Raw genomic sequence first — 72,089 nt, forward strand, 5'->3', positions numbered from 1 at the left:
TGATTGTCATGTGTTTATTGCAGGAGATTATTGAAGTGGAATTTCCGGGGTTATTGAAGTTAAAATGTGTCCTCTTCAAATGTGAATGGTTTGATCCTGTTGTGAACCGAGGGATTCGGTATAACAAATTTGGTGTCGTGGATGTCAATTTTGGGAGAAGATACAACAAATTTGGGCCTTTCATTTTAGCTTCACAAGCCGAGCAAGTTAGCTTCCTTCCTTATCCTCGGCTTCGAACTTCCGGGATAAACTGGTTAGCTGCTATCAAAATTACACCTCGTGGATGCATTGTCGCTGGAGAAGAACCGTCCTTTCGAGAAGAAGACGCTATCAATGAAGTTGAGGTACCAGAACAACCAACTGATGAAATCCTTTTGATCGACCCGCAAAACTTTCAATATGAAGATATTCCCGAAGATGCGACAGATGAAGCACGTGAAGACGAGTTCGAGAAAAGCGACGATGATGATTGTAATGATAGTGATGAGAACGAAAACGATTTAGAGTGATGTAATATTGATGAGAACGAAAACGATTTAGAGTGATGTAATATATGTAACAAATGTTGTATTTCTCTATTGTAACGTATGTTTAAATAAATATTTTTTTTTTACCATCTTAATGTATGTGTAACAAATGTTGTTTTATATAATATGTATTTCTTTAGTTTTTAAAAATTTATTTGGAGTTTTAGGGTTTTAGAGTTTAAGTTGGAGAAAGAGCAAGAAGTAGTAGAGAAGAAGATATGATGTTAGATGATATGTGACTTTGGGGTTTAGGGATTTCATTCTCGGTGTTTAGGGTTAAGCGTTGTAAAATCGTTGTAAAAATAACACGGGCATGGTAACTTCGTCGTAAATGGTTAAATCGATTCGACGTAATTTCGTCGTAAATGGAAAATGATGGGTCTGGTAACTTCGTCGTAAACGGAAAAGCCTGGTAAATCAATTCGACGTAATTTCGTCGTAAATAGAGAAACGCAGGCCTGGTAACTTCGTCGTAAATGGAAAAATGCGGGCCTGGTAACTTCGTCGTAATATTACGTCGCGTTTACGACGAAACGTTTTCTATATATTGAGACGCCGAGAACGAAGCTGCCTCGTTCATTCCTCCCAAACTCCTTTGCTCTCCCTCTAAGGTACACTCCCTTTCCTCTTCTATTTTTTTTTAAAGTTAGTTTAGGTGATTAATTAGTTAGGTAATTAGTTTAGGTGATTAGTTAGGTAATTAGTTTAGGTGATTAGTTAGGTGACGGAATACTATAGTTTAGGTGATTAGTTAGGTAACGGAATAATTTTTTAATTATGTCGTAATTGATTAAATTTATTTTAATTTGTTTTAGATGGCTCCAAGGAGGAAACCAGCAGCACCTACTTATGCCCAGTTGTTTGGCGATGGTTCTGGTACATCTTCTTCCGGTCCATCGTCTTCCGATGCAGTTCCAGACTCTCAGACTTCTCACAGAGTTTCTCCGAGTCCTCCTTTTCCACCGCAGATGCCTCCACCTCCTCCTCCAGCGGCTGCACCTCAGCCTATCCCAGAAGGTGCAGTTCGTCAGAATTTGCGTGTGCCTTCATATGCTCCATTCGTGAGATATACGGTGGAGGATTTGCTTGTCCAGCCTGGACGGGAGGGTTTGGATGTTCTAGACCCCGATACACCCCGAGGAACTTATTGGTAAGTTATTAATTTTTATTACATTTAAATTTAAATTATTTTTATTTTCTAACGGTTAAATTTTTTTTTTCAGCTTTGGGGCTAACAATCGTGTTAGCTGGAGCGTTTCGGCGACGATTAAGGGTTACTACGACGGAGCATATCCGAACTGGAGCAAGACACCAAATCACGTTAAGATCACTTGGTTTAAATGTTTTGCGGTAAGATTTTTAAATTTAATTAATTTTTCATTTTTAAATATATATATATATATATATATATATATATATATATATATATTAATATTTATTATTAATTATATTTTTTTCAAAATTTTTGTGTTTCAGTAAAAGTGGCATTGGTCTTTGGGAATCACCGAGAGGGTGAAGGCGGAATTCGTTGCAAAGGGAAAGATCCGCCTCTGCAACACAGTCTCCGATTGGAAGGACAAGTGAGAGATCTACGGGTATGAGGGAAAGCCCACTGAGCTCACAAAGGATGTGTGGGATGGCCTCATCGCCTATTGGGAGCACCCCTCATCGATCAAAAAGGCCAATTCGTGCTCGGCTTCTCGAAGGACGAAGGATAAAGATGATCATTTGCCCATGCTTCACAGAAGCGGACAAAAACCTCATGCAGGAATTCGTCTAGAAGCTAAGTTTTGTTTTAAATATATATTTTAAAATATTCAATTAATATAATTTTTAATATTTAATTTGATTTTTTTTTTGTAGTTCGAGAAGACGGGAGTCTTACCATCTCTGTCTGAGCTATTCAAGATGACTCACGCCACATCCGACGGAGTTTTTGTGGATCCTGCATCTGAGAAACTCTTCCAAGCAGTGGCTGCGCGGATTGAAGAACGGGAGACGCAACTAACCCAGGAGTCTCCCGATGGATTACCCGTCACATTGTCCACCGAAGACGCCGACAGAATCTTAGAAGAGGTACAACTTAAAAATTTTGTTTACATTATTTTTAATATTTTAACATAATTAACTATATTAATATATGTTTTAATTTTATAGGTGGCTCCTAAAAAGAAGGGACGGATAGTCGGTATAGGCTCTGTTAACGAAGTTGCAAGGACAACTTCGTCATACACTTTGAGACGGGATGAAGAGACTTCTCAGATGAAAGCTCGAATGGATAGCCAGCAGGTTCGTTTAGACTCTCTTGAGGATTTGCTAGACGTGATGGCCGTGGGAAACCCGGTTATGCAGAGAATGTTGAGTGAGAGACGAGCCACTCTTGGGTTGCCAGTACGAGATCTCCAAGAGTCCGATCCAACCCGTCAACAGCCGAGTAACCCCACTGACTACTTCGAGGATATGTAGTTTTTTTTATATTTCTGTTTGTATTATGAATTTAAATATTATTGTATGAGTTTTAAATGCTTTTTTTAAAATATGTTTTTCATTTTCATATTTCGTTTTAAAATTTAAATTATTTTAAATTCCGAATATTAAATAAATTCAAATTTATTATATATATTAATAATAAGAATCGATGTAAACTTCACGTAAATGTTTACGAGTGATTAACGTCGAAAGATTTACGAGGGTTTTACATCGAAATGTTTACGTGTTCTTTACAACGAAAGTATTTACGTCTGCTTTACATCAAAACAGTTACGTGGAGTTTACCACAAAAACTTACGTCTCGTTTACGACGAAACCTTGCCCTGTGCTTTACGAGGAATTTATGTCGTCGTAAACGTAACAAGTTGTTTACGACGGACGTTTTACAACGAAACGTATTTCGAGGTTAATTTGTCGTAAAACCCCGTTTACGACGAATTTACAACGAATATTGCCCTCGTAAAAAATATGTTTTCTTGTAGTGATATATGCAAACTTCAATATCTTCTTATAGCATATATTACATACTTGGTCAATTGTCTAAGTATGTATACTATTAAGTAATTAATTAATGTACTTAAATGAAAATATCGCTATTTATAGAAGAAAATCTCTTTATTAATTTTTGTTATTTTAATTGACATGTACATATATGTTACAAAATAGATTGCGCAAATATTATCTTAAATGTATAAATGATTTTTAGGTAATGCACATTCACAAAATATCCGCAACTTCCTAAGATACACTAAAATATTCTCTAACAATAAATATTAGGTTTTACGAGTATTCTATTAAGTTTCTCTTATAATAACCAGTACCATTGACTTAAACTCACAATCATTTCGATGCAGGAAAAAAATCACCATGAATGCTCTTATTCCGTTCACTGCTTTTGGTGATATGAAGCCTTTCAAAACCAGTTAGAAGGTTCATGTTAAAGTGTTACATACTTGGAAACAGTACAACTCCATCTGTGGAGAAACACTTGAAATCATCTTATCAGATGAGTGTGCATGTTTTGAGTCTTTTGGTTAGTTTTAATAGTATAGACTTGAGTATAAATTTTATTTTGACATTTTATTCGTAGCATAACTAACTATCATCAATTTGTATATCAACATGTAATAGGGATGCACAATTCATGCGTCGTGCAAGAAGGCGTACTTAGAAAGTAAGGGGATACTTCTACCAGTTAGAGCTTGGAGGAATATTCAAAATTTCGCACTAAGCCATGCAACAAGAATGTAGAGATCAACTGATCATTCCTATAAAATGGTCTTCGTTCATATATAATAATCACTGGATCCAACCATGTGAACTAGGACAGGTTTTTGAATTTGATCGATTTTCACTTGGTTATGAGTGGATCACTGCAACCATGTTTCCTGATTGGTATTATTTACAACTATTTCATTTCTTTCGAATTAAATCATTTGTTAAAATCTTATCTAACTAGATTGTGTTTAATATCACCTTGCAAGTGTGGTTGGGCAGGTTGTTGAATTGAGAGAGCTTGAAACAATTTAGTTTGCACGCAAACCAAAGAGGAAACTTGAGTTTCATCTACGAGACATCAAGTCTGATCCTCCAAATATTTTAATTGATAGAATTATAAGTTTTGTAGGATTTCAAATCCTTCTTTTGAAAGGCTAATTATCTTACTCATTTGTTTTTGCTTTTAAAATAGTGATTCAAAGATTTCATGTTGTGTATGGGGTAAGTTTGCTGAAATAGTCTATGAGACTTGCACACAAAACGAAGAGAGAATGACTATTTGTCTAATCCGATTTGCTAAGATCGGACGATTAAGAGATTTTATCTACTTTATTGTCTTAAACTATTTTTAGCTAATCTTTTTGTGATTCGACACTTCATCAAGCAAAATGTTATATATTTCACAGGAGAAATACAAGTGTGCAATGCGTTTGAGGCATCAGACATTATAATAAATCCTCGAATAGCAGAAGCCGACGGGTTTAAAGAATTGTAAGATATCGTTTTATTTTAAAGAATTGTAAATTTGATATTCTTTTTATTTGTCATTTGCAATTGTGTATGCTTAAATAAAATGTGAAGGTTCAATGAAGATAAGAAGTCCCTTACCATTTGCGAGTCAAGAGAAGGAAAACTTGAATTGAAAACTATTAATGAAGTGCAAGATAAAGCGTAAAAAAATGGCTTCTAGCGGCAATGAAGCATTAGTGAACTATCAGGATGTTTTAAGGTAATTGACTTCGTTGATTGTCTGTTTTTAGAGATTTCTTCATTTTACATGTTCTAGCGGATATAGTTTATAAATTTACTCACAGCTGCCTTTATATGTAGGCTAAAAAATGCTTGGTATTGTGTACTATCTACGCCATTAATTTAGAGTGGGGATGGTATTACTTTGGTTGTAGCATATACAACAAAAAAGTTTTTAAAGTGGCAACTAATGTGAAAACTCTTAATGGACAAGAGATTACTACACATATTTGGTGATGTGAGGTTTGCAAGGAAAATGTACTAATGGTTTCGTTTTTACGTTTTTGATAATTTGATGGTGAAAGATGATACATGAGAAGCGATATTTAGCTTGGTGGCTAAGGGATTTATTAGTGAAACTGCTACAAAACTTTTAAATTGATCATTTGACGAGGTACATATGATAACCTATCTTTTATTTTCCTAATGAATTTGACTGAATTGCTAGTTTCTGTATTATTAATCATTATTTCCAGTTTGCCATCAGCTTGAAGATCCTAATGACTTGCCTGAAGCTATTAATCAAGTTGTTGGACAGACTTTTACTTTTGGCGTCTATTTTCAAACGGAGCACATCGTTTATGGAACTGATATTTACAAGGTTGGTAGGGTATATAAAGAGAGAATGAAATGCTTAAACGATGGAGTCACTCAAACAGAATCTCTCTGAGGTTGACATTTACAAGTGGTGAAGAGGTAATGTCTACGCCATCCATATTTACAAATGGAATGCGCTTAAATAATGCTTAGTGTATGTTTATAATGTCTTAGAGTGCTTTACATCTCACTGATGGTCAAGATAACAATGAGGTATTGTCTACGCCATTCACTAAGCGCGAGGAAGATGCACCTGACATATCTTCATCGACCATGAAAGTGTGCTCAAAACAAGTTATGTTTGGAGAAGATGAACTAGTTGGAGTCTAAGTCAAGTGAAATGTCTTTTTTCTTATTTTGGTTTTGGTTTTGAACTTTTGGTTATTATATGTTTTTGGGATTAATGTTTCCTTCATTGAATCCGCTTTGAGAAATAAGTTATTGAATTTAATTGCTTGCTATATGATAATTCTTCATTGAATCCAGATTATATGTTTAAATAATTGAATTATTTATCTATAACCGTCCTATAAAATGGAACATATATAATCAGTATCGCACTAACAACCAAACCAAAGACATTTCCATTCCGCAAGATATAATAATATCAGTTATAAAAATATTTTAAAACATATTTACATGGAAATATATTGCACAAACTCTTTAATTTTATAGTTAATGTCTATTGTATACTTAATATATCAACTTAATCAAATAATTTTCAAGTGTGTTTAATTGAAATTTTAATTCGATGGAAGTGTTCTGACTATTAAAGCATTTCAAGGGGACTTAAAAAAATTGATTTTCTAAATTTAATAATATTTATCTAAATTATTAGAACTAAAATATTAAAAAAATATTTACATGAAAATATAAATATAAACTGTTTAATTTAAATATTTTATTATATGCCAGTAGACCCTATGGCCAACATATATCGTGATGGATTGATCGCCTTTTCTGATGGGTTTCAGCTGTTGGCGTAGTTGTTTCACATACGAGGTGGTCTCCCATAAGTGTTGGCAAGGATCTACCAAATTTCACTCGTTGATGCTCTTGCAACAAGGGGTGGAATGTTGAGCGAGTATGCCAAGGAGAGGTATTGTACATCATTCGATTGTGTCGTTTTCAGGAAACAAATAGAGGATTAGGTGCTGCCGAGCCATCGAAAATGTTTTTTGCTACTGAAGTTTGTGATTCATCGAGAAAGACGTGAAGTTCGTGAGCTTTGAGAAGTGCAAGAACTCAAAGCTCACGAACTTGGAGTTTTTGGGTAAACTAGTTGTCGACGAAAGTTTCATGAACCCATAAATACTGACTAAGATCGGATCTGTATTTGGATCTACCCCACCCCCCCCCCCACTGAACACTGAGTGATTTCTGACCTATACGAAATTTTTTAAGGAAGATATTTTTTTTGAATCTGCTATGATACCATATATGTGTTCAAGTTTATTACTTCCATTGATAATGTAGTGTGTTTATATACACAGTGTTGTTACAATCTAAGCAATTGTTGAGGTCATCTTAAGCGATATCAACGGGTATAATCACCTGAAAACGTATAATTTACGAGGATGGGCCAGAAATGTTGAGAGAGCAATTCTGCATATACTGTGCCAATTTAAACAACTATACGTTTGAACAAACTTGTATACTTCTTCTCGAAAAGGGAAAAAGTAATTTCTGTTCAAACAAGAATTACTCGGAAAATGTTTTTTCAAAAGGGTTTTACAAGAAACACTAAAAATTGTACAGTTTTTACGAAACAAACTTCCATAAAAATAATTCAGAAACTTTTTAAGAAACATCTTTCTAAAAAAAAAACAAAACTGTGTTTACAAAAGAAACTTTTGTAAAACTATTTCAGAAAGTTTTTATGAAATATCTTTCGTAAAATAAAACATAACAAAACAGGTTTTACGAAACAATATTTCATAAAACTAACTTTGAAAAGTTCTAACAGAACATCTTTCGTAAAACAAAACAAAACAGCTTTTACAAAATAATTTTCCGTACAACTAACTTCAAAAAAATCACAAAACTTTGTTGGGATCAAAAACGGTTATCTCGAAATCAACGTCTAAAATCACATTATCTCGCGGAAACCTTTTCGACACATTCTTGGTAAAAGCTCTCGAACGAAAGTTTCAAAGAAAGACGAACCCCGGTCCAGTCCAGTTCGGTGAACGACCGAGCTGGACTCAGCACGGATCAGCTCGGCCGTTCGCCGAGCTGGATCCGAGCTGGACCAGTCCAGTTCGGCGAACGGCCGAGCTGGAATAACCGGAACCCGTATTTGCCTCGTCCTCGTAACTCCTCTTCCGAGATTGCTTCGAACTCATTCTTGTTTCGTTTCGATCGAAGGCATCGTTGGAACTTTACGATTTAGAAACCGCGGGAACTCGTCTTTTCTCGAAGGACATTCGGATTGGTCGTATAAAACGGCAACGGTTAACTAAACACCTCGAATTGCCTACGTTATACGAGGAATTGGAATGTTCTTTAAATTCGACGTTGTTTCGAAAGCACTCTTTGTATAAAATCGTAAAAACGCCTAAGTCGGAAAACGGCCCAAAAGGGGTCAGAACGCGGCTAAGAGCCCATTTACGATTTTATAGAAATCAAGCCCAATCGTTATGACGGTTTATCTTTTGTTATGCAGGAAAAGATAAATGTCAAGTTTGATAAGATAAATGTCAAGTTTCCGAAGATAAATGTCAGGTTTCCGAGATCGAAGGGAAATGGAATATTTCTACGAAGCATTAAACTCGACCGGGGGCATAAAGGGAAAAAGGTAAACCGCCTTAGAAGAAGTATATAAGGAGACCGAGGCTGAAGGGGGAGGGGGACACAAGAATAATTACTCAGAGCAAAAAACTTAGAGCATTTAGGCAACTTTCCGTTTTTGTTATCGACCTGCGACTCACCTAGGTTTTCAAGTCTTAGGTTGCTAGAACTAGGAATCTCGCCGACAGCTCTCGTGGCCCAAGGCTCTTACCTTGTTGTTACGCTCAAACGTGGATTCGTAAAAAAATCTTTCTTGCTCTCTTTTCGATTCCATATACTTATTTCTCATCTATACTTTCATGATATGATTGCTTGGCGTGTGGTTTAGCAGATATCTGAGACCTCTAGGAAATTTAGGGTTTCCTATCTTTCCTAATTTAAACAGAAATCGACAGTGCGAATTTTGGTTCCCACAGTTTGGCGCTAAAAGGAGGGGGGAGGACGGAATATCTTAATCAAAAAACCACCATACGACTTAGGCACGGTATGTCTGATCGAACAGGCAACGACGTTATCTCCTTCAAGGAGAGAGCAACGGCCGATCCGGTCAAACCTCCCAATGATCTCCGTGTCGTTGAGCTGTCAATCCAGAATATCGATATCGCAAGGATATTGGTCGACACCGGAAGCTCGGCCGATATCATCTTCAAAAGCACCCTCGAAAGAATGGGAATCTGCCCATCCGAAATCGCGGAAGATCCAAACCCAGTAGTAGGACTTTCGGGGGAGGCAACCATGACACTCGGCACAATCAACCTCTCGGTTAAAGCCGGCAGCATGACGAAAATCGTGGAGTTCTTGGTCATCGATCGACCTGCATCGTATAACGCGATCGTAGGAACTCCATGGCTGAATTCAATGCAAGCAGTCCCGTCGACATACCACATGTGTCTCAAATTCCCAACCCCTCGTGGAATTGAGACCATCTGGGGATATCGGAGAATCTCGTGAGTATGCTTCGCCGCAGAATTAAAGCGAAAGAACCCCTTAGCGGAGGTAACGCCTAAAAAGAAAAAGAAATCATCCGTCGTGGACAACGCCCTAGAACAAGACGAAACTGAGGTCTTTTGGCAATCACGAGTAGCCGAAGGCTTGGAGGGAAAACGCGAACCAACCTGCGAGCCCGTTGTATTGGTATGCTTAGACGAAGCATTCCCAGATCGCTGTGTCAAAATCAGCCGAACCTGAGCGAATCTCTGAAAATTGAGCTTATAGCCTGTCTGAAAAAGAACTTGAACACGTTCGCATGGGCCGCAGAGGATATATCGGGGATTGATATCAACATCATGTGCCACGAACTCAACGTCGACCCAACTTTCAAACCTATCAAGCAAAAGAGACGAAAGCTGGGACCCGAGCGCGTTTGCGCAGTCAACGACGAAGTCGAAAAACTTCTCAAAGTCGGATCCATAACGGAAGTTAGGTATCCTGACTGGCTCGCTAACCCAGTCGTTGTAAAAAAGAAAACTGGAAAGTGGCGAGTATGCGTCAATTTCACATACCTCAATAAGGCGTGTCCAAAGGACAGCTTCCCATTGCCGCACATCGATCGCTTGGTCGAAGCGACGGCAGGGAACAAACTCCTATCCTTCATGGACCCGTTTTCCAGGGTATAATCAGATCATGATTAACCCCAACGACAAGGAAAAAACTGCATTCATAACCGACCGCAGAACCTACTGCTATAGGGTGTTGCCGTTCGGCCTTAAGAATGCCGGCGCGACTTATCAACGACACGGCAACCGTATGTTCTCCAAAAAACTTGGAAAGACAATGGAGGTGTACATTGATGACATGCTCGTCAAATCCCTCAAAGAACGGGATCATATCACTCACCTCCAAGAGTGCTTCGAAAGGCTAAACCTGCACAACATGAAACTTAACCCCGCTAAGTGTTGGTTCGCGGTATCATCTGGAGAATTCCTAGGGTACCTCGTCACCTTCCGTGGGGTTGAGGCCAACCCTAAACAGATCACCGCGCTGTCGAAATGGTAACCCCGAGAACAAAGCAGGAGGTACAAAGAGTGCGAAAAAGCTTTCCAACAGCTCAAATACTACTTGGCCACTCCCCCGGTGGTCCCAAAACCAGTAGAAAAACCACTGTTCATGTACATCGCGGTATCAGTCACGGCTGTAAGCGGCGTCCTCATCCGAGAAGAACGTAGCAAACAAAAACGGATCTTTTACGTAAGCAAAACTTTACTCGACGCGGAAACACGTTATCCGATGATGGAAAAACTCGCGCTCGGAGTCGTAATGTCCGCACAAAAGCTAAGGCCGTATTTCCAGTCCCATACGATCGTAGTACTCACTTCGTTCCCACTACGGACAATCCTTCATAGCCCCAGCCAATCTGGAAGGTTAGCAAAATGGGCAATCGAGCTTAGCGGGTACGACATCGAGTACCGAGCAAAATCTTACGCGAAATCGCAGCTGCTCGCCGACTTCCTAGTAGAACTCCCTACGGGGTGCACGACTAACCAGGAGTCCGATTCGACGTGGACCCTCCACGTCGACGGATCCTCTTCTAAGCAAGGGTCTAGATATTTCTGAAATGTCCTTCGGCTCCTGGTAGACATCTTCTTTCAATAAGTCTTGAGATAAAGTGATCTTATCAAGCTTATCATGTAGTGACTTCTCAGTAACCAGCTTGCTTTGTCGTTCTGTGTAGTCACTGCCGATGTTTCTGAAATGTCCTTACCTTCTGATCAATTTACACCATACCCTTCCTCACGCTCATTGTTTTTTTCTTTCTTGTTTTTCAAACTCTTTTTTAACAATAATTCAATAAATAAATGTAAATTTTGGAAAACTAAAGAATTGGGTGTTTAGGGAATAATAAGATGCTATAGGAGTGCTTCGAGTAAAATTATGATCGTTGACCACTTTCGTTAAATTTGAATCTTCACACATGGTGATGGTTTACGCATTATAGAGTTTTATAATATTTTTAACTATTTAAATATTGTTGTCGTTGTGAGAGATACTTTAATTCAAGAATCAGGTACAATAATGATGGTTTGCTAGCCATAACCATATTAAAACGAATTTCATTAATGACTTCGTATACTGTATAAAACTTGGTCCATATCACTATATTGTAATTACATTCGTAAACCAAGTGTCAATATTTACAGTTTCCAATGAAATAAAAACCCATTTGTTGGTTCTTTATAAGAAGTTCATGGAGCATTTGTCTCGGGGAATGGTAAAGAAAAGACTGACGAACACAAAAGAAAAGAGAGAGAATCTATTCGATTCTCTTTGGGAAATGCTTCCATGCATCACTTATCTTTTTTAGTAGAGATAGAGCTAAACTAATGTCACTGGTATAAATGTCAGACCACTCTTTGGCGTGTGGTGCGGTGTATGTGTGTTCCCTCAGTTAACTTCGCAAGGGGTATCTCATATACGCATCGTCGTGCTTCGTTCATGGAGCTAGTCTTGCCTTTTCATTGGAAACTGTAAATATTGACACTTGTCAAAATAGTTTTATTGAGAGACAAAAAAAAAGATTTGATTCTTTGACAGAAATATAAATATCTCAAACGACATTTTTGCATGACAAAACAATAAATCATATATAGAGCTAATTAAGAATAAGAAACAAAAATATAGGAAAAATCTCCAAAATAGCATTTTTCTCCAATTAATCGCACAATTTTTACTAGATAAACATGAATTTTTGTACGTAAATATTTCCATAGAACTCGTTAGATTTTTAATGTTTTTCATGCATTGTGCAAAAAAAGAGTGAACTCTTAAGCTATATATAAGGGCTAATGGAGATATCAAATTAACAAAATGGTTATTTGTTAAAAATATCATTTAATCTAGAGTCGGAGTCAGACTCACGTCGCCAACAGGAGAAAAACTGGAACAATTGTTCCAACTGATTTTCCGCGCTTCGAACAACGAAGCTGAGTACGAAGCCCTAATCGCGGGTTTGCGATTGGCTCACGGCCTAAAAATACGTAATATTCACGCCTACTGCGATTCCCAGCTAGTTGCGAGTCAATACATCGGGGAATACAAATCAAGGGACGAGAGAATGGATGCCTACTTAAAATTCGTTCAAAACTTGGCTCAAGGTTTCGACCAGTTTGCTCTAACCCGGATTCCTCGTGCCGAAAACGCACAGGCTGACGCCCTAGTCGCCATGGCGTCTAGTTCGGATCCAGGCCTGAGCAGGGTGATTCCCGTCGAATTCATAGAACACCCTAGAATCGGGCCACCCGTCATAATAAACTTAATCGAGTCACCCGACGGCGATCCAAACGAAGTCAATGTCCAGACAACGAAGGTTCTAGAACAATCCGAGTATGGATTCGACAAACCTTGGACAGAAACAGTCCTCGCATACATCGCCGACGGGAAACTCCCCGCGGAAAAATGGGCGGCTCGAAAGATTAAAGCCCAATCGTTATGGCGGTTTATCTTTTGTTATGCAGAAGAAGATAAATGTCAAGTTTGAGAAGATAAATGTCAAGTTTCCGAAGATAAATATCAGGTTTCCGGGATCGAAGGGTAATGGAATATTTCCGCGAAGCGATAAACTCGACCGGGGGCAGAAAGGAAAAAAGGTAAACCGCCTTAGAAGAAGTATATAAGGAGACCGAGGCTGAAGGGGGAGGGGGACACAAGAATTATTACTCAGAGCAAAAAACTTAGAGCATTTAGGCAATTTTCCATTTTTTTATCGAGCTGCGACTCACCTAGGTTTTCAAGTTTTAGGTTGCTAGAACAAGGAATCTCGCCGACAGCTCTCATGGCCGAAGGCTCTTACCTTGTTGTTACGCTCAAACGCGGATTTGGAATAAAAACCTTTCTTGCTCTCTTTTCGATTGCATATATTTATTTCCCATCTATACTTTCGTGTTCTGATTGATTGGCGTGTGGTTTAGCAGATATCTGGGATTTCTGGGAAATTTAGGGTTTCTTATCTTTCCTAATTTAAACGGAAATCGACAGTGCGAATTTCGGTTCCCACAAACTTATATTTTTACGAAGGAACTTTCACAAAATCCATAAAAACTCAACAACTTAGGAAACAACTCTTCGGGAAATTGAACAAAAACATACAAAACTATCAACGGAAAACGGCAAAGACAGACAATATATAAGTATCCTTTCTTATCGACACAGTATATTCTAACTAACAAAGAGTATAAATGATCAATCGATTCTCTCACATCATATTTTGACGCAGATTGGTTGGTTTGGCTTATCAGAAAACCACTCATGTAAACTACAGTAGACATATGGCCAAACCAACCAAGGGTATCAAGATCCAGCTGTGAAGCAGAGTACAAGGATGGATGTCACTAACACAGTTTTGTTGGATACGCAACTTAATGCTAGAGCTCATCTCATATCACAATAGCTTCTCTGGCGTATTGACACAACATCAGTTTTGTTTTACATTGCTACAAATGATTAAAGCATCAAAGGACCAAACATGCCGTGTTTGACTTTCGAGCGAAGATTGCTATTTTTTAAGTCAAGACCTGCCCCGCATGACCCGCCAACCCACGGATCGTATCTATTTTTATCTCTATTATTTTTACTCAAAATTCTGACTCGCATAACCCGCGAAAGATAAATTGTACACCCGCACCCGCCCCGCTGAGATTTGCGGGTAACCTGCAGGACCCGCGGATAATATTAAATTTAATAAATAATTATTTTTATTATATATTAATTACTTTTTTATAATAAAAATAATATAAATTATACATTTATAATTTAAATTATATAATTTTCATTATTTTATATAATTTTTTACAGTTTTTTACTTATTTTTAAAAAAAATATTTAAAAAATATTTTTTTTATTTTGCGGGTCGGCGGGTATCCGCGACTTAAATTCAGGTGATCCGCACCCGCCCAGCTTACGACTCAATCCGCACCCGCACCTGCATGTCGAAATTTGTGAATCGGTCGAATCGCACCCACCCCGCTTAAAATCGATTCAACCCACATCTGCATGTCGAAATTTGTGAATCGGTCGCCCTGCACCCGCGGCGGGTCAAACAGGGCGGGGCGGGCCCGCGGATAATGACCCAAAATTCCCATCTCTAACTTCTACGAACCTTGTGGAAACACCCTAGCCTACTATCTTGTGGAAGCACCCTAGCCTATTACCTTGTGAAAGCACCCTAGCATACTGGTTAAGGTTTAAAGACTTTTACTTCCAAACTATAGAAGAAAGGCTTACAAAGAATCTACAACATAGTGCAAGTAAATCTGGTCAGGAATGGATCTTCATAAGATGGCTCAGATGATGCAGTTAGGTGTAGATCTTCATAAGACACGTCGTATTGTCGGTTATCGAATCGTCTAGGTAATCTTTCCCATAAATGTAATCTCATAATAAATCAGCCTTAACAAAAAAAAAAAAAACCATATCTCTCCTGACATCTTAACAAAACTAGGGATTTATAAACACATCTACCTTTCTTCTTCTTCTCCGCAATTCCCATGGCCTTCCGTAATGATTCTCTGATCCCTGCCCGTGATCCATCCACGAGGGAGAATAAACCATCATCGCCGACCATACAACGGGGAACCGTGCCTACAAACACGGAAATCACGATCGAACAATCTAACCATCCGCAATTTTTGAAATCGATCGACGATTTAACTGCGTTTGCAGCTGCGATGGACGCCTTCAAACGCCACTACGACGACTTGCAAAACCACATGGATTACATCAAGAACGCCATTGGCTCCAGTCTCAAATTCAAAGGCATCATCGCCGAGTCTCCCTCCTCCCGATCGCAGTCTCCACGGAACGATGCTTCCGGAGAAACAGCCACCGCGGTTGCCGCCACACAATCGCCGCCAAAGGAGACTTCTGAGACAGTACCGGAGATTTCGGATAAGGTGGAGCGATTGTGCGAGTTGATGTGCAGCAAAGGCCTGCGTAGATACATGTACTCGAATATCTCTGACCGAGCTAAGCTGATTGAAGAGCTTCCTGCAGCTCTGAAGCTAGCCAAGGAGCCAGCTAAGTTCGTGTTGGAATGCATTGGCAAGTTTTTCTTACAAGGGCGCAAAGCTTATGCGAGTGATTCCCATATGATCCCTGCGAGGCAGGTTTCGCTTCTTATTCTCGAGTGTTATCTTCTAATGCTTGATCCTAGCGAAGAGAAGAAGCCCATTGATGGTTCTATCAAGGATGAAGCCGAGGCGGCTGCTGTTGCGTGGAAGAAAAGGATGATGAACGAAGGTAGGTTAGCTGCGGCAGAGGCAATGGACGCAAGGGGTTTGCTTCTGCTAATTGCTTGTTTTGGGATTCCTTCGAGCTTTAAGAGTATGGATTTGTTTGATCTGGTACGGAAGAGTGGTACTGCTGAGATTGCTGCTGCTCTAAAACGGTCACCTTTCCTTGTCCCTATGATGTCAGGTATCATCTTCTTTCTTGAGTCGATGAGTTTCCATTACAAAGGTGGTTTCTTTTGTTGCAGAATGGGTCAGGATTAAGTTCCCATCTTTATTTTTTGTTCCTTATAAGATCTTAAGAGTAGAATCATCTGCAGTTAACAATGAAAGAAAATGGCATTTTAGAGTGCAATTGCCTTGGAAGTAGATCATATGACTGTTCTGTTGCATGCTAATTAAGCATTGAGTAATGTTCGATGAAAGGGTTTAGTAACTGGTCCTAACACATTATTCTATCGGTCGTAGGTATAGTTGATTTAAGTATCAAGCGTGGAAAGCATATTGAAGCACTTGGGATGATTTATACCTTTGGGATAGAGGATAGGTTTTCGGCTTCTTCGCTTCTAACTTCATTCCTAAGGATGAGCAAGGAGTCATTTGAGAGGGCAAAACAGAAAGCTCAAGCACCGATAGCATTTGTATGGCCCTTCTTAGCTACCTTCATTGACTCTCTTTTTTTTTTTCTTTTCTGATTCTTACCATTGTTTGCCTTTTGTTCTCTTAACAGAAAGAGGCCAACCAAAAGTTTTTAGCTGCCTTGTTATCAGTGATGAAGTGTTTGGAGGCTCACAACTTAGACCCAGAGAAAGAAGTACAAGGATGGCAGATCAAAGAGCAAATGATTAAGTTGGAGAAAGACATTCTTCAACTCGACAAACAGATGCAAGGGGAAGCAAGATCCATCAGTTTAATGGAGGAAACAGCATTGACGAAGAGATTGTATAACCAACAGATGAAACGTCCAAGGTTGTCAGACATGGAAATGCCACCAGCAGCTTCCTCATCTTATTCTTCTACCTACCCTGCCCGAAGCTTCCCTAGTCACAGAGACGATGAAATATCAGCTCTTGTCAGTAGTTACCTCGAGCCTTCACCAGGTTTTCCTCATCGGTCAAGTCTCAGGAGTTCCCCTGAATATTTAGCTCCACCTAGTGGTTTAGGAAGAAGTGTACCTGCATATGAGCATCTGCCTCCAACTTCTTACCTTCCCCTTCCAAGACGGCACTCTCCGGTTCACGGACAGAGACTTCCTGGAGAGTACTCTCCTCCTATTCATGGGCAAGAACAAATATCATATGGTCGTCTACAAAGGGTTTACAGACATTCACCATCTGTAGAAAGATACTTGGCTTTGCCCAATCACAGGTCTCCTCGTAACTCATAAAAACACCACATCGGAGGAATGTAAATATTGTAACAAAGGTTTTTGTTTTTCCAACAACAAGTCTCAAACAATTATTTAAAGATTTAAGGGTCAATAAGCAAAAGTTTATACTGCGGTCCTGTTCGTTTAGACACTTGGGGTATGAATGGTGACCAGGGAACGACGAGGAATAATGCATTCTCTAACGTTCCTAAAAAAAATTACCATTCACAAGGAATAATAATTTCCTCTCATTCCCTTTCATTCCCTTTTTTGTAGAGAATTAAAGAACAAAATTATTTCTTGTCAAATTTGATAAGGAATAACCATTCCTTTTCATTTCTGGTATTTTATTCCCGTACATTTCTTTTTTATTCGTTCTTCTTGTTTCCCAGATGGTCACCAGTCGGACCCTAGAAGTGCAACTCATCTGGATGGATCATCCAGATGACTTTAAAAAATTTAGACTTAATTTTAAAGTTCATTCAGCTGATCCAATTTGGACCATTTTGATGGAGATGGTTCATTCAATTTGGTATAATATCTATTATGTCCTGATGTAATTCACAAATTACAAACATAAACATAATATCATTTTGTCACACACAAAAACTGACAAAACCACAAAAACGCATTTTTCCGCGAAAACCTAAAATCAAAATTTTCACGCCAAAACCCTAAAAATGCATTTCCGCATAAAATTGCAAAAAACGTGTTTTCCCGCCAAAATTGCAAAAAACGTGTTTTCTTGCCAAAATTGCAAAAACATGTTTTCCCGTAAAAACGTGTTTTCATGCCAAAATCACAAAAACGCGTTTTCACGCCAAAACCCTAAAACGCATTTTTCCGCCAAAACACAAAAACACATTTTCTCACCAAAACCACAAAACGTGTTTTCCCGCCGGAACTTGTTTTCCCGCCGGAACGTGTTTTCCCGCCAAAACCGAAAAATGCATTTTCTCATCAAAATGCATTTCCCGCCAAAACTGCAAAATGCATATTCTCGTGAAAACTGCAAAACGTGTTTTCCCGCCAAAACGCATTTTCCCACGAAAACCGCAAAAACGTGTTTTCCCGCCAAAAAACGCATTTTCCCGCGAAAACCGCAAAAACATATTTTCCCGCCAAAACGCATTTTCCGCGAAATCCGAAAAAACGTGTTTTCATGCCAAAACTACAAAAACGCGTTTTCACGCCAAAAACGCAAAAACGCGTTTTCCCGCCAAAACCGAAAAAACGTGTTTTCCCGCCAAAACAGAAAATCTCATTTTCCCGTCAAAACCACAAAACGTGTTTTCCCGCCAAAAATAAAAATTGTATTTTTCCGCCAAAACCGAAAAATGCGTTTCCCGCCAAAACCAAAAAACGCGTTTTCTCGCCAAAATAAAAAAAAATCTCGTTTTCCCGCCAAAACCGCAAAAAATGCATTTTCTCGTCAAAACCAAAAAATCTCATTTTCCCATCAAAATCGCAAAAATCTCGTTTTCCCGTCCAAATCGAAAAATCTCATTTTCCGTCATAACCGAAAAATTTCCTTTTCCGCCGAAACCAATCTTTCTAGTTGAAATTAACAGAGATAAATCAATAGCTTATATTTATACCTCCCATGTATCAATGGTGAGAAGTGGCTGCACATAAAAAGATGGACAAAAAAGTGTGACATCAGATCCACAGCAAACAACAAAGATTCATCTATGTTTTAGACACTTACAGAATAATCGCATACGAGCGGATTTACTGCATTGGGAGTTTTTACTATTACAAGCGTCTTGTCTTCCTCCTTTGGAAGTGGATTTATGGCATTTGCAACATCCAGTCTATTCGCCTTGTCTGCATCAGTTGAAATATGTTTTGGGATTAGCAAATTATCTATTTTCGTGGAGAAGCAAAAGCCAAGTAAAAAAAAACACTCACATGCAAGCCAAGTCCAACCGGAACCAAAGTTGGAGGCTGCAGCTGCCTTGAACCTTTCTAAAAGGTCATTGAAAGAACCAAAATCTCTCTCTATCAGTCTGAGGAGATATCCACTTGGCTTTCCTCCACCTCCAGGTTGAATAGACTCCGAGAAGAACTCGTGGTTCCATGCCTGCAAATCCCATCATATAACCCAATTCACATCCAACCTTGAGAAAGGAACTAGAGAAGCAATATTTGGCATTTACCTATTGTTTGACCCAAAAACGGTGTATTTGCTGGTGATGTTTGTTGGAATCATACAATAAAAAATCTAAGGATAATTATTAGATTCTTGAGGTTTATGAGAAATATTCGTAGAATCAATATGAGAAAAAGAACATCTAAAGACTTTATTGATCAAAGATTGCATTACAAGAATGATTTCTAGTGTAAAGTGAATCAAAGAATGTATAAAATCCTTATAGGATGTGTTCTAGACCTAGATGGAAAAAAGAGTCCATTCTAATAAGGAAGTATCTCCTTATCTATAGAAGAAAAATATCTAGGGTTTCCTAACAAAGTGGGCCTAATTCATTGTCTTAATGGGCCTTGAGGGAGGATGTAAATCCACCCCCAACAGTAAGCCCCCCCAAGTTAGTAGAGAGAAATGAAACCGATCTCTGTGAATTTTACGAATAGAGTTTATGAGACAATGAACTAGGCACATACCCATGACGTAGACGATTGTCATGAACGGGCCGTCATGGTTAGGTTGCCATAGATGAATTGTCATAGACAGACCGTCTCGGGCGAGCTGTCATCGACATACTTCTGATTCCGATCAGACTTCTTACTCCGGGATGGTTGCGCGAACGATCTGTGAGGACAGTGTTCTGAACCACCGGAGCAAGTAGCCATGGATGAAGCGTCAATCGACAAGCTGCCAAAGACAAGTCGCCATAGACATCATCATGAACGTACCGCCATGAGCGAACCATCACAATCAAATCGCCACAGGTAGACGTGTCTTCGCGGTATCACGTCATGCTCGAGTCTTGCAAGCAATCCGAGTGACTACGAGAGAGCGATCCGTGACGAGTAACCGCAAGAGAGCGATCAGTGCCGAGTAACTGCAAGAGAGTGAGTCGAGTGACCGCGAGAGATCGATCCGAGCGACTGCGAGAGAACGATCTGCGTCAAGTAGCTGCGAGAGAGCTATCCATGACGAGTAACCGCAATATAGCGATATGTGCCGAGTAACTGCAAGAGAGCGAGTCGAGCGACCGCGAGAACCGCGAGAGATCGATCCGAGCGACTGCGAGAGAACGATCTGCGCCGAGTAACTGCGAGAGAGCTATCCATGACGAGTAACCGCAAGAGAGCGATCCGTGCCGAGTAACTGCAAGAGAGCGAGTCGAATGACCGCAAGAGATCGATCCGAGCGACTGCGAGAGAACGATCTGCGCCGAGTAACTGCAAGAGAGCTATCCATGACGAGTAACAGCAAGAGAGCGAGTCGAGTGACCGCGAGAGATCGATCCGAGCGACTGCGAGAGAATGATCTGCGCTGAATAACTGCGAGAGAGCTATCCGAGTGAATGCGAGAAAGCGATCAACGCCGAGAAACGAGTAACCGCGAGAGAGAGATCTGGATTCTCCCAAGTTTGATATGCTTTGAAGATATTTCTCCTTGTTCCCCCTCCTTCTAGCGCCAACTTTTTGACCCAAAAACGGTGTATTTCCTGGTGATGTTTGTTGGAATCATACAATAAAGAATCTAAGGATAAGTATTAGATTCTTGAGGTTTAGGAGAAATCTTCATAGAATCAATATGAGAAAAAAAAACATCCAAAAGCTTTATTGATCAAAGATTGCATTACAAAAATGATTTCTAGTGTAAAGTGAATCAAAGAATGTATAAAATCCTTATAGGATGTGTTCTAGATCTAGGTCGAAAAAAAAATCCATTCTAATAAGGAGATACCTCATTATTTATAGAAAAAATATACCTAGGGTTTCCTAACAAAGTGGGTATAATTCATTGTCTTAATGGGTCTTGAGGGAGGATGTAAATCCACCCCCAACACCTGTGCGACGTTGTTGAAGGCAGGAAGCATATTGCCTCTATTGTATGAAAGAAGCACAACCTCTTCCAGCGACAATCCATCAAGATCCGTGCCTACGATTTGCTTGTTCAGGTTCTCTACATAAGTTTTGTGATGCTTGCCCCAGTGATAATCCAAAGTTTCCTGGCTCATATGCGGTTCCAGAGCATCCTACCAACCATTGAGTCAAAACACGCCAAATTTCAAATCTTAAAAGTTGGGTCTTTTTGACTCTACTCCTTTCCAATTGTACAAGAGGATATGGAGGAGGCTTAAGCTCAAACCCAGCTGTTATAAAAGCCACTTTTCTCGAGAACCGTTTCTGCGCGAATCAAAAGAATGTGTTATTGAGTTGTTTAGATATCAAAGCTTTGGAAACAAAAACAAGTTCAAGTTTTCGTTGAAGCATTTCATCAAACACTAATATGCACACTTACTCTCCGTATAGGGTTTATCAGTTGATTGGGAGAAAAAGGAAGTTTTACCTTTTCGTTTCGTTTCCATTGCATTCGCCCTGTAACTTCACCAACAATAAACCCTTGTCAAAACTTAAGCGCTTCGTAGTCAGCTAGACAGAGACAGAAAAGAGTGATAGAGAAATATAGACCTTGACAAGGAAGCAGAGAGCACGACGATAGAGACCAGAAAGGGGCTGTAACTGCAGCCGTCATCATCTTTCCTTTCCTGCGTTACTGTTAGTGTCTGCAACGAATATACAGAGACACGACACTCTCTCTCTCTATTGCTAAATAAGAGAGTCTTCTTATCTCAAGCACTATTATGCTACATATTACACAATGCCCATAATAAGTTCGTTCTTTTCAATTTTCCCTAACAAAATTTACACTAATCACTAGGCACAAATACTTGTTTGCCTTACATCTTTTTTTTTTAAATACAGATTATTATTTATCATCCCAAATGGGCATAAGTAATGAATATAAACTGAGATTCGGATAAAATCCGTACGACCTAAAACTATCCCCGTTACACTTTCGAATGATACACAGTCGGATTACTTCGTTAAACTCCAGACCCGACTCTAGGAAGGATACACAGACAAAGCCGCTTATCATAACCCCGGACCCGACATCAGTGATCACCGGCTGGTTCCAGTTAATCGGGGCGGGAGAACAAGTCTCCACTTCCTCCTCCCTGATTGACACATTACGACCATGAAGTCCAGAGAGACTACAACACAACATCACGATCTAAGCTTTTTTTTTTTTTTTTTGAAACACCATCACGATCTAAGCTTATCACAACCTAAACACAAGAAAAAAAAACATACAACTACACAACCAAACATGAAATTAAATAACGCGGGACTGGAAGAGGCTGCAACACACACCAACTAGAACAAAACATGCAACGAAAACGGTTAGAAACACACCCACTAGAGCAGCCAAATGACTAAGACCCTTGCGCTGGGATGATGTGCTTCAAAGCAAAATGCCTTCAAGACCAGTCCATCGCTAGAAGGACCAAGAACCCGCCGGAGCCATAGACGACTTGCCGCCTCCGCCGAGCTACAACTTGCACGCGCCACCACCAAGAAGATGAGACCGACACGCGACGACCTAACCTCCTTGTACGCGTCGGTGAGATACACCGAAAACCTCCTGGATTACGAAGAGGTGAGCTTTCGCCGCAAGACACCAAGCGAGCAGAAAACCTACGCGCCACCACCCCACTTTTCCTGAACGGATCGAAAAAGTTTATACCAGTGAAGCACAAATCTGGGAAGAAGAGGCCCATTGACGAAGCCACGCGCCACCGTTCCTTGAGACACGCCGAAGATCTAAGGGAGAAAAGGAAACTCCGATGAACCATAATCCCTAAAAACCGACCCCCTGAGCTGAACCACCCTTGTGCGCCTCACCGGACCTCCAAGCAGCTGGCGAACTCCACAAGCAGCGAGGCCTCACCGATGATGAGAAGCCGGCAAAAGATCAGAACTCCAAGTATATCGACCGAAGGGAGAGAGCAACATCAGGAGGCAAAAATGAAAACGAGGACGAGTAAGGAGGAGCACGCATCCGACGTCGCCTCCGATGTCGGAGCAAACGGATAACGAGAGACATGAGGTTTTTTTAAAGAGAGGTTTTCAAGTTGAAAAGTTGTGTTTGCTTTATATCTCTTACTAGTATCCGGGTATACTTTTTGGTTGCTTTTAAATTATTTAAAAAATAAAATTGTAATGTTTTAAATCAAAATTGAATTTATTTTAAACAAAATTTGCTGAAGCTAGGTAACACCTAGAAATATCGTATTTGCTATATTCAGTTTTATTTGTATTTGTTTTGTAAATAGTTCTTCTTTAAAATAAATTTATTGGAATTAATATTAAAAAACATAAAACTAACATATATACAAAATAGTCAATATAATAGACTTATTTTTCAAGCAAAAAATTTGTAAGAATATGCTATGTTACATTAAAAAAAGAATTTGCTAAATAGTCAAACTATAACAAACAAATTTGTAAATACCTAAATTGCATCATCATAGTTATTGATATTTTTTTTCCTCAGTTAGACTCGCATCATTAGCCGTGAGATTTGATTTCAAAGCTACAAAAACAAAATAGAAATTATTAAAGTGTAACTAAAGTCTAAAGATAGAAGATACCACTTGTTTACGGTTCTGCTTGTGTTTTATGTTTGTTGGGCTCTTTCGTTTGACTTTTTCTTCTTTCCTTTTCATATCTGTTTATATTGGATGAAATAAATGTAAGTAGTTTCACAAAGATAAGACATATAAAAGAGTTGAGATGATTATGGTTACCTTCGTTGCTGATAGAGCTTTAACTTTCAATTTTCATTCTTTTATAACTTTTTCTTTTTGGTAAACGGCAGTCTCCTACACTTTATTTCAAAATAAATCAACAACTACAGACAAACCCGCCGAGTTCTAGACATCTCATTACAATCCTCCAACAAAACAGGAGCAACATGCCCTGGAGCCGACTCAAAATAGTGTAAACCAAAAGGTAAAGAAAATGCATAGTTAGCTAATCCATCTGCTAGACGATTAGCCTCCCTATACACGTGAGAAATTTTGACTAACCAGTCTCTTGAAACAAAGCCATAGCACAAACGTACTAGGAAGGACAAGGGATGTGCATCATGAATCCCTGTCTGAAGAAAGCCCACCACACTTTCAGAATCTACTTCAACCTCCAGCTGCCGAATACCACGATCCCATGCTATGCACAGGCCATAGTACACACCCCACAATTTTGCTAATAGAGCAGAGCAAATGCCAATGTTAACCGCAAAGCCCCTTTCCCATGTCCCGTACTTGCCCCGCACAACCCCTCCCGCAGTAGCCAGACCAGGATTACCTCGAGCTGCTCCATCCGTATTTAGTTTATACCAGCCACTCTCAGGACACTTCCATGCTATCTGCTTCTCTACCCGACCCCCAGCAACTGATCTCTTACTTAGGATCTTGTTCGCGTCCATCACTTCTCGGGCTTTATCTCTAACATACTTCACTCTATCTCGACATTTCCCTATATCACCGAAAACATACCCACATCTCCATTTCCAACACCACCACACCGTAACTGCAAAGATTGTTGGCCACTGGCTCCCATTTCCTGACCTATCACTCGCAAGATTGTCATAGAGCCACTCTAGAAGAGGTAGACTGAAGAAGCGATGCTGTCTACTCGGCATAACACTTTTCGTCCATAATCCTGCTGCTGCCGGGCAATCTCGAAGCACATGGAGGATAGTTTCATCTCCATTTTTACACAGACTGCACACTCCATTATCGCTCAAGTGTCTACGCTTCCTCTCCATATTTGTCATGATAACCTGATGAGACCCCAACCATAGGAAGACACGGACTCGTTCAGGAGTCACTAGGCGCCACACTCGATTATACAGAGCTTCCATATTCGGTCTTGGTACTCTATCTCTAGTCAAAAAGGCATATGCAGACTTAACCGAGAACAGTCCATCCTTACTCTCCCCCCACGACATTCTATCACGGGCCCCAGTAACATCATCAATAACCATTGCAGCCAATCTTAACCGGTCCTGTATTGATGTATATGGTTCGATAACTTGAGTTAACCAGCCAGTTCCATTCTGCCATAAATCCCGAGCCCTTGCCTCTAGTATCAGCTCCGGTATGTGCACCATACTCAAGTTCTGCAGAGGTTCGTCTAACAACCATTTGTCTTTCCAAAACCGGACCCTGCGACCATTCCCTAAGATCCAACGCGTCCCCGGAACAATCACATCTCTGATACCCACCGCTATGCTTCTCCAAGTCGGTGACCAAGTCCCCTGAACTATCAGCCATGTTGGATCATATAACTCACCGACTCTAAATTTTTTCCTCAGGATCTTGACCCACAAAGCATCCTCCGTATTCAACAATCTCCATCCAAGTTTTGCTAATAAAGCAATATTCATCTCCTTTGCCAACCTAATGCCAAGTCCCCCTTCTCTTTTAGGCTTACAAATTACGTCCCAAGACACCAAGTGTTGCTTTCTGTTGCCTTCACTACTTCCCCATATAAAGCCTCTAGCGATCTTATCCAGTTGGTTTAAAGTTGATATCGGCAGTGATATAGTGCTCATCGTATGAACCTGAATAGATGTGAGAACAGATTTGGTGAGCGTTATCCTTCCTGCCAAACTCAAAAATCTACTCTTCCATCCAGCGAGCTTAGATGAAACCTTCTCAATCACTTCCCCAAACGTCTCCTTATTAATTCTTTTCTGGAGAACTGGCATACCAAGGTACTTACCCAATTCCTTCGTTCCTTTGATACCACTCTCATTACTTATCGAATTAGCTAGATCCCGGTGAATATTCTCAGAGAAAAAGATTATAGATTTTTCCAGATTAACTTTCTGCCCCGAAGCCCCACAAAACCTCTCTAGGACCTTGCGTATTACTCGAATCTGCGCTATCGAAGCCTCTGCAAATAGGATCAGATCATCTGCGAAACAAACATGAGATAAAGATGGTCCACCCCTAGATAATCTGATCGGATTCCACTCCGTATTAGCTACTGTGAACTCAATCTGATGGCACAGTCTCTCCATGCATAACACAAATAGGTATGGGGATAGGGGATCACCTTGTCGGAGTCCACACTGAGGCGTAAATGATTCTGTCCTTTCTCCATTCCACAACAGGCTCATTCCAGGATTCGTAACACATTCCATGATCCATTTAATCCAAATCTGAGGTAGGTGTGCTGCATTGAGTGTATCTTCCAAGAAATCCCACCTAATTCTGTCATAAGCCTTCTCAAGATCCAATTTAAGAAGCATCCAGCCTCTTCGCCCTTTCTTCCTCCTCATTGAGTGAACTGCTTCCTGGACGATAACAATATTATCCTGACTCAGACGACCAGGAATAAAGCTTGCTTGCGCAGGTCCTATAAGTTTAGGCATCAGATGCTTCAGTCTCAGCACCATCATCTTTGTTATGATCTTGAAAAGAACATTGCATAAGCTTATAGGTCGGAATTGAATAATTTTTTCTGGCTTGAGAACCTTCGGTATAAGAACCAGCATGGCATCATTCATGCCCTCTGCGAGAACTCCCGTTTCAAAAAACTTCAGCCCAAATCTAGTCACAGACTCACCCACCACGTCCCAGGATTATTGGTAAAAGATAGGTTGGTAGCCATCCGGCCCTGGGGCCTTGTATTTACCCATCGATCTCACAGACCTCTCCACATCTACTCCCGAGAACTATTTATTCAAACTCACCAAATCCTCCCGTGTAAAATCAGTGAAGCCTTGCTGAGGGAGCTTCTCTGTAACAAGGTTGAGATCCTCAGTTGAATACAGTCTCTTATAATATTTTGTAGCTAGCTTTTCCAGTTCCTCAGACTGATCCACCCAGCGGCCATCCTCATCCTTTAGCATCTCTATCTTATTTCTCTTCCGCCGTACTATTGTAGTTGTGTGATAATACTTTGTGTTCCTGTCGCCCAGGACTATCCATTTTTCACGCGATTTTTGATACCACAAAACCTCCTCTTGCTCGAGGACCACATAAAACTCTTTCTGCAGTACCGCCTCCTTCAAAAGTAAATCATCACATGGGTTTCTCTCCAACTGCTCCTGAATCTCTTTAATATCTCCTAAAAGCTTTTCTTTTCGTTGAATAACATCTCCAAATATCTCCTTATTCCATTTTTTAAGTTTGGATTTTAGAGATGCCAATGCCTCCGGAGTACTCAGTTCACCATTCCAAGATGTCGAGAGTAGCTCTTTAAAGCCTTCATGTTTGAGCCACGCGGCTTCAAACCTAAACGGTCGCCTCTTCGAGTTCCCCCTCTGCTCAGGTTCTAGTTGCAGGTAGAGTGGTGCGTGGTCTGATGCCAGGAACGGGAGATGTGAAACCGCTGCCTCCTGCCACCTTACTCGCGCATGGGCGTTACATAAGACCCTATCCAAATGCTTCGCCACAAAGTTCTGCATCTCCTTCCCTCTTTTCCATGTGAATTTATTCCCCTTAAATCCCATGTCCACCAATGCAAGCTCATTAATCCATTCCCCAAATGCCAGAGAATCTGGTGAAAGCCTACCATTACCTCCAGTTCTTTCATCCAATCTCAAGATAGTGTTAAAGTCTCCACCAACCAACACCGGTTCATCAATATTCTCCAATACTCTTTTAAGCTGCCCCCAAAGCCCACTACGACGACTTACTGTAGGAGCAGCGTAAACAGCGAGGAGATGAATGCTCTGTGTCCCAATCACCACCCTGGCGTGAACAAACTGATCCGACGATTCCAATACCGTAAGAGCTCCCGCCTGATCTCTCCACAATAGCCAAATTCCACCACTTTGACCAGTGGCATCAACCCAAAAAGACTTATCAAATCCCAAATTCTGACATATCTTTCTCGCTTTTTCTCCACCCGCATGAGTTTCGAATAGCGTCAGGACGTCAGTATTAAGCTTCTTCAAAATGTACCGAATCGAGCGTCTGAAATTGGGTTTATTTGCCCCCCGGCAATTCTAGAATAAGCAATTCATCATCATCAATATGTCAAGGTATATACGAATTACCGGGGCCCCCTGTTATGCAAGAGACAAGATCCCTCCATCTCCTTGCAGGTTCGTCTGTGTACCAGCCATTTTTTGTTCCACCACGCTGATCGTACTCTCCATGGGGTTATCTACCTCTTCATCACGTAGTAGCAGAGTTTTAGATCTAGTCTGACCATTCTCCACGCTATTTTTGAACACACCACCAGCTCTCCCTGTTGTAGAATTTTCCACTCTCAGTCTCTTTCCAGATTCTGATAGGCTAATTTCTCCCTTTGTCGGCCCAAACACCAGCCCTCGAACAGGCCTATTATTCACTTTCTTGGGCTTTCCTCTACTACCCTCAATCAATTTTCTGTTAGCGGCCCACTTCTCCTTATGCGCTCCTTGTGAACTAGTTGAAGTACTAGCTTTCCCGCTAAAGATCAAACCTTCTTTCACTTGCGAGAAACCTTTACCTTTCCTGTTCTGAATATTCATGTCCTGATTCTCCTTATTCTCCTTATTCTCTTCACCAGTAACCATATCCTCCTTTGTTCCATCCACATTCATAGTCATCTCAAGGCTGCTATACTTGTTCGATAGTGCAATATTTGCGGTCTCCTTGATAATAGAGGTCTCATGAAGACTCTGCTGAGTTACCTCACCTGGTTCTCGTATCGCAATACCCACCTGCCTCGACACTTGCGTTCCTCTTCTCACTCCCTTTACTTGAGTAAACCCATCCTCCTGCGGAGAGATTTGTTTAGGTACCGATGTAGGGAGTACTAACGTCACCGTCTGTAATGCCATATTAGCCACTCTCTCCGCAATAGTTTTTGGACACCCATGGACTAGATGTCCGTATATTCCACATTTAGAACAGATTTCAGATAGCCCTTCATACGCTACAAAGTATCTCTCACCATTAATTAGCACTGTCCCTTTCAATGGCTTTGCTAAGTTGACTTCGACACAAATTCTTGCAAACCTTGCTCTCTCAAAGTTCAACGTGGTTATGTCTACCCGAACTGGCTTCCCCAAACCCTTAGAAATCCCCATCAGGATCGACCGGTGATAGAAGTTCACTGGGATATTTGTTAGTCTAACCCAGACCGGCGTTGTAGCAATGTCATCTCTTAAGGGATCAAATTCTGGTGACCAAGCCCTCACCATGAGATAACTACTGAAGACTCTCCATGGGCCTCCTGTCAGCGCCACCATATATTCATCCTCCTTTTCGAAACGGACCATGAAAAACTGACGGGGCAAGTCCATGACGTACATTGCTCCCTTCGGATTCCATAACTCCCGTAACTTCCTACTCAAGGCAGATATCGCAACACTCCTTCCCAGAACCCTAACGATCATGCACTATTTCCACATCCCATTCATCGCTTCCAGCACCTCTGTCTCAATCGTGATAGACGGTTCACCATCTTCTCCATTAGGGAACTCCACTCAAAGTCTCTCCGTAATAAAGTCATCATCGATCAGTTTCTCCGGAACCGGCATCCCTCCCTCGCTCATCCCCTCTACCTTGGATGCATACGAGGGCACGCAGTCTGGTGGATCCCCTGGTGGTCTTGCTCTCTCTCCCACATCCATCATGGTCGCATCTCGATCTCCTGACTCTGAAGCCCTAGTTTCGCCAATCGCCGAAACCCTAACGCCGCTCATCTCTTTATTCTTTTATAACTTTGAAACATAAGCACATTGATGTGCCGTTTTACCTGAAATGAATAATTAAGAAATTATTAGAATAAGAGGAAAATGAATCTAAAATGAGAGAAAACATTTAGAAACATTTAGAATTAGGAGTAATCATAACTTTTATGTAATTATTTTGATCAGTGGAAGAACTGATCAACAACTGGAGAAGAAACAATGAAGAAGAAAGTAAAATTAAATAAGATAGAAAGGTAAAAGAGAAAAATAGTTATAGAACGTGATCTTTATTTTGTAAGTGTGTGAAATAATTTAGGGATTTAGTTTTTTTTTTTTTTAATTTTTACGTGAAGTTCCAAAATCATTTTTAATCAATCTTATTTGTTTTGTAAATTTTTGTTTTGTCACGTGTCTAATTATGATTTGCTAGACGACTTGCGCTTTAGTATATAAGGGATTTGTTCCTTACTTGTCTCGACTTTTCAGATACTCATTTTTGTTAAGTCCAATATCAAGTAGCTGAGTTTTTCTAATTGCAATACAAGACAAGTAATAATAGTAAAAAAAAAAATTACTGACTCGGCTTTTAAAATTACTTGTTACTTATTTTGTGACTGAAAAAAAAATGATAATTAAACCATATAAATGGAAAAACAAAATCAGAAATAATATTATTTTGTTAAAAGAAGTAAACAACACATTCACATCGAGATGATTACGTCTTTTGTTCCTTTTTATTCTTTATAATATGTACAAGTATTTTGTTTAGAGTAACTCTCGTTTTTCCAAGCCTAATAGATAAAATAAATTTCATCTTTTTCTAGTAGACTATTATCTAGTAGAGTAAAATAAAAACTCAAAAATATTTCCACGTAATTCAGGAGCTCTTTTGTAAATAAGGGAAATTTTTGCACTATTTTGTAATTCTTGGAAGTTGATAAAAGCTCGTTGGTAATTTATCAGGAGGGGCGTCGTTCGATGCTCAGATGGCGTCGCTCAACATTCTTTAGTTCTCTTCTATTCTCGCAGGCTCCTTAGGCGCGTTAGACGGACCACTGTTTAGTAAAACGAGCATAGCTTTCGATCTAGGATCCTGATAGACCTAAAACTGGTGGACTTGGAAAGCTAACTCAAAGCTCTATCTTGTTTCAAAATATGATCTCAATAGAACCGTGGAAAGTCCTCCATATGTTGCTATACTTTTGACGCCTCTGCACAGTTCTGCCCCTCAAATAGCTATAGAATCTCCAAAGTTGTCAAAAACGTACCTAGACCCTCTATAACACACAAAAATACCAAAACGACTCAAAACACATAGTAAAAACACTAAAAAGACATATACTATGACATAAAAATGGTAAAATCCATGGTATATTAATTACTTTCGAAGGAAGGCAGGGAGGTGCAAATAAAATATGTGGCCCAAGCAGTTCTGACTTTCATTATGTCGTGTTTCTTGCTATCAAAAGGCATTGTGGATAAACTAAAAGTACAATCTCATATTTCTGGTAGAGCTCAAGACAAAATAATTGAGGCTTCCATTGAATATTTTTGGGATAAATTTTGTGTCCCACAGGATCAGGGAGGGCTTGGATTTCTAAATTTTCAGAGTTTTAATGTGGTGTAACTAGCGAAACAACTATCGAGATTAATACAGTTTCCAAACTCACTACTTCTCGAGTACTTAGAGGACGCTACTACAACCAGTCATGCCTTTGGAAATACTATCGGGGAATGCCTCATCACAAGTGTATGATACGAACCTTGGATCCCATACACAGAGGCACGGCCACTAAGGGCCTCCGACCGAGTGACATACATACACCCAAAACTCTCCGTTCATTCCTTTATTAGGCGTAATATCAGGGATTGGAACACTTCTCTCTTACATGATTAATTATATACTGAGGACATTCCTCTTATCCTCGGACTGAGACCTAGTAATATGTGGTTCATGGATGGTTACAAATGGAATCATAGAAAATCTGGATTTTGCTCAGTTAAAATCCAGGTATGATTTGCTATGAAAGAGTGCTCAAACTCAGTTTGTTCAACCGAGTATCACTGGTCTACATAGCCATGTGTGGAGTGTTCGGGCTTTGGGAAAGATGAAACACTTCATGTGGCAACCTCTCAGAGGATGTATTATGACGACAAAAAGACTTGCTTTTAACCATTTGGGTACCGATATGAGCTTTCCTAGATGTAGTGATCCATAGGAAGCTATAAATCATCTTGTTTTTGAATGTCCCTCTGCGTTGAAGGTTTGGGCTTTATCAGACTATTGGTACCTTTTTCAGAATTTCCTGTCTCGGAGGAAAAAGTGGCTTATTCAGAACCATAAATTGACATCTTCCCTTGGATCTTGTAGTACATTTGGAAGAGAAGAAATGAGAAAATATTTAATGAAAATAATGTTTCACCAATACATATCCTCCAACTAGGCTTGTTTGAAGCGGAATGGTGGAGAAAAGCTAACCTCAGAAAGAAAAAAAACAGAAAGGAAAATGTCAATTCACCATACTTCATCATCTGCTGTGAATTTTTTCGTTTCAGAGTCCCACCCAAAACCAGAACTACAACGAATAAAATCTGCAAACCCTTGGTACCTACCCTTCAAGATTTTCATCATATTTTTATACTGACCGTAGGTTTTTTTAGATCCAACTTGTTGTTGTAGCGTTGTTAGTATTCTGGATTCGACCATCAGTTTGTTGAATTTGCCGCTGGCATCACGAAACCTTGATTGATTGCATCCACTAGTAACCTCAATAACAACTTGTGCTCAGGTCCAGAACATGAGTGGTATTGACCTTTACCTTTTACGTCTTTTGAATCTCCCATAAAAGGAACAATATTCAAAGACAAACATCATCCAAATTCATGAAAACTAAACAAAATACTGAAACCAATCTGAAACTACACATTCCCCAGTAAGCAAAAGTGATGAAAAAGAATACTCACTTTGACAAATAAAAGAGATGATTGATGCTCGAATCCTATCAGTTTTGTAAGCTCTTCTCCATAGGATTAAAAGAAATCTTCGTAAACCAAGTGGCTGAAGTAACATGATCGGAGTTCTAAAGATAGTTCGTCATCTTGGAGTTTTTTATTCTTTAAAGTTGAGTTTTTATTATTTTTTTTAGCTATGGTTTTGTTTCTTCTTTGCAGAATTGTTATGATTTTTGTTCTTTATATCAGAATGTTTTTGTTTTCGGTTTTTCCTACAATGGTCTAATTTTATTTATTTATATACGACACTATCTTCTTGTTTTCTCCTACAATGGCATAATTATATTTTACATAGGAAAGTACGAGTTTTCATACAATTCTGAAAGTGTTAAACGCACTTGCTCCAAGTTACATGGCCAAGCCTGAAACAACAGTGCCTCCAAAGATAAGAGATAGCACACGATTGTATCCTTATTTTAAGGTACATGTAGTTCTTCTCTTATGTATTTTTTAAATACAGCAAAAATATTTACATGCTTCTATATTTTATTAGGATTGTGTAGGAGCTATTGATGGAACACATATTCTTGCGATGATAAGTGGAAAGGATTCATCTAGCTACCGCAATCGAAAAGGAAAACTATCACAAAATGTTTTAGCTGCATGCAATTTTGATTTAGAATTTATATATGTTCTTAGTGGATAAAAATTTTGAGAGAATTTTTGGCATCTTTAAGTCAAGATTCCTCATCTTCAAATCTGCTCCACCATTTCCGTATAAAACACAAGCAGAGTTAGTTCTTGCATGTGTTGTTTTACATAATTATCTTCGTAAAGAATGTCGTTCAGACGTGTTTCCTGAAGAAGTTGTTGTCGCTGATGATAATGAAAGTGATGTTCAAGAAATAGGTGAAGATGAGAACATGGATGATGATGTTCAAAATGGCACTCAAGAACAACAAAGAGTGAATGCTAATAATTCGAGAGCAAATATAGCAGCAACCATGTGGACAGATGCTATGCATATGGGATCTTGATGCAGCAACAGTTTACGTTGTTTTTAGAAGTTATCTTTGCCACTATGTTTTTAAATTTATCTTTCATGTTGTGGTTTATGAATTTGGTTTTTTGATAAACAATTTTGATCTATTATATTTGCTTTTAGTAAGCTCTGGAGCTTTCTTGAATATTGTCAAGAGACTGCTGTTCAAACTTGTTGCAGAGATTGAATTGGAAGAAGTAGAAGACGAATTGATTATGTAATATGCCATTGGATCTTCTTGCTTTTGGGACCTCGATGAGTCAACCTCAGGAAGTTGGATATGGAAGAGTATCTACAAACTTCAATCAATAGTTCGGCTTTTTATCTACTGTGATATTGGTTCTCGTATTACTTGCAGATTTTGAAGGATAACTGGACCTCTCTTGGACCTTTATTGGATATCACTGCTCCAAGGGTCTCTGGTATTCCAGAAAATGCAATTGTACAAAACGCTTTGGTAAATGGAAACTGGTGCATCTCAAGACTCCGGCCCAGGCACCTTACCATTGTATTCCTCAAGGACAGTCTCCCTCCTGCGGATACAATAACCCAAGATTGGCGACAAGCCACCATCATCAACCTTCTCAATTAAGGATGCATGGAATCACCTCAACAATCAAGGCACCCCAGTACCATGGTACAAGGCTATTTGGTTCTCTGGTTCAATACCTAAACATGCGTTTCACGCATGGGACACTCGCTACGCGTAACAGACTTCATACAAGGGACCGTCTCATCACTTGGGGTATGGCAGTACCTTCGACATGCCTCCTCTGCAATGCTGCTGGTGAAACTCGACAGAACCTCTACTTTGACTGCCCTTATAGTCATCAGGTCTGATCCTTCTTCACTTCTCGTGCTAATATCTCTCCTCCTATGTTGTTTGATGACGCGGTGGTCTGGTTGACTAATCCCTCACCAAACAAGAATATGTCCTTCATACTGAGATTACTCTTTCATGCTTCGTTATACATTCTATGGAGAGAGAGAAATACTCTGTTTCCTCTCTCTCGTTCTCACAAACGAAGGAAGAAGACAAAATATTGAAATTTCATGTTTTTACTATGTTGGAAAAAATAGTGATTACTTCATGTTTTAAAATAATTGGACTTTCAAAAGTACTCTGAAATTTAAGATCAAATGATCTCAAGTACTCTGAAATTTAAAAAAAATCCTATCCAAATCTTTTTTCCTTTTTTTAAATCCCACCCATATAAATGGGATTTAATCCAAATCTCTTCAAACTCCAATATTTTTTCAAATCCACCCAAACTTTTAAAATCCACATTTCAATACACCCCCTTAGTTTCAAATCCATTTCATAAAGTTTTCCTTTCAAAATTGTTTATCATTGAATAACAGTAGATTTGATTTACTTTTGGTAAATTGTTAATTGAATAACAGTAAACTACAAGTGATTTTAAGCTACTTTAGATAAATGTCATATTCAATAACTCAGGATTTGAAAAAAAAAATAGAAATCATTAGTTGAATAACAGGAGATTTTAAAGAAAAACCAAAACACGTTAAAATCCTCAATTCAATACACGCCCCTAAATGTACAAGAATGTTTGTTTGGTTGTTTTAAAGAAGATGTGCCAATGGACGTGATAGATAGTCAGCTCTAACTTGGGTATGACTTTCCAAATGGAGAGAAGGGAAATGAACAGAAGCTTCAGCAACCTTATGGATCCTATTGATGAGTTCAACACCGTACCCAAAATCCCTCACCTTGCACATGCACCTTATTTTCAGACCGCCTGCTTCATCCTCCACTATACTCCATCCCAAAATCTGAAAACGTTTAGATAATAATAATAAATATATTTGAGATAGCACATCATTAGAGTGGTCACAGTGAATCAAATCATGGTTTTACACGTTTATAGGATATTTAATAGTATCTACACAATGATTGTAATTTGAGAAAGATCAAGTAGAACCTAGATGAACACAAGGCTTATCATTTATTAAGAGCATACAACTTCACTTGAATATTAGTAACAAGCTATGACATACATGCATGTTAAATTGATAATAGCCGAAAATATAAACCCTAGTTCATCAGAAAGAAATAGCTAAAAGGATATATATACGAGAAAAGTAACCTTATGGAGGAGCTTTCTGGCATCATCGGCAGATAACAGAGTCTGTGAAGGCGAAACAGGAGAGCATTGGAGCTGCGAGAGGGAGAGAGAGAACAGAGGCATTAGGAATGAGAATCTTGTGCTCAGTGCTTTGGTTCCCCAACACTTTATCTCCAAACAGGCTCGCTATCTCCTCCGGGTAAGGGTCACGGGCTCCAAACTCCCCGAGAAAATTGAAAGAATGTGAGGATAAAGAGATGTAGATGAAAAACATTGAAGAACAGAGAGAGAGAGAAAGAAAGTAGATCTGAGAGAAACTCTATTACTTTTAAATTCAAATTGTGGATCTAGATCCAAGTCTATACACAATACAATAAAATATTTATTGTTTAAAATACTCAACGGTCTTCTTCTCTCTTCTTCTTCTTCTTTGCTTCTCAAGTCTGGTCTTCTGCTTCTAAACTCAAGTCTGGTGCTTCTTATAAAGCCTTATAAAACCTTTATAAAACCTTATAAAACCTTATAAAACCTTTATAAGACCTTATAAAACCTTATAAGTATTTTCAAGTCTGGCAGCTTAATTCTCAACTCTAGCTGCTTAATTCTGCTTCATGTCAACACTCCCCCTCAAGCTTGACCATGTGAAACAAGTCAAGCTTGGAAGCCATGAAGTATTCCCTCATTAAAACCTCAACTAGGTAAAACCCTTTGGGAGAAAACCCAAATCAAGGAAAAATAGTAGAACACTTCATGAAGGAGAGATCATTGACATGATAGGTCTGTGAGTCCCAATTTTGGATGAATGAACTCACATACCTTAGTGCTTGTTGCCTTGGTGAAGATATCAGCTAGCTGATCTTCACTCCTTGTGTAGCACGACAATATGATCTTCTGCTCCACGACTTGTCTCACTTTGTGGCAATCTACCTCTATATGTTTGGTCCTTTCATGGAAGACTGAGTTGCTAGCAATGTGTATAGCAGCCTGGTTATCACAATGCATCGTGATTGGCGTTGTAACTTCAATTCCCAAGTCCTTAAGAAGTCCCTTGATCCAGATCAACTCGCTTGTGAGCTTCCTCATAGCTCTATATTCTGCCTCAGCACTTGAACAAGACACCACCTTCTGCTTCTTGCTCTTCCATGTTACCAAATTGCCTCCAATGAAAGTACAATATCCAGTAGTTGATCTCCTATCAACTCGATCTCCTGCCCAATCCGCATCACAGTACCCATACCCAACAATCTCAGTGCTTCTATTGCATCCCATCCATACTCCTTGGCCTGGTGCCTCTCTTAGGTACCTGAGAATCCTCTCAACCATGTTCCAGTGGTGTACCTTGGGAGCTTGCATGTGTTGGCTTACTTGGTTTACTGCAAAGCATACATCTGGTCGGGTAATGGTAAGATAAATGAGTTTTCCCACCATCCTCCTATAGTGCTTTACATCTTCACATGACTTGTCTTCAATCTCCCCCTCACGCATCACTTTGTATCCTTCCTCTACAGGTGTTTTGGCAGCTCTTCCACCAAGATCTCCAGCCTCATTTAGTAAGTCAAGGGTGTATTTCCTTTGAGATAGAAACAACCCTTCCTTAGACCTACACATCTCGATCCCTAGGAAGTATTTGAGCTCTCCCAAGTCCTTGATATCAAATGAAGCCTTAAGGAACGCTTTGGTCGAGATGATCCCTTCGTTGTCACTGCCTATGATGATAATGTCATCAACATAGATGAGAATGACAATGATTCCTTGCTGGCTAGTGAGGGTGAATAGGGTATGATCAGCTTCAGACTTGACAAAACCTCTTCCATTGAGTGTGGTGCTTAGTTTGTGGTACCACGCTCTTGGTGATTGTTTCAAACCATAGATGGCTTTCTTCAGCCTCAATACATTTCCTGGTTTGGTAAGGTGTTCCATACCAGGTGGTGGTCTCATGTAGACCTCATCTTCTAACTCTCCTTGTAGAAAAGCATTCTTGACATCCATTTGCCACAGATCCCATTCTAAGTTCACAGCCAATGAGAGTACAATCCGTATCGTGTGAAGCTTAGCTACTGGTGCAAAGGTGTCAAGGTAATCTTCACCATAGACTTGAGTGTAGCCTCTTGCAACAAGTCTGGTTTTTTTTCTTTCTGGTTGCCCATTAGCCAAGTACTTGATAGTGAATAGTAACATGCTTGTGACAGCCTTCTTGCCTTTGGGGAGCTCACTCTCAAACCAAGTTCCATTTCGGATCATGGCACTGACCTCATCATCTACTGAGTCTCTCCATTCCTTTATCTCCATTGTCTCCTCATAGGTCCTCGGAATATACTCTTGATCTATATTGGTGATGAAGGCTTGATGATCTCTTGGATAGTAAGCAAGGGAGCAAGTTGCTTGAGTGGGATGGGCTACTGCTTGACTGTTGAAATACTTCCAATTTGATGGACGCTTTCTCACCCTTGTGCTTCTCCTAAGCGGCTGGACCTCTCCAACAATCTCAGCTTCAACTTCATTTTGTTGATCTGATTCCTCTTGTTGTTGACTTTCATCCTGATCATGAACCTCTTGCTCTTGATCAGTAGTCTGCGGATCCTCTTGACCCATGTGTGGTTCCTCTTGACCAGTAGACGAATCCTCTTGATTCCCCTTCAGGATTAGGATGAGAAGCCTCTTCAGCCGCATCCATACCATTGGCTTGATCTAAACTATTTGCTGAACCAGTAGTTCTTTCATTTGGTGTCATGATGATACCTAGGCTCTCCATGATAATCCGTAGGTTGTTTGCCCTATCTGAGGCCCCTTGAGATAGATCCTTGAGATTGTCCCAACTCTTCTCCTCATAATAGCCTCTAGATTCCACAAACTTGACCTCTCTGAATACTAAGACTCTTCTTGTCTCTGGAGAGTAGCATTTGTAACCTTTTTGAGTGGTAGAATACCCAATGAACACTGCCTTTGTGCTTCTGGCCTCAAGTTTGTTCATATGATCACCTGTTTGCAATACATAGCACAAGCACCCAAATGCCCGTAAATGGTCAATAGATGGTTTTCTTTTGTTCAATACCTCATAAGGTGTGGCATCATCAAGGACTCTTGTTGGAGTTCGGTTGATGAGATAGCATGCTGTCATGACTGCATCACTCCAGAACCTCTTAGGCATGTTGGTGTAGAACATCATGGACCTGGCCACTTCCATCAGATGTCGGTTTTTCCTCTCAGCTACACCATTTTGTTGTGGAGTGTAAGGGCAGCTGGTTTGATGGCTTATTCCATGCTTGGCCAAGTGGGATTTGAAAGCTGTGCTTGTATATTCCCCTCCATTATCTGACCTGAATGCTTTGATCTTAACATTGAACTGATTAGTTATGTAGCTGTGGAAGTTTATAAATGCATCTAGTACTCTATCTTTAGATGGTATCATAGTCAGTCATGTGTATTTAGATTTCTGGTCTATGAAGGTGACAAAATATCTATGATTTTCCCTAGAAGTGCATGGTGCAGTCCAGACATCAGAGTGTATAAGATCAAAGCATTTCTCATAGATAGTAGATGACTTGGAAAACAAAGTCTTGCAATGTTTGCCAAGAATACATGCTTCGCATCCATCATTTTTGAAATAAACATTAGGCAATAACAGGTTCAGTGCTCTAGAATGGGGATGGCCTAACCTAGCATGCCACAATACATCATTTTCTAAGACAGGGATTGAACTAAAAGCATAAGGTAAACATGATCTAGTCGTGGTGTCTTCAAGCAGGTACAAGTCCCCTTTTGTAACACCCTTTCCGATCATCTTAAGAGTCTCAATATCCTGAAATACGACATCATTAGGACTAAAAATAACCTTGCAGTTAAGATTAGTGGCAACCTTCTTGACAGATAATAGATTAGATGCAAAAGATGGCATATAAAATGCTTTAGTATCTTTCTCAAATAGTTTCAAGTTTCCTACACCTTTTATTGGTATGTTGTCGCCATTTGCAATCATAACATTGCCTTAGGCAGGCTTAACATTACTGATTAACCTAGCATCACTAATCATGTGGTGAGAAGCTCCAGAATCAATAACTACTGGCTTAAAGCTATCAGATGCATTCAAGGTTGTAACAAGAGCATTGGACAGTTTATAAGAGGCATTCAAAAATAAACCAAATGTGTTACCAGAGTTCTCCTTGAGGGCTTTGATGAGAGCATCAAGGTCAGACCTCTTGATTGTCTCATCTTGGGTAGTCCTCATGATAGAACAGCCACTGAATCCCAAGGTCTTCCCTTCTCCAACCGCAACCGAGTTCATGGGACGAGGAGTAGATGGCTCGCCCATTTCACCAGAGAAATTCCCCCTTGCATTAGAGTAAGGTATCCTGAACTTCCGAGGCTTGAGGTGTGGGTGAAGGATCCAACATTTGTCTTTGCCGTGACCTTTTTTCTTGCAATGGTCACACACCCACACTTTCTTGTCTTCTGGCTTGTAATACCCCTTGTTAGCTACGCCCTCATGTTTGTGCTCATTTCCTTCAGCCTTGTTAGCTATGATAAGGTCTCCTTTGCCACCAAAGAGTCCCACTGAGCCTTGCTCCTTTTGAATCTGAGCACAAAGCTCCTCAAGTGATGGAAGCTTCTCACTTCTTAGAATGTGTTTGATTAGATCACTATAACCCGGGTTGAGAGTGAACAACAAAGCAAAGACCTTGTCTTGCTCCTTTCTCTCATTAAGTACATCCGGATCAAGACTGGCCGGTCTTAGCATCTCTAACTCGGCCCACAACGATCTGAACTTCCCAAAATGCTTGGAAAATTCAGTGTCCTCTTGACTGAGAGTGTTGATAGCCCTCTTGACTTCAAACACCCTACTGATGTTAGATATATTTCCATATACCTTCTGGAGAGTATCCCACAGCTCCTTGGAAGTTTCACAGTAGGAGTAAGCTTCCAAGATAGAGGTTTCAAGACTATTTTGAATGATGGAAAGGACCATGAGATCCTTCTGACTTCTCTTTCCACCTCGTTCAGCCGCAACAACAACTTCTTTACCATCCTCTCCTAGGATGGTCTTCTAGGTGTCTTTGCCGTCAACAACATACTCCCAAAGACCTCTGCCTCTAAGAGCGGTTTTGACAAGTCTAGACCACAGTAAGTAGTTGGTTCCCTTGAGGGTAACCGGAATAGACACGGAATTAAAGACATCAGTGTATGAGTTTTCCATTTTTTTTTTTTCTGGGAATGAAGAACAACTCAAGAACAGGATGAACTTTACCAAAAATAGAAAGGGAAAATCAGAGATTTGTGGAAGTAAAGAGAATAGAGTAGAGAAGAATGAATCTCAGGAGCTTACTTGCTCTGATACCATGAAAGAATGTGAGGATAAAGAGATGTAGATGAAGAACATTGAAGAACACACAGAGAGAGAGAGAGAGAAAAAAAAAAGTAGATCTGAGAGAAACTCTATTCCCTTTAAATTCAAATTGTGGATCTAGATCCAAGTCTTATAAAGGCAAGTTGCCTCTATACACAATACAATAAAATATTTATTGTTTAAAATACTCAACGGTCTTCTTCTCTCTTCTTTTTCTTCTTTGCTTCTCAAGTCTGGTCTTCTGCTTCTAAACTCTAAGTCTGATGCTTCTTATAAAGCCTTATAAAACATTTATAAAACCTTTATAAGACCTTATAAAACCTTATAACAAAAATCATGCGCCAAATTATTCCGGGTTACCGTTAACCCATCCTTCTTCTGTTAACCCATCCTTCTTCCGTTTTTTTTTTTTTTTTTTTTTTGAAATTGAAATTTTTATTCAAACCGAAACGGGAATTCAGATCAGAATACAAGCTCGAATTGTACAAAAGTTCCTGAATCATTCTATTACAATCACAGCTTCGCCCACCCACTAAACCCAGCACGTTCCGCTGATCAGCTTTTCGAAATTTCCAAGAGTCAGTTACCGTTCTCTACCTTCGACGATAGCCTTGAAAATGTGAGGTTCTCCTCGTTGCCTCGGATGCCGGGATTTCCCAAGTCGTCTCCGGAGTAGCTGGCTTCCAACGAACTCATCGAAACTTATATTCGTCACTGGTGCTGAAGTACTAGGCGGATAATAGAAGTGTAGGTTACGAGACCCTTACTATAAGAGGCGCGAACCAAACTGTACACACTACTACTCCGCCACGGACAGTGCAAAACGCGGGTTGATTCCACCGCCACTACCGAACCAGAATGTCTCCAAGAACCTGCAAAGAGAGTCAAAGCACACTACCGCAAGGACCAAGCGAGCCGAACGGGACCGGGATGTGAACATGACCAGACGTTTGGCAAGAAGACAGTCAATGACCCCCGAGAACCGCCTTCACATCTGTGACCGCCGAGAACCGGAAGCCCATAACTTTACTGTCGAATTCCTAAGCCCGTGCCAACCGGACCATAGACCAAATCTAACAAGAAACACAGCCCGTATTGAAAGCCGTCGCCTAAACTAACGAGTGAAACTGGATAGTAGCCGTGAAGAGGAAGTCCGAGATGAAGCAGCCAAACAAGAGATCTCCGAAAGCTATAGACGACCGCCGGAACCCGCCATAAACAAGCGGATAAAACATCTAGCCAGACCCACTCGACGAACCTGTTAAAGCTCAGCACCATCCAACCTGCGTGCTTAAGCTCAAGACTCGCCTCCAATGTCAAGTGACACAACCGGAGTTCACCTAACCACTGAGGAAGAGGGGCAGGACCACTTCGACGCCGAAGAAGACCGAACAGCCAAGTCCCCAAAGAAAATTGAAACACACCCAGGAATTAGTAGAGACCGAAGATCCACCACCAGACTGGGAGTAGAGCCAATCCGGAGCTTCTCAAACAAACGACGAGGAAAGGACGAACGAGATCTAGATCTGAAAAATCGATCTCCTCCCAACCCAAAAAGCCGGCTACTCCTCGGACCAAACCTTCCTACCACCTCACTGAAAAACCAGAAGAAGCCCAGACCTCGCCAGAGAGACGTTCCTCGCCCGCGAAACCCTCGTCGGAAAAGTTAGACAGTCCAGGATCTCGAGTATATCGGTGGAGAAAAGAGAGGACGCAGAGTAGCAAAGGGGAAGACAAGAGAGGGAGAGAGAAGGCTCCTCCGGCGCCAGCACGCGCCGCCGGTCGCCGGAGAGATTGACGCACGCGCTTGTTTGAGAGAGGGAGGAGAGAGGTTGGAGGAAAAGAGGTTTTCACAATTTTACTCTCCACCCTTCTTACGTTGGGTTGGTGAGAAACTCAAGAATGGAACAGCGGTGGAAGGAGGAAGATGGTGGAGGAACCTGACGGAGATATAACACGGAGGTGATGACGTGGTAGCCATCGGAGGAGACTGTTTGCTCTGTTTAACAGAGATGAGATTTTTTTGATTTTGGAGAGCGAGACGATATTCAGAACACACTTCGTTGGGATTAAAAAAGTTGAGGTGCCACGTAATCATAATTGGGACCCATATCGCACGTCACGCTTCGTTTCTTTTTTCCCGAAAGAAGCCCATCGTGAGATCCAACCGACCACAGTTTCGGGGTTGTACTTTGCGTTTACTTGAAGATATGTTAGTTACACAATTACCCTTTTTTGGAAACCTGTTATTACGAAAAAGGTCTTGTTCCCATTTCTTTCCCGATTTCAAGCCCTAAACTTGTGTGTTTCTCGCTTTACGACAGTCACCGAGTGAGAAAGAGAGAGAGAGAGATGACGCTAAACGATGAGCAAGAGCACGAGGTGTACGGTGGAGATATCCCAGAGGAGGAGGAAGGAGAGATGGAAACAGACGAGTACGAGGAATACGTCGGAGAAGAAGGCGCCGCAGCCGGAGGAGATGAGAAGCTTAAACCAGGCTCTGCCTCTAGGGTATTGTGCTTTCTTTCGATCCAGCTTTACTTGTATCCAATTGACCCTTCCTACTGTATTGTTTTAAGTCTCTTGTTATGGTTTCGATATAGGATTTAGAGGACATGAAGAAACGAATCAAGGAGATCGAGGAAGAAGCTGGAGCTTTGCGTGAAATGCAAGCCAAAGCTGAGAAAGATATGGGTGCTGGCCAAGGTTTGTGTTTATCTTTAGTTGTGCGGGATGCTTAGAATCTTCGATGATGATAAATTAAGTTTAGAGCATGTCTTGTTGATAATGATATTACTTAGTTTCTGTATTGAAATCTTTTATCTAATTAATGATTTAAAAAAAAAAAAAATTTAAATCATTAGTAATCTAATGCTTTGGTAGTGGGATCTAATTAAATGATTCTAGTCCTCTAGGCAAGAAGACCCTTTAGCTATTTGGTGAATGTTTTATCCCCTTTTTGTTGTTGCACCATATGAATGAAGATCCATCAAGTGCTATTAGTTCGGCTGAGAAGGAAGAAGTGGATTCCCGCTCAATACATGTTGGCAATGTGAGGCTTCCATTATTAATTTCTTACATTTTTCTTTTCATTTATGTTTTGTATCTTTTCGGAAGAATGTTTATATTGTTTTTGGCATCAATGCAATTTGGAGGCTGGTTGTTGTTTGTAAATTGCTAAACGACTTACTTTCTTAAGACTGCAGAACCTTAACTCTCCATCATTGCGTTTATCAGTATCTGCTAAAGGTTTAGTCCTCAAATGATTCTTTAAATATGTTAGGTGGACTATGCTTGCACTCCAGAGGAAGTCCAGCAGCATTTTCAGTCCTGTGGAACAGTCAACAGGGTTACGATTCTGACAGATAAGTTTGGCCAACCCAAAGGTTTTGCCTATGTCGAATTTGTGGAAGCAGATGCCGTTCAGAATTCACTTATATTGAACGAGTCAGAACTGCATGGTCGTAAGATTAAGGTGCGGTGAAGTGTTGTAGTTACATTTTCTCATAGCTAAAGGTTTGTCATTCTCATACTTGGTTTAAAATGCATTTTTTTCAGGTATCTGCAAAGAGAACTAACGTCCCTGGAATGAGACAATTCCGAGGAAGGCGGCCTTTTAGACCCATGAGGGGGTTCATGGCTGCCCCTATGTATTATGCTCCATATGCTTATGGGTACGTTTTAGAAACTTCTCCACCTCCTCTCTTTTAAACAAAAACTAGCAACTGTTGGGGTTCCATATTTTTGATTCAGTGTCTATATTCATCAATGATATGTTGATCTATGGTTTGTGTAGGAGAGTTCCTAGGTTCAGACGGCCAATGCGCTACAGACCATACTGATCAAGAAAGATTGGTGTTAAAAGTAGCAGCTGCCTTTTGTTTCAGGAAGGCAATTATCATCTACCGGTGGTTCATTCGAGACAGTTGTTCGATTAAACAGAATTGGGTTCAAGAATTTTATGGCAAAGGCTACCTTTATGTTTAGATTTTATGTACTATATTTGATGAGAGGAGCTAATTTTGAGTTCCTTTCTTTTTTATCTTTGGGCAAAACTCATAAAGCTTTCCATTGAGAATGACATCCACGTTACTGATAACTCAGTTATGATTATCCTTACTTTTTGTTTAGTTCGTGGCTCAGTCTCTTTTATTGTCATTAATCATAATCAACTTCAGAGTTCAAGGAACAGCAGAAATTAAAAAACACAACAGCAACCAATAGGTGCAAACAGAAACAAACTCCAAACAAGATCAAAGGAACTATAAGAAGTGTGAAAAATAAGATAGCCTTTATGTGACCAATGTTATTCTCTTTTTGAGGGACTTCCGGCCTATATAGATTTTCCTTTTAAGATTTCTCCGACTTTCCTTATTTTGAGTAGCTATTTTTTTCCGGCAGCTAGCTACGGTATCAAGAAAGGAAATAAAATCCTTACTCCTCTATAATCTCTTCCTTTTCTAAACTGCGACTCCCTTGTTGAATAAAAAAACTGCTGACTTCTTTGGTTTCCTTTTCTCAGGGCTGGCTTAATGGGAGGGCAAACAGTGCACCTTTCCCAGGACCCAATTTTTTTTCTTATACAACAAGGGTCCAAATTTTATTACTTGAATTTAGATAAATATTTAAATAATATGGTTATCTAAGTTTAAAAATATTAAAAATACAAGCAAAACTAATAAATTTAGTTAATTTGTTTTAAAATTTATATACTTATAATAGTAAGTTGACAATAATATTACAATTAATTAATTATATAGCTTAAAAAATAAAATTTCCCAAGGGCTCCTCTTATTATTAAGCCGGCTCTGCTTTTTCTGTGTATCTATTTCTGTTTTTTTCAAGCAGTGACGGCCAAGCTTTCCTTTTCCGATGATTTCTCAAAAGATAATTACAGAATTCAGCATCATTAGTGATAAATTCACCGCAATTACGCTTGACATGCTTTTCGAAAAGTTGAACTTTTGATGTACCTCCGCTGCTACTGAAATTCTACAGAGCAATTTGATGCCTGATATGCTTCTCAACGCGATATGTGCTATGTCCTTGGATGAAAAAGAATTTCTCACACTCCCTGTTAGCCGATGTTTAGGATCATTGATAAGAATGAAACAAGCCTTTTTGGTCCCTATTTAACCTGAATTGTCAGTCTATGGCAAGGATGATTGAGTACAAGACAATTGCATGGTGTATGTATGGAAGAGTTCGGGGTATCGCTTTATCAAAAGATAGTTTCTAGTTTGTCTTCCAATATGAAGAGGATCTTCGGACTGTTTTAAAGATAAACTTGGAACATCCCAATTTCTAGTATTTCTGGAAAGACATAAGAAAATTTATTTAGCTAGTTATGTTACCAAAGTGTGCTTACCTTTTCAGGTACACATCCATTTAAATATCCAAAGTTAAGTGTACTTGAGTTGGTGTAGTAAAAGGATGAGTGACATATCGGGAAGTGATTCGTGATATCGTGCAAGTAAGGAAAAAGCACGGAAAAATGTCATGTGGTGATTGCAGGGTCAATAAGCATGACTAAGGAGCCTCCGAAATATTAACCTGCCCTCCATCGCACGGAATGGGGCCCACGGCCGAGAGAGCGGGCGTGTGAGGCTCATTAGCCGTGGACAGTCGAGATGTTACAAGTAATATCAGAGCTGGTTAGTCATCTCGGTTCTGACCCGAGTGGGGTCTTGAGACATGTCATGTTGTGCAACGAGGGCGTTGCTCTTTGTGAGTGGAGGTGAATTGTAACATCCCGATTTCTTGTATATATGAAAAGGCTTAAGAGAATTGATTGACTACCTATGTCACCAAAGTGAGCTTACCTTTTCGGGCACACAGCCGTTTAGAACTCCAGAGTTAAGTGTGCTTGAGCTGACGTACTAGAAGGATGGGTGATCTACCGGAAAATGATTCGCAATATCATTCGAGTGAGGTCATAGCATGAGGAAAGGTCATGTGGTGATTGCATGGTCAATAAACATGCTAATGAGCCTCTTAAAAAAATTAATGCACCGCTCGTCGCACGGAATAGGGCCCACATGCCAAGAGAGCGGACGTGGAAGGCTCATTAACCATAAGTTGTTGGGGTGTTACAATACCTTAGTCCTATAATCTTTGGAAATGGTGTTTGAAAGATAAACATCAAATCCCCTAGAGAGCTTTTTGAACTCGATGGAATTTGGATCTGGATTCGCCACATCCCGAAGATCTTCTTTACAACTGAAAATGATGTTCACTATAGCATCGGAGGTTGGAATGTTGAGGAGATTTCTTATGATCCTAATATCTCACAGACAAATGACTATATCAGAGCCAATATCAATTGTGACGTTGATAAACCAGAAAAAGCGACAGAGAAACTGAATGTGCCATCTGGTGGGATGGTGACAATTGAGTTAAAGTATGAAAAATACATAAAATGTGCTCACGCACTAGAAAATTCGGTGTCCTCTTATGAAAAAGGGTTTGGGGGAGACATAAAACCTAAGTTGCATGGAAACTCGGATGAAAGCGCGTTTTACATTTCAGAAACGTTTCGCAATCGGATTCTCTTGGAAACTCGTGGAAAGTCATTAGAAACTCGTTTCTTTAAAATCTCATTTTGAAAACTTAATGGAAACTTGTGTTTCCACTTTAGATACTTGTGATTCTATTTTTGAAACGTGAAAAAAACTTCTTAAAACAAATATTATAACTTGTATCTTTATTTAAATTAAGCTACTTAATTATTTTTTTGACAACAAGCTACTTAATATTTAAGTATTGAATATCTGCTATTTTAAAATTTTAATATGATTTCGATGTTTAGTTATTACTTGTTTCATTTTTGTATACTTAACTTAAAATTGTTATTTATTGATTTATATTCTTAGATTGAACAAACAAAAGAAAATAATTGTACTCACATGTTAATCATTCATATATATATGTATATATTTATAAATGTTTCCAAACATTCCTAAAAAATTTAAAAATCATGTTTCCACGTTTCGAAACGTTTCGTTTCTGCGTATCCGTTTCCGATTTCATGCAACCTAGCATAAAACTATTCCAGATTCGTGTAAGTGGTAGTTCAACGCAATAGGGTGTTGACTGCTCTTGTAAAATGTATATTATCTGGGTGGACCTTTGGGCTTCCCTCCTTTGTTTCATGAAATATCAAAAGTATATCGTAAAATGGCCACTACAACAAATATAGGTATTGATAGCAGATTATAATAGCACAATTTTTGTAACTGCTATGGAAAGGTAATTAGAAGCCTGGATAAGAAATATATAGCATTTTACTTATGCTATGCCGAAAAATCAGTTAAACGAGATTAAAAACTTACTAATCACCCAAGTTTATACACTTAACGCCAACACTTAGAAAAAAAAGAGGGTTTTCGCGGCCAACATTTCTCAATTTACTTTTCATAGCATTAGAAAAAAAAAAGGGGTTCTCGTTTTCTCCGTCTTCTCTTCTTCTCCACATCGAGCTCAACGCTCTCTCCACCATCTCCAACTTGATTCCTCGTCGCTCACCAACATTAATCTCTTCGCTCATCCTAACCAAGTCTCCAATTCGATTCAGCCATCATCATCTCCGAATTCAAAGTGAATCCTTAATGTTGTGATTAGTTAGGTTTTGATTTTGTCGATTGATTCAAGTTCTGAAAGTAGATAGGTTTTGGCTGCTCAATGCTGTTATAATTAGTTAGGTTTTGGGTTCATATTTGTTTTCATTAATCCTAACCAAGTCTCCAATTCGATTCAGCCATCATCATCTCCAATTTCAAATCCGATATTCTAAATTGAAAGTGAATCCTTAATGCTGTGATTAGTTAGGTTTTGATGTTGTCGATTGATTCAAGTTCTGAAAGTAGATAGGTTTTGGCTGCTCAATGCTGTGATAATTAGTTAGGTTTTGGGTTCATATTTGTTTCCATTAATCACAGTTTTTTTTTCGCAGGTGTGGGTTCGTGTCTTCACAATATTGCGTCTTCTATATTCTGTGGAGGTTAGACACAACTATTTACTTATTCTCATTTTGTAATCATTTGTAGACTTTGTAGACATTGCGTTTGTTGTTTGCGGTTAACACTTTGAAGTGTAATTTATATTGTCATTGCTGCTTGAACCATGTACGCTTGTTTGAACTGTGGCAAGGGTCTTAACAATGTTGGACAAGTCATGGGTGCATTTATGTAGCTATGTACATTTGTTTAAGTGTTCAGTTTATGCATTTCGACAATTCTTATCATAACTTTTTTTTTTTGTTTGACATGAACTTAAGAGTTGATTCTGCATATGAGAGAGGTGCGAGGAGTTTTGTCAATGATGTTACTGCTAAGTTAGGAGTTAATGGGAAGATTGTATGTCCATGCGCCCGATGTCGTAATCTAGATCGCCATACAAGTGAGGAGGTTGTCTCTCATTTGGTTATAAATGGAATGGATGATGCTTACAAGGTACGGTCAGATTGATTTCACCATGGAGATGGTAACTCAGTTGATGTAATGGAAGTTAAAGATAGATGCTGGAATGCTGAGATCCTTAGTTTATATGAAGCCGCAAACTGCTTAGATGAGGATTTAGCCATTCGGGGGTCAGAGTTGCGTGAGTCAGTTGAGGGTGAGGATAGGAAAGAAGATGAGTTTTTAGCAAAACTTGCAGAGGCTGAAACCCCCTTGTATCCAACGTGTTCGAGTCATAGCAAGCTATCAGCTGTAGTTTCATTGTTCAGGATTAAGTCTCAGAATGGGTGGTCAGACAAGAGCTTTGATGACTTACTGCAAACTTTGCCGAACATGTTACCTGAAGACAATGTGCTGCACACATCAACTTATGATGTCAAGAAGTTTTTGAAATCTTTTGATATGGGATATCAAAAAATTCATGCTTGTGTGAACGACTGCTGCTTATTTAGAAAGAAGCTGAAGACGGCTGAGAGTTGCCCAAAATGCAAGGCGTCTAGATGGAAGACCAACATGCATACTGGTGAAATCAAGAAGGGTGTTCCACAGAAGGTTTTGAGATACTTTCCAGTAATACCTCGCCTGAAAAGGATGTTCAGATCGGAGCAACTTGCAATGGATTTACGATGGCATTTCAATAACAAGAGCATAGATGGGAAACTGCGCCATCCAGTAGATTCTGTTACTTGGCAGTCAATGAATGACAAGTATCCGGCGTTCGCAGCGGAGGAGAGGAACTTGCGACTTGGGCTTTCAACAGATGGGTTTAATCCCTTCAGTATGAAGAACAGCCGATACAGTTGTTGGCCTGTGTTACTGGTGAATTACAACATTGCTCCTGACTTATGTATGAAGGAGGAGAACATAATGCTCAGTCTGCTGATTCCAGGACCCCATCAACCAGGCAATAGTATAGATGTATACTTAGAACCTCTGATAGAAGATTTAAAACATCTGTGGTGCATAGGCGAGTTAACATACGATGCAGTTAGTAAGACAACCTTTACGCTTAAGGCAATGCTTCTTTGGACTATTAGTGATTTCCCCGCATATGGGAATCTTGCTGGTTGTAAAGTGAAGGGTAAGATGGGTTGTCCTATATGCGGGAAGCACACAGATAGTTTGTGGCTGAGTAATAGTAGGAAATTTGTATTTATGGGCCACCGGAAATGTTTGCCTCCCTTACATAGTTTCAGAGGAAAGAAGACTTGGTTTGATGGGAAAACTGAACATGGGACAAAGGGAAGGATACTGACGGGTAGGAATGTCTCATTTGTGCTGAGAAATTACAATAATGTGTTTGGTAACAGAAAACAGTCTGGGAAACAGAGAGCTACTCGAGTTGACATACCATCTGATAACGAGGAGGAACTAATTGAATCTGATGAAGATGAAGATATAGGATAGAAAGACGAAGAGGAATTGTCTAGATGGAAGAAACGTTCGATTTTTTTTCTCATTGCCTTATTGGGAGGTATGTATAAAAACTCGATTTACAAGATGTTTAATTCTATAACACTTGTTCTGACTTATTTCTATATTTGCTTTCACATGAGCAGGAGCTACCTGTTTGACATAATCTAGACGTTATGCATGTGGAGAAGAATGTGGCTGCAAGCTTGATTGCCACATTATTACATTGTGGCAATTCAAAGGATGGTCTAAAGGCTAGAAAGGATCTTGAAAGTCTTGGTATCAGGAAAGATTTGCATCCAAAAGCTCAGGGTAAAAGGACATTACTCCCAGCAGCTCCATGGTCTTTGTCAAAGTCAGAGAAACACACATTCTGTAAGCGGCTATATGATTTTAAAGGTCCTGATGGCTATTGTGCTAATATATCTAGTTGTATATCATTAGAGGAGTGTAAGGTGATGGGACTCAAATCTCATGATTACCATGTCCTAATGCAACAATTGCTGCCAGTAGCAATTAGGGGCTTACTACGTAAGGGTCCTAGGGTAGCCATTTTCCGCTTATGCGCTTTCTTCAACCTTCTACGCCAACGAGAACTTGATATGGAACAACTCCAGCTAATGGAAACTGAAATTGTGGAGACTGTTTGCATTTTTGAAAGATTTTGGCCACCTAGTTTCTTCGGCATCATGGTTCACTTGTGTGTGCATCTAGGCAGAGAAGCTCGAATTGGTGGTCCTGTCCATTTCCGATGGATGTATCCTTTTGAAAGGTATGTTTTCTTGTGAAAAAATATTTATTTATCTTCCAAATGGACTTATAACTAAAATTTTATGTTCACTTAAAACAGGTACATGAAAGTATTGAAAGACTATGTAAGAAACACAGCAAGACCAGAGGGGTGTATAGCTGAGTCTTATCTTGCAGACGAGTGCATGAAGTTCTGCTCGACTTTCTTGAAGACTACAACAAATGTAGAAGAAAAAGAGGACAGAAACACTGAGTACGAGAGCCTTTCCATCCTTGAAGGTCGTCCTATATCAGCTGCCCGCTCATTCCAATTTTCTGATACAGAGTTGAAAATAGCTCATCTTGCTGTAATACAAAACACGGCTATGGTGGATCCATATGTTGAGTAAGTTTCTCTTACTACTTAGAATATTTTTCATTTAAACTTATATTAGATTCCAGTTTTGAGGTTTGTTTTTTTTTCATATGCAAGTGCTCATTTACAACATCTACAAGACTCAAATAGTAGATGTCAACGGGATGCAACTTATTTATGGCGTATGCACACTGAAAAATTTGCGGCGTTGCTAAAGCAACAGGTCTCTTAGTACTGTAAATGTTTTTATTTGATTTTATACCCATGTAGTTTAGCTGACAAATTTTTATTTTAATAAATTTTAGAAACCTATTGATTCAGCTGATGAGGAAGAGACACTGAAGTGGCTGGCTTATGGTCCTCGTAGTATAGCCCGATCTTACACAGGCTACATTGTGAATGGCCTACGGTTTCATACGAAGCAAGTGCATAGGCTAAGTCAGAATAGTGGGGTTTACTATGAGGCAACAGCAATGTGTAGATCAAGTGCAAGGGACACAACGCAGGTGGGTAGACGTTGTATCCTACTATGGGAGAGTAGTTGATATTATACTACTGGATTACAATGCCTTCTACGTGCCAATATTCAGGTGTGAGTGGGCAGTTAAAGGTAACGGTGTGAAGGTAGAGGATGGCTTTACGCTGGTTAATTTTAATCACAGCCACATATCCTTTGGAAAGGATCCATTCATTTTAGCATCTCAGGCGAGACAGATATTTTACTCAAGGGAAAATGATGAATCGAGTTGGAATGTAGTAATGAAGGGTCCAAGTAGAAGATACAATGATGAGAAAGTGGATGACCTACATACAGATGTAGGTCCATTGCCTTTGGATATGGATATGAGTATAGAAGACATATCAGATGAAGCTGATGATGTCAGAGATGATAGTGAAGGAATATATGTTTGATTTCGTTGATTAACTATTCTTGGGTTTGCATTACATTCTTTGGTTGATTATGGAATAAATGATTGATTGCATTGATTAACTATTTAGGATTCATGTTTGAGTTGGTTTGAGTATGAGTTAATTGTTGAGTTTCCCTTGAGTTTTATTGTAGGATTGTCATGGCCGGTAAAGGGAGAAAGCAATCCAGGAAAAGGAAGACCCAAGTACGAGTTGATGACCCTGAATTCATCGGCACCCTCTACCATGGGATTGAGGAATCACTGCCTCTATACAAAGAGAACCCGACACAGCCACAGCTTGATGAACCACGAGGTGCTAATGACGGTGGAGAAGAACTCAACCAAGATGCCGAAGGTTCTAATGCTCGTGTAGAAGAACCCATCATAGATTCTGAAGCTGCTAATGATGGTGGAGAAGAACTAAACAAAGATTCTGAAGCTGCTACGGCTTGTGGAGAAGAACCCAACAAAGAGGCCCAAGGTGCTAAGGTTCGTGATATGGTACAGCCCGGGACTAAGAAACACAGAGGACCAACGAAGATGAAAGATATTGCGAGAGATCCTAATGCACGAATAAAAGTGGAGTTCACCAAGTTTGGAGAACCTTGTGGAGAAGGATCAGTTAAGCTTTCTTCTTACTTAGGTCCCTTAGTAAGGGAACATGTTCTTGTCGTCATAGATGATTGGAGAAAAATTGGTGAGGAACGGAAGACTGTTCTCTGGAAATCTGTTAAGGTATTTCTAGTAATGCTCATTGTAATTTATGCTTGTCTTTATTTTTTCTTGTTACTCTTAAATTTTTCTTGTTACTGTAGTTACGGTTCGAACTGGATGGAGAGTTTGAGAAAGCGGCAGTAATGAAACAGATGGGATGCTTATGGAGGGCCTCTAAATCACGCTTGGTTAATCAGATTATTAAAGCTGATAACCACGCAGAGCGAATGAAGTTGCGTCCAGACAATATTCCAGTGGCTGAGTGGAGGAAGTTTGTGAAAGAGAAGACTAGTAAAGAGTTCAAGGTACGAAATTGTACTTAGTTTTATTTTTCATATTCAGCATTGTAACACTTCTATATAGGCTGTTAGCGATGCATACAAGGAAAGAAGACGTAAGCAGATTCCTCATACATGTAGCCGCAAAGGAATGGTTAGACTGGCAGAAGATTTAGTAAGTATTTTACTGCTAATGATCTTTAATCGTATGAAAATGTGGATATATTTGACATTGGTTTTTAATAAGAGAGCTTGAATCATAATGCAGAAAAAAGAGAGCTCAGATGTTGGTGAAGTAACCAGACTGAATGTATGGGTGAAGTCACGAACTAAAAAGGATGGGACAGCAGTAAACATGGATGCTGCTGAAAAAATAGTAATTTGTTGTTTCATTACCTTATTTGATTATGAGATTCACAGTAGAGTTAAACTACACAACAGTTTAATCATAACTTCAACATGTTTCAAGAAAAGGCCAATGAGTTTATTCGGTCTAATGATCCAGGAGCATCATCCTCAAACCCAAGAGAAGACACTATTAGTTAGCTCTTAGGACCTGACAATCCTGGACGCTTGAGGGCAATGGGTAGAGGAATGAGTGTGAGCAAACTTGCGTTGTTTGGCTTGAAGAGCAAGCAAATGACTGAAATGTAATAGACACAAGTTCAGTTGAAGCAGCAGGTCCACGAATTACAAGAGGCCCTTGCAAAAATGAATAGTCGAGTAAGTGTTAAAGATTAACTGTCCTTTGGTTATTGTTTTTTGCAAAATGGTAACCTAATTTTTATGTCTATTTGCAGCGGTCAGACTCGGAAGTGGGTGAAAATTCACCACCATCAGTAAGTTCTTCTGGATTAAGTATTTTTTGCTGAACTTGAACGGAATGTAACAGTTTTGTTGATTAATATTTGTAGAGTGTAAACAAAAGGTTTCCACAGCCTAAGTGTATTCTATACGATTGGTGTGACAAGGAATCCAAAGTAGCAGACGGTCGTTTTCTGTCTTCTGATGTGATGGAGTTTGTTAACAATGTACCCTTGGGCCCTAATTCAGCTAAGGTGGTAGTTGAGACGGCTTTTGAAAAAGATGCATTTCTTTGGAGACCGGCGCCAAAAATGTATACTATTGGTCAGGCTGTAGGAGAAACAATAGCGTGGCCTCAGGATGCGGTTCTAGTTCTTGACGAGGAGTTCTCTCCAAATGACATTCCAAGTAATGTAAGGTTTTCATTACTCATCTCATTTTGATCTTAAGTTTTTTTTTCTAATATCTATTAATGTGTTTCCTATGATGGATTTGTTTGTTTGTCAGAGCCCAGAGACAAAAGAAATGAACAAGTGCAAACTGCTACATTGGCTAACAGATGATGAAGAAACAGTTGCTGAAGGTCGTTAGGAGAGTCGTGATCCCGAAGCCTTGGTGGATGGCCTTCCTCTTGGACCAAATGCTGTTAAAGTATATGTGGATGTGGTAACGGTAACAGAGACATTTCTTTGGCGGCCAACAGAAAAACACTCAAACCTTTGCGACTGTTTGAAGACGTTTGTAGCATGGCCAGTGAGCAGAGTTTTATTCGAGAATTCAGACACAAAGTCACCAACTACAGCTACTCCTCATACGCACTCACAAGTTCACACTCCACCAGCTCCTGCTAAGCATTCAAAAACATTTGCACAATCTCCTTCAAGTTCTCAGAAGGTAAGTGTAAGTGTATTAGTAAGTAGTGATCGTTGACCTGATAAAGTTGCTAATGGTTACATATTACTTACACTATTTGACATCGTTCTTTTATACAGATTGTGAAAGAGGGTCAGAAGTGTAAACTGTTGGATATTACCGGTGAAAAAGTAGTTGTTGCAGAAGGACGCTGGTCTTCGAACAACCCTGAACAGTTAGTCCATTTCGTTCCGTTGGGCAATAATGCAGTTCGTGTGTGGGTTGATGTAGTGAAGGTGAATGATGCCAAGGTTTGGAGGCCAACGTCTGCAATTGAGTGTATGGAGGATGCTATCGGCGCTACTGTAGCATGGCCTGAAGATAAAGTTGTCATCGTTTGAGGTGGAATAAGAACTGTATGGTCTTCTACTTTCTTTCCTTTAGTATTACTAATGAACCTATGGTATTTGTGTTTTTTCTTTCAAACTTAATTATGACATTGTATTTCTATTATGGAGAAATGAAAATGGATTCAGACTTTATTTATTTATTTATGAGAATTTGCTGTAACATGTGATGGATTATTGTCTGAAACTGTATCCAAAATAGAAGCTACAATTCATATATACATAAATCAAAACCACATCACCAAATAGCATCTATGCAGAGCTACAACAACGTAATTCATGGCTACATAATATAGCTATTTTACAAATATACATAACAACAAAAAAATGTTATTATACAATTCTATATAACACGAACTAGATGTTATTATTAAGTTTAAAACAGCAAAAAAGAACAGTTGTTATATAATTTCCTATAACACGAATAACGTGTCATAAATATAATTAGAATAGCGTTAGAGAACAGCTGTTATATAATTTCCTATAACACGAGTAATGTGTCATAAATTGCATTAATACAGCATAACTGTAACGCTATTATAGGTCCCTCTACAATAACATCATTTCAAAACGCTATTGTATATAGGTACCCTATTATAGCGTCAACTATAATAGCATTTATAAAACCGCTATAAAAACCATATAATAGCGTTAACCGTATGCTATGAAAAGCAGCCATATTTGTTGTAGTGGGCTCTGATGTATATTTCTCACTCGGACGAAATTGAGAAGCTCGTCAAAATCGAGAAAGTCAAACAGGAGATTGCAGTTAACATTGAAGAGTCATCACTTCGACTTACCTGATTTACCTATGAATTAAATAAGTTTGGCCAACCCAAAGATTTGTCCTATGTCGAATTCGTGGAAAAAGATGCTGTTAAGAATTCACTTATTTTGAACGAGTTATAACTGCATGAGGTGCAGTCAAGTGTTGTAGTTACATTTTTGCATAGCTAAAGATTTATTATTCTCATACTTGCTTTTAAATGCATTTTTTTCAGGTATCAGCAAAGAGAACTAACGTCCCTCGAATGAGACAATTCTGAAGAAGGTGGCCTTTTAGACCGATGAAGGGTTTCATGCCCGGACCCAGAGCTGGCCCTTGGTAGAAGCAAAAGAAGCACTTGCTTCAAGCCTTTTGTTTTATTAATTATTTTTGACCACAATTCCCAGTATGTTTCTTTTAGTGTAGCGGTAATTGCTAGACATTGCTTTTTCAAACAACCGAGGTTCGAATAATGCTCTCGGCATTTTAACTTTTTCTTTTTTTTTTTCCTTCTAAGAAGTGGTCAAATTTTTTTCTTTGCTTCTAGTCTTTAAATTTCTAGGACCGGCTCTGCCCGGACCTACGTATTATCCTCCGTATGTTAATGGGTACGTTTCATAAAATTATCCGCCTTCTCTCTTTTAAACAAAAAACAACAACAGTTGGTGGCCATATGTCACCAGAAACAAGGAAAAAAAAATTGATTTGAAGTATGAACCGAAACAAGAACAAACATCTCAGTGGATAAAATAAATTGAACATTTTGTGAAGACGCTTAAACACTAGATGATTTTATAGATTTTTCCAATTCCTGAAAGATAGATAAATCAAACTCCAAAATAAAAATGAATCAAAAACATGAGAGATATTGGATTCTTACCAAAAACATTGAGAAAATTAGGGTTTATATGATTGAATGAGATCATTCACAAAGAAAAAAACTAGTTATTTATTCAGGGAAGAAACAAAGTATGATCAAATCATAAAAAAAAAAGAGAGAAAAAAAACGAAAGAAAAAAAGAGAGAAAATAATGGCTAAAGAGGTATAGACTCATATCTATCTATACGGAGTAGGGAAATATTGGGTTATAGAAAAATGCACATTGATCTTCGAACTCATTTTCATCAGCTAGACATTATTTTTAAAATGTTTTTATTTTGTTTTAATTTTGCTTATGTGTCATTACCAAATTTATTTCATTAGAAAAATTGACAATGATTACATGTTTTTTTTTTTTTTTTTTTTTTTTTGTCAACATTTGTATTAAAAAGTCCATGGGCTGATATTGATACAAATGGATCAAAGCTAAACCCTTACAAAATTACCGCAAACTAAACCCAACATTAAAAGATTAGAGATAAGGATGTCTTTAGAGCTGTACTCCACGTGCTTTCTGCTGAGTAAAGATAAAGATTACGTGTCACGCAAAGGGATGGTGCTGCTTCTTCACCGGATCCGCCGTATGCAAGAAACTTCCGGTGGTGGATAGAAACAATTTAGCCAGCAAACCAACTTTGAATCCATTTGTACGCTTCAATCTCTCAGATCGCCTATGCTTTCCTTGAATTTCACTCTCTTCATCAGATGTTGAAATTACCAAGCCACCATGAACGATTCAGCAAACAGTCTTTGTCAAAACACTTGTTTATAAAACAAACTTTGACTTTTCTTCAACTGAAGTAAACCGCCAAGCAAACATGCAAAGCTCCCTTTTTCACTTCTTGCGAAGACTTTGCCAAGATTATAAACGCAAAGATTGATATCTTAAGAAAGTGAAAATAGAGGATAACTAACGAAGAGAAACGAAACTCTAAGAAAACAGTCGGAATTTCAGCTTAAAACAGAGAGATGAAGCTTTAAGTACACACACAACAAAAAAAACCTTCAACTCCTAATCCGAGAAAGTTTAAACGTGTGGATCAACTCGGATTTGGTTGAAAACCACATCAAAATCGCCACTGCGAAGAAGATAATTCCGCAATCGGAAAGGAGAATTCGCCGAGTGAAAGAAAAGATTTACAACAAAACATAGCTCTCTCCCTCTCTAACTAAGCTCTATCCTATGAAAGATTTGAGTCTGGTAAGAGGTATAGAGCTTTCTCGAGAAAAACCTCTCTCTAAGAGAGGAGAGAGAAGCTCCAGGCTCAGTACTAGAAACCTACATGTCTTAATTCTTATTATAACATGTTAAATTGCATTTATGAAATTTTACATTTTTGATAAAATGTTCCAAATATAACAATAACTTATATGTATCACCATTAATGAAAAATTTAAATTAATAAAATAACTATAAGTATATAATTTTTTACGTTAGCTTAGAATTGAAAATTAAATAAAAATATGTAATTTTTACATTTTGAAAATTAATTATGAAAATATTTGTTAGTTAAGTGTTCAAGTTATGCTTTAATTCATTAATTGGTATAAAAAGAAATCAAATTTCAAACTAGTGAATTTATTCTTCTATGATCACCATAAAATATGTCTGTTGAACAAATTTTAGTCAACTTGTTGAGTTAATTAATAAATTTGTTTATAATATAATTCATATTTTATTAATTTAATAAATAAATAAATATGCTTTAACTAGAATAAAAAAATATGTATATACATTCAAATATATATACATATTAAAATAAACATAATCATAAATACACTATATAATAAATAAAATTTATTTTTATAATATAAGTTTAACGAAATTTGAAACTAAAAATTAAAATTGATAAAAAAAGATATAACTTAGAAAAATTAAAATTACTTTTTTTACTTTAAGAAAAATATGTTTTAAATTTTTTTTATTACTATGTATGTCGCATAAAACTTTTTAATATACTTAATAAAATAAGTTTTTATGTTTTTTTTTATGTTATATAGTGCAATTGCTCTAAAACTAATTTCCAAACCAAACATGTAAAGAAAAGGCTATTTATTTATTTTTGTATATTTGCAGAAATCTGTTTATGAAAAAAAAAATCAATTTCCAAATCGGAGAGAAGTAAAGTAACCCTTGATTTACCTATCTTTCGAGTTGGAAAGAGGAGAGGAATCGAATCGGGGCTCCATTGGCAAAAAAAAAAAAAAAAAGTATTATAGGTGAAAGATGGTCTATCGTTTTCTTCCACGGAGACTGTAAACCCTAATAATCACCAATTCCAAAACTCAACCTTCGATGGAGCAGTATCCTTATCAAAACCCCTTCGAAAGACGCCCAATCCTCAAATCCAAGGCTCCTGCTGTTAAGTGGGTCAAGGAGTGGTAAAATTCGAAAAATATCTTTTCCTCGCCTCTTTACATATATTATGTAATCGAGGATAAATAATTGTCCTTTCTTCAGGGTTCCACAAGATATTGTTGCTACAGGTGGAAAGTGTTTTCTTCGCAAATGGGTCACAGGTAACAGAGATTACTCTGGGTGTTGGATACTTACTTGATCTACTTTCAGATTGTGATTATTCTGAATTGTATTTGGTTTGTTGGTAACAGAGGAAACGGTGAGGAGACTGAAAGAAACAGAGAAAGAGCCTACTACTGATGTTCCAGACCCTGAGCCCGAACCCACTTCTGAGATTTTATTTCTCTGCAGTTACGAGGGTTGTGGAAAGATGTTCTTTGATGTTAGTGCCTTGCGGAAGCATTCCCACATCCATGGTGAAAGGCAGTATGTTTGTGATTACCCTGGATGCGACAAGGTAGTATTATTGTAATAATAACCTTAAACGTGTTCCCTCGACCTGCTTAACTGATTCACTCTTCTTCTGTCTTCTGTAATAGAAATTTCTGGATAGTTCCAAGCTGAAGAGACACTGGCTCATTCATACTGGGGCTAGGGACTTTGTTTGCACTTATGAAGGCTGTGGCAAGGTTCTAGATTCCTTTTACTCTCTTTTATTAGCTGATTTTGTTTTTTTTTTGCATGTATAAATGCTATTAGGACGTTTTACCTTGTACTATTGTAACTTTAGATGATTGGAACAGGCATTCTCCTTGGATTTTAACCTCAGATCTCACATGAAGACTCATTCACAAGAAAACTATCACATATGTCCCTACTCTGGGTGTGGAAAAAGATATGCTCATGAATACAAGCTTAAGAACCATGTTGCTGCCTACCATGAAAAGGTTTTTCATTTCTCATATTCTTTTCCTTGAATTATGTGTGCCTTGTGCACGTAGACAGAGCCTTCCTTAGCCTGAAAATCTATCAGAATAGGTTTACATTCTCTTTCCTAGAGGTTGGCCTTTAGCTAATGTTGTTAAGGGTTTAGTTATCTCACTTGAAGGAAGCACGTTACTCTGCTATGCTATTGCTATCTTTATTTCTGGTGCATATAACTCTAATTGATATTATTTGCAACCGTCTTGTGGTGTCCACTATTATTAAAATAGGTTGAAACTAGCAGTTCTTTAGACACAATGATTTTGGTGTTAGAACTGTTCACTGTTTTGATACTCAAAATGTGCTTGTGACGATGCATAGCTAGAGAAAGGCACCCTTTATTTATCCCTTTGTTAGCGTCTTAGAACTGTTCTCTCTCTATTATTAAGGCTCAATGATTCGGTCTCCGAAGCTTTAACTGTTCATACTCAGAGTGACGTTGCAATGTATAGCTAGAACAAATGCGTAGATTCTTCTTCCATGTGTACATCTTTGTAAGCATTAAAAGTATGGCTTATTTGTCTATCTTTGTGTGCATCTTAGGACTGATCTCTCTCTTTCAATTGTCACAACCGTATTGACAGAATGCTGCTGGAGAGACGCCTAAATACATGCCACCGGCAGAGAAAGTATCAAGGACTCCCAAAACACCTGCAACGGTTTATGGCTCAGCATCTTCGGAACGGCCATATGCATGCCCTTACGAAGGGTGTGAGAAGGCTTACATACATGAGTACAAGCTTAAACTCCACTTGAAGAGAGAGCATCCAGGGCATTTAACAGAAGAGAACGCAGAGAACCCCACACCCAACAAGCACGAGCTGGAAGAAGGCAGTGACCAAGATTTTTACAGGAAGCACGCTAGCAACGGGAAAAGCCAGCCGCATAATAAACAACAGAGCAGAGCTAAGCCAAACATGAGGACACCACCAGCCAAAGCTGGAAAGAAAGGCTCAACCTCTTCACCGGCCAAAGCAAGGATGGTCAAAAAACCATGGCAAGTAAAAGAAACGTATGAAGGAGAAAGAGAAGAAGAGGAAGAAGATAGTGAGGAGACGGAAGAAGATAGAGAGAACGTGGATGATGGCTGGAGGTTTGGGGGAAACAATGAAGAGGATGACGATGAAGAGACCGAGGATGAAGACTAAGGTATTACTTCGTCTGAAAGCCATAGTTATTTTTGCTTACTTTCCATATCTTTATGCGAAGGTAAAGTTGAGTGAGTAGCTGTATTTCTTCATTCCTCTTTTTTCGTTTGCACCCCTTTGACAATCTTCTAGTTTTAATGCACTGTACAGTTACTGTGTTCTCAACATTTTCAGGACGTTCATTTCTCTCTGTTTTTTCTTGTTAAACTCTAAGCGATGCTACTCCTATTTTTTTTTATATAATTTTCTTTTCAAAATGTACCACTATTTACAACAATTTCCTAAAAATGTACTCACATTATATAATAATTTTTGAAAATATTATTGTTCTACCGTTTAGATTTTTTTTGATAAATTCAAAACTAAACGCTATCTATATTTTTATCAACAATAATAATGAAAAATCTATTAAGTTTAAAATATTTAAAAATGAAAATTCATTACGTAAATTTGGTATTATAATATGTCCAAATACTATTAGTATTATTTGCTGATTTGTTATCTTCTCCATAATTTTAAGTAATTTTTTTATTTGTCATGTTTTTATTAAGTTTTAGCTAAATCATTGATTTATTATTAGTTTTTAGCGCAGTCGCTAATTTATTAATTTTAAAAAATACCCTTAATGAACCATATATATAAACGTTTTTCGTCGTTCACATGGATCAACATCTCCCGGTGTGGTTTACAGAGTCAATATAAATCTGTAATGTTGTCGACAAAAAAAAGAACCTTATATATAATTAAAACAAATTTCATTTTAACAATATTAAATTTATTATGCTATATTAAATATTTAGTTAGTTTTTTTTGTTTGTCATATTTTTATTAGGTTTTAGACTTTTAGCTAGGTTATTGATTTATTATTAGTTTCTAATTGATTCACTAATTTATTAATTTAAACAATACCCTTAACGAATTTTATTTTAATAATTTTAAATTTATATGTTATATTAAATATTAAAAAATTGATTATAAAATAATATAATAAAATTATCAAAAACATATTTAAAAAATAAGATAATTATATATATCTTGTGTTGCTATCTAAAAAAAATATTTTTATGATAAATTTTTTTAAAAAATAAGATACAAAACAATTTATAATTAAATATTACTCAAGCAAAAAAAGTTATATAAAGATATTTTCTAAACTATTTCTAAAAGATGAATATTTTAAAATAATTAACACAATCATAAGTATATATTTTGATGAAAAAATATTTGACATATATAAATACTTCGATGTTTGATTTAAAAGTTAAAAAATATAAATAATAATTTATTGTGCTGATTTTAGATTAATAAGACATAAACTAATAAGTATTCATAAAAAGATTATGCCTGCATGTGCATAATCAAATATCTTAACAAACAATCTGTTAATGAGTATAGAATCATTTAACTTAATATATCAATAACATTTTTTTTGAGAATTTGCCAGAACAAAATTATGTTCCTTTAGCAAAATATTTATATTAAAAATTATATCCACGTTTAAAACCTTAAAAATTAGTTAAAATAATGGAAGACGGGTCTAAGTACAAAATTATTATATTTTGATTCTCATATATGGATATTTAAACAGAACTTTAGATAAATTTAGGAAATTAATAATATTAAAAATTAAATATGTTAACATATGCTATATGGAATCAGTTATATACCGATCTTCGGGTTTATCTATTCGACCACGAGTCTGGGTCGGTATGGAAAAACTACTTGAAATTCAAAAAATATAATAGAACAACTTTAAAATTATTTGTTTTCTAATAAAAAAATTATAAATTCATGCAAATTTATCAAAATGATCAACAGAAATATCTGCGTTTTGAAAATGTGGATCAAAATTTAATATGTGTTAAATGACAAGTCTCTTAATATTCCTATATTTACATAAATAATAATACCTTAGGATAGCTTCAAAATATGTTTATGTTCCAAAAATAGCAAATAAATAAAAAGTAAAAAATAGTTTTCATTAAAGAGTAAAAACATATATCGTGGGCTAAAAAGTTAGGAATTAGGATTCAGTTTTTGGGTGAGATTAGTGTTTTAAATCTAGAATTTAGGATTTAAAATAAAAATTTATAACTATTTTATAGTTTTAAAAGTATTTTTAAAATAATTGTTTATGTTAGTAAATTATTTGTAAAGAGTACTAGATTTAATCCGCGCCGAAAAGTCCAGATTTGATTTTTGAATAAAATATGTTAATTGGTAATAAGAGCATCTCCAACCTCCACTCCATAATTTATTCCAAAATAGAGTTTGAAATAAGAGATGCTACAGCCACATTCTATTTTCTATTCCATATTGGAGTACACTTTTAGATTTACTTTATAAACGGAGTAATCATTTTAGTTTTTGTTCCTTACTTCATTTTTCACTCCAAAAACAGAGTAGGATTGGAGTAAAGTCAACTTCATTATAGAGTTACTCAATTTTGAAGAAAAAATGAAATTTTACATTGGAGATGCTCCAGATACTATTTTTAAGCTTTAATCTACATACTTATGTTATTAAAATAATAGTATACTAGACCTTGATATGTGCATCTGCATGGGTGTTTGTTTTACGATGTATATACATTGCAAAACAAATGCAAATTTAATGGTTCTACTTGCTTAGCTTTAGTTTATTGCCTATACCATATATTTTGTTACTGTATTGTGTTGTATATTTTTCTTATTGAATGTATGTTGGATCAGCTATGTAAATATACTATAGAAATAGAATCTATGTATTAATATACCGGATCGGGTCAAATTTATATAAACAATCTTTTAATGTGTTATTGTATGATTTAAATGTGTTATTAACATTTACACCATTTTCGATCAAATTATCAATCAGTTACAAATATTTAAAAAGACGTAATAATTTGTACACTTATATATTTTAGATATGTTATAAATGGTTTAAAAAATTGTAACAAAATTTAGATATTTGCACATTTTTTTTTGGATAATTGAAATGGGCCACAAACAATATAAGAAGTATGGACTTTAGTTCTTCATAACACACCTAATATATATATGGAAGATATGAAGTTGATTTTGCTGGAAAATTCCTATTGTAACAGATATTAAATCGATTGCACCATCTACAAAAGATGTTAAAATATGAGTAAATCAAGGCGAATATCTTCCACTAAACGTGGAAGTTAAGTTTAAATTGATTTTCCAAATCTTAACATTCATACCAAAAAATTGATTTTTCATATTTTAGGTTGTTGCCATAGTTTGTGCATATTGTAAGATAGGGCTGGGCAAATAAACTGAACCCGAAAATTCGAACCGAACCCGATTTGATGAAAATGAATCCGAACCGATCCGAACCCGACATAAATACCGAATGGATCTTGTTTTATGGTATTTCGGGTTATGGGTATTATCCGAACCGAACCCGAAATTAAATGGATATCCGATAGAACCCGAAACATTCAAAATGCCAAAAAAGAACTTGTACCAAACATGATCTCAATTCCTGATATGTAGCCAAAATACACTAAGATATTATTAAACATCTACAATAACTATCTACTACATGAAGGTTGATGGTTGAAAGTGGCGGTTGAGGCTTGAAATTTTTAGTTTTTGGTTTTATTTTCATTGAATAATTTTTTCATTTCATGATAACTTAATTTTTCGTTTTATGATTTCATTTATTGGTTTTCTTTCTATCAATAACAACGTATACCTTTCGTTTGACTTTGAATGATCATGTTTGATGTTTTTTTCTTATTTCTGAATCGATTTTACTTATGTTTTGGTTACAAAATAGGTACAAATCAAGTACTTTAAACCCGAAGAACCGATTTTACTTATGTTTTGGTTACAAAATAGGTATAAATCAAGTACTTTAAAACCGAAGAACCGGTTGGAACCCAAAACCCGAAAGTACACCGGGTTGTACCGGTTCTTTGAAGATTTACTAACCCCGATCCGAACCCGATAAAACCCGAACCGGTCCCAAACCGAATTTTTATATAATCCGAATGGGGCTGATTTTGATAAACCCGAAAAACCGAGACCCGATTGGACAAAACCGAAACCCGATTGGGACCCCGAATGCCCAGGCGTATTGTAAGATATGTTTTTTAAATGGGTCACACTTTGCAAAATAATATAGATTGTAACATTTTTAGTCCACGTACTAATTGTAGCTTTTTTTAGCACATTTTGATCTATATTTACAAAATATAGATTGTAATATTTAATCATATTTCTATTCTTATTTAATGTGATATTTCATTTATTATAAATAATTTGTTTTATTTTGAAAAACACTTTAGTTATTTGCAGTATATGTGAAATTTAGTTTTAGTTGTTCTTATAAAAAATGAAACACAAAATATGAAACTGAATTATTTTATAAGACATCACATAACTTATTGTCTTAAAATATGACTTACTAGTGGTGTATCCGCGTTACGTGCAGAAGTATATGATAATTGTTTAACCATGTATTTGGTATGCGTTGATGTTGATAATGTTTATACTGAGAATTAAGTCCCATATTTTGTGGGGCTGAAATGGTGGTCATCATTGGTGTGATACTTGTGTTGTATGATATCACTCAAATTACCCTACAAGTGAATTGCTTTCTCAAATTTAGAGGTTCAGATGCAGTACTTAGGGATCGAATCCACAAGGACTCTAGGATTATTCAACAGATCTACGGTATTAGAAATAAAGATAGACTAAGAGGTTTATTTGTTTAAAAGCAGTAAATGATGAGTCGAACAAGGTAATTGTTCGGCGGTTTAAGTTTAAGTTGTTTTAAGGATGGGAAAACAGCTAGACTTAGGCAAATTCTCAGGTATGAAATGCATGCAACTTAGTTTAGACTAAAGGGTTTGACGGTTTTTGAACTCAAACAATGATAAAACCAGATGAGTTTTCTTTACTAGATCTCGGATCTCAACTGTCGTCTTTTGATCACGAGAAAGAGTCGATCGATGTGACTTGATGCATATCGTTCGATACACCTTTCAAACAATCGATCGACACAACGATAGTTGCGTCGATCGACGGTTCTTCTAGCAAGCCTTGCAAGCGGGTTTGAAGCTGTTCTCTAACCTTTTAGACCAACTCTCGTTGTTATCTAGTCAGTTAGATCATGCTGGCTATTTCAGGTATTGAGGGTAACAGTTGGTTATCTCAATTAATCCCAAGATCTAAAATGAGGGTGATCAATCCTAATTTTAGCACTAAGCTCAACAAGTATGAAAGAACAATCAAAACACCTTTATAACAGTCTTATTAGCAGCACATACTTTCAACCTTTATGAGAAACCTAAATCTAACAATTAGGTTTACTCATACATATTCATAAGAGACAAAGTCATGATGGTTTGAATAAAACTCAAATGAAATATTGAACACAGCAAGTAAGAGTAATAGAAATGAAGGAGTTCAAGATCTTCTTTGTTATGCAGTCTCAGATCTATCTCTCCAATCCTAAGATCTTCTAATGGTAGCCAAATTGCTTCTTCTCTAAACTAGGTATAGGCCAGTCTGCCTCTAAAATGATACAAAACCTTAGTACATATAGCCTCACCGACGGCTAAGGGCTTAGGTTGCAATTAATAAACTTTTTGGAACTGAAGTCTTCTAATTTCGTTATTAATCCTCGAGTGATCCAATATCGATCGATGGAGCTGAGAGTCTGTCGATCGATTATAATTGGCACTGGTCGATCGATGTTGCTCTTCAAGCGTCGATCGATTCTCTATGCGTAAAAGTACACCAAAATGTCCCAAAAGCATCATTTCCTTCTATCAAGTACTGAACCTGTAATTGCTTTGAAAAGACTCTAAAACATGATAAATATATCTTAAAACACTTATATACCATAACTATAAATAGGTAAAATCCATGGTATATCATTGTACTTAGGTGGTTTTAACTTTTGTTTTTTTTGTCAACAGGTGGTTTTAACTTATGTACGCAAAAGCCCTTTTTCAGAAAAAAAAAAACTTATGTACGCAATAACTTATGATTTTTAAGTTAGTGGATAGTAAGTTGATCTGAAGAGAAAAGTTGGAATGATGTTCGACCAATTATATTTTTGTAAGGTTGTATAATTTGTGCTGTTGCCGTAGCCATTTTTTATACTTTTGTAAGGCAGATAATTTAAATGCAACTGGTGGAGTATATTGAAGTTGTGCCTATTCAATTGTCTATTCTTAGTATGTTACTACTGTGCATAAGCGTGAAGTAGTGTTCGTTTGCCATTTATGTATGAGTTTATATATTATTGTATGTTAGTGTTCAAAAATACATATTAATTTTGCATAGGCTGCTGATTGAATAATGTAATGGTTTTTTGGTTAAATGGTTGTGGGGCTGTGTTTTGTTACTATGTGCCATATATTCGGACGACTGTTGAAGCACAAGAACTTGTTTGATATGTTGGTATTGTTCGGATTGTCTCGGATTCATTTTTATCTAATTGATAATTGGTTATGTGTAAAATGTTTAGTTTACATGCTCTCTCATAGGTGAACAAAAAAAAAGTATAGTTTCCATTTAATGGCACATTCATTTTCATAGTGTTTCATTTAACTATTTTAATACAATTTTGTTATGTTTATGTGGCTAAATAAAACACAACTTCATCGTTTGATGTGGTTTGAAGGGGTTGACATTTTCTACTAAACAAAAAATTGAAATTTAAAGTGAGAGTAACATATAACATAAATTAATTTTTTCTCATAATAATGATAGATTGTTTTTTTATAAATAAAGATAATTTTAAAAAATTAAAATATAAAGATATTAGTATATCTAATTTTTATGATTTAAAAATTAAAATTAATTTGATTTCAAAAATATTTCATTGATTATAAATATATATAGACTATTAAATACTGTATTTATATGTATATTTGGCCAAATAATAAGAGGAAAAAATATATGTGAAATCTTATAACATTTTAAAAAATATGTTTGTACACCAATTGAGTATGATTGTCTTCATGAATCAACAAAGCATGGATTTTATTATTACTTCTTAATCTCATGGGTCATGACCATCACTGGCGGCATAGGATGACGATGGAAATTCTTCTTGCTTTACTGAATTTTCATAATTTAAATTCAGAAACGAAACATCTCACTTTATGCGTAAACATTTAAAATTTGTCAACTAATTTAATACATTCATCTTCGTCGACAAAAACCTCAAAGGAATAAGTAGAAGATGCATCAAAGATTTTTTATTTTTTTGGAACACAACATGCGAGTATATATATGTATATGTGTGTGCAGGTAAAAGATCAATTTGCATAGATAAGTTGGTTTCGTTTTGGAGGCTAACAGAGTCAATACCTTGAATGTTGTCCATTTTCCAGGTACAAAATCACTTTCTTTGTTCCTCTCTCCTCTGTATGGGTGGACACTTTGGTTATTTTATCGGTTCGGTTTGGGTTCGGTTCATTTTGGTTAATTTGGTTCAAAAAAATTTCCAACCGAAGTAAGCTATAATTAGTTTGGTTTGGATCGGTTTTGGTTCGGTTTGTATTCGGCTTGATTTGTGTTTCGGTCTTGTTTGTATTCGACTTGATTTGTGTTTCAGTTCGGTTCAATCAGGTTCCCCTAGTTTGGTTCTTTTAAGAGAGATCATGTTTTAAAACATAAATGCATTGTCACGAAATCATCATGTTAGTGATTATGAAAAAAAAACAAATTATGTAAACTAAATCCAATGTAAAACTAAACGAAAAACATTTTAAAAACCCCATAAGGTTTATAAGAAAACAATGAAATCAAAGTTAACCAACATAATAGAAATTTAAAAAACGTCGTTAATAATGTCTTTTAAAATAAACTATGTAAATTAAATCTAATAAAAAACTGAAACAAAAACCATAAAAACCATAACGAGTTTACAAGAACACAATCAAACCAAAGTTAACTAAACTATACAAAAAAAATTAAAAAATTGTTAATAAAGTTAACAGTGACTTTAGTCTTAGGATTTTGGTATATTGTATATTGTTAGTATGTTTAATTCAAATAATAATAAAAAAATATTGGGTTATCAGTTCGGTTTAACTTGGTTCGATTTGGATTGGTTGGTTCAGGTTGGAAAAATCTTAAATCGAACTATTTAATAATAGACTTTGGTTTGGTTTGGATCGGTTTCAGTTCAGTTGGTTCGATTGTTTTGCCCACACATCCACGCCTGAGCCAATATTTAAACTCTGGTTTTAACACATGCCTTCCTGTATTTATAGAAACTTGTCATTAATTGAATATATATATTTTTATTAAAATCAAATCAGATTTAATTGGTGAAATGTTAGAGTAATATAAATAGACTATTGTAGAAAATATTTCTATAAATACCCAAAAGTCACATAGAAAAAGACAAAAGTAGAAATATAAATAATTATTATTATCATTTCTCTTCTTTTTTGATCAACTATTAGCATTTCTCTCTAATAATGAAGAAGAAAAGTATGGAGTGGGTAAACAGGACACGTGAGTGCACATGTTTGAACATGTCACCACTCTTCTTTTCTTCCATCATCTTGCTTCTGTCGTTGGACTCTCTCCTTACTTTTCTAGGCTTTTCAACATTTTTCCTAAAACTTCAATTACTCTCTAATTTCAGAATTAAGACTAAAAAAACAAAATTCTTATTCATCTTTTCTTTTCCATAGTTCTCACTCAAAAATAGTAAGAATAAAGTCTTTCTAAGTTTCCCTTTCTCTATAATGACTCTCTTCTTTTCTTAATTTCCATTCAAGCTTCACCAATCTCTGTCTTTGTACAGATAAATACATCGGATCTTAACCTTCAAAAACGATCTTCATGATAAAGTATCTCAACAAAGCAGTAAGTCACTGAAGCTTATGGAAAGAGGTGAGTCACAGAGTTATTGTTAATTTGTATGATGTCAAACCTTTTAATCGAGAAGATTGAACCCTCACATGTGTTTGAAGGTGTTAAGCATGTGCGCGTTCACAGAGCCGTGGATAAGCTTTGGCTGTTTGTGAAAAACAATAAATTTCATTTGTTCATCGGAATTATCTTCTTTGATGACGAGCAGGTAAACCCAAAAAGTCGGGCTTCAAAGGTGTTGGCGCAAGAATTGGCTTTCAAATCGGATACAAAAGGTTCAAGGTGGCTGTTTCAGAGTAGCAGGAGGATTGAGTTTCACGGAGGAATACGTCCTTACTTATAGATACAAATTTCTTCAGTAACTATTGAGAAAGAGTAGGGATATTGAATACGACGTAGTGGAAAGAGTATATTTAATGCCGTAACTGAGAAACATAAATGGTGAATTGAAGTAGAAAGTAAATGAAACTGCAGCCGTTACAGAGGAGTTGGTCGGAGGCGTCGAGATCTTACGGCTCTGCTCTGCATCTCCAACGTCTAAAAGGTGGAAACCCTATAAACATATGATTTTAAATGAAAAAAAATATATAAAAGCCCAATAACTTACAAAATACAACACTTGGTCCATTAACATAAACAAAAGCGTGCGATGAATAAACAATGAGATGACACGTGTCACATTTTGGAACCTCCTTCACTGAGGTGGCAGCAGGAGAAGAGACAAAATTCAACTTTATTGTAATAGATTAGCTTAATATAAATGAAATGCTAAATAACTGAGATTGTGTATATTTTTATTATTTTATGTTCACCATTATTCTGGCATGTATAATGTATATGGAGGAGAAAGTGCTTATGATATGGTGGATATATATG

General features: G+C 37.8%; 5 protein-coding genes and 1 pseudogene across 5 annotated transcripts; 5 read left to right on the forward strand and 1 right to left on the reverse strand.

The window, feature by feature from the left end:
* The first annotated feature begins 15,040 nt into the window (after nucleotides 1–15,040).
* LOC106375657 (protein FRIGIDA) lies at nucleotides 15,041–17,368 on the forward strand. Its single transcript, XM_013815625.2, has 3 exons — nucleotides 15,041–16,058; nucleotides 16,340–16,512; nucleotides 16,602–17,368. The coding sequence occupies exons 1-3, from the start codon at nucleotides 15,131–15,133 to the stop codon at nucleotides 17,256–17,258; spliced, it is 1,758 nt and encodes a 585-aa protein (XP_013671079.1). The 5' UTR covers nucleotides 15,041–15,130; the 3' UTR covers nucleotides 17,259–17,368.
* Nucleotides 17,369–20,965: 3,597 nt separating this feature from the next.
* On the reverse strand, nucleotides 20,966–29,931 carry LOC106372972 (annotated as a pseudogene).
* A 3,352-nt stretch (nucleotides 29,932–33,283) lies between these two features.
* LOC106372974 lies at nucleotides 33,284–33,908 on the forward strand. Its single transcript, XM_013813220.1, has 2 exons — nucleotides 33,284–33,352; nucleotides 33,609–33,908. The coding sequence occupies exons 1-2, from the start codon at nucleotides 33,284–33,286 to the stop codon at nucleotides 33,906–33,908; spliced, it is 369 nt and encodes a 122-aa protein (XP_013668674.1).
* Nucleotides 33,909–43,578: 9,670 nt separating this feature from the next.
* LOC106375659 (polyadenylate-binding protein 1) lies at nucleotides 43,579–45,476 on the forward strand. Its single transcript, XM_013815626.3, has 6 exons — nucleotides 43,579–43,852; nucleotides 43,945–44,047; nucleotides 44,326–44,393; nucleotides 44,625–44,816; nucleotides 44,900–45,015; nucleotides 45,138–45,476. Exons 1-6 carry the CDS (start codon nucleotides 43,694–43,696, stop codon nucleotides 45,181–45,183), a joined length of 684 nt encoding a protein of 227 aa, XP_013671080.1. The 5' UTR covers nucleotides 43,579–43,693; the 3' UTR covers nucleotides 45,184–45,476.
* Nucleotides 45,477–49,839: 4,363 nt separating this feature from the next.
* Nucleotides 49,840–51,204, forward strand: LOC106372976. The gene has a single exon (XM_013813221.1). The coding sequence runs from the start codon at nucleotides 49,840–49,842 to the stop codon at nucleotides 51,202–51,204; it is 1,365 nt and encodes a 454-aa protein (XP_013668675.1).
* Nucleotides 51,205–60,036: 8,832 nt separating this feature from the next.
* Nucleotides 60,037–62,615, forward strand: BNAC09G27320D (zinc finger transcription factor YY1). The gene is made up of 6 exons (XM_013815627.3): nucleotides 60,037–60,309; nucleotides 60,389–60,447; nucleotides 60,538–60,743; nucleotides 60,826–60,915; nucleotides 61,030–61,173; nucleotides 61,795–62,615. The coding sequence occupies exons 1-6, from the start codon at nucleotides 60,224–60,226 to the stop codon at nucleotides 62,356–62,358; spliced, it is 1,149 nt and encodes a 382-aa protein (XP_013671081.1). The 5' UTR covers nucleotides 60,037–60,223; the 3' UTR covers nucleotides 62,359–62,615.
* Nucleotides 62,616–72,089: the final 9,474 nt, after the last annotated feature.

Source organism: Brassica napus, chromosome C9 (assembly GCF_020379485.1).
Source record: "Brassica napus cultivar Da-Ae chromosome C9, Da-Ae, whole genome shotgun sequence".
Lineage (NCBI taxonomy): Eukaryota > Viridiplantae > Streptophyta > Magnoliopsida > Brassicales > Brassicaceae > Brassica > Brassica napus.

What these genes read in the sequence shown, in the direction of transcription:
- LOC106375657 (XM_013815625.2), top strand. Translation starts at nt 15,131, where the DNA reads ATGGCCTTCCGTAATGATTCTCTGATCCCTGCCCGTGATCCATCCACG. An exon ending in CCTTGTCCCTATGATGTCAG is followed by an intron (nt 16,059 to 16,339) that starts GTATCATCTTCT and finishes TATCGGTCGTAG; the next exon opens with GTATAGTTGATTTAAGTATC. An exon ending in CTCAAGCACCGATAGCATTT is followed by an intron (nt 16,513 to 16,601) that starts GTATGGCCCTTC and finishes TTCTCTTAACAG; the next exon opens with AAAGAGGCCAACCAAAAGTT.
- LOC106372974 (XM_013813220.1), top strand. Translation starts at nt 33,284, where the DNA reads ATGGCCAAGCCTGAAACAACAGTGCCTCCAAAGATAAGAGATAGCACA. An exon ending in GATTGTATCCTTATTTTAAG is followed by an intron (nt 33,353 to 33,608) that starts GTACATGTAGTT and finishes GGCATCTTTAAG; the next exon opens with TCAAGATTCCTCATCTTCAA.
- LOC106375659 (XM_013815626.3), top strand. Translation starts at nt 43,694, where the DNA reads ATGACGCTAAACGATGAGCAAGAGCACGAGGTGTACGGTGGAGATATC. An exon ending in GCTCAATACATGTTGGCAAT is followed by an intron (nt 44,394 to 44,624) that starts GTGAGGCTTCCA and finishes TAAATATGTTAG; the next exon opens with GTGGACTATGCTTGCACTCC. An exon ending in TATGCTCCATATGCTTATGG is followed by an intron (nt 45,016 to 45,137) that starts GTACGTTTTAGA and finishes TGGTTTGTGTAG; the next exon opens with GAGAGTTCCTAGGTTCAGAC.
- LOC106372976 (XM_013813221.1), top strand. Translation starts at nt 49,840, where the DNA reads ATGGAAGTTAAAGATAGATGCTGGAATGCTGAGATCCTTAGTTTATAT.
- BNAC09G27320D (XM_013815627.3), top strand. Translation starts at nt 60,224, where the DNA reads ATGGAGCAGTATCCTTATCAAAACCCCTTCGAAAGACGCCCAATCCTC. An exon ending in ATTACCCTGGATGCGACAAG is followed by an intron (nt 60,744 to 60,825) that starts GTAGTATTATTG and finishes CTTCTGTAATAG; the next exon opens with AAATTTCTGGATAGTTCCAA. An exon ending in CTTATGAAGGCTGTGGCAAG is followed by an intron (nt 60,916 to 61,029) that starts GTTCTAGATTCC and finishes TGATTGGAACAG; the next exon opens with GCATTCTCCTTGGATTTTAA.